Source organism: Myotis myotis, unplaced genomic scaffold, assembly GCF_014108235.1.
Source record: "Myotis myotis isolate mMyoMyo1 unplaced genomic scaffold, mMyoMyo1.p scaffold_m19_p_10, whole genome shotgun sequence".
Lineage (NCBI taxonomy): Eukaryota > Metazoa > Chordata > Mammalia > Chiroptera > Vespertilionidae > Myotis > Myotis myotis.
The window spans coordinates 42606118-42676829 of NW_023416314.1; the positions used below are offsets into that span (position 1 = coordinate 42606118).

The 70712-nt window shown below is 39.1% G+C and overlaps 6 protein-coding genes and 1 long non-coding RNA gene across 7 annotated transcripts in view; all 7 read right to left on the reverse strand.

Moving 5' to 3' along the window:
• Positions 1 to 12830: 12830 nt before the first annotated feature.
• Positions 12831 to 13793, reverse strand: LOC118663048 (olfactory receptor 51V1-like). Its single transcript, XM_036322332.1, has one exon. The coding sequence runs from the start codon at positions 13791 to 13793 to the stop codon at positions 12831 to 12833; it is 963 nt and encodes a 320-aa protein (XP_036178225.1).
• A 2160-nt stretch (positions 13794 to 15953) lies between these two features.
• Positions 15954 to 21909, reverse strand: LOC118664038. The gene is made up of 3 exons (XR_004970254.1): positions 21878 to 21909; positions 19561 to 19764; positions 15954 to 16110 (listed from the first exon to the last, which is right to left on the reverse strand). It is a non-coding gene; the product is annotated as an uncharacterized LOC118664038 (long non-coding RNA).
• Positions 21910 to 24211: 2302 nt separating this feature from the next.
• Positions 24212 to 25825, reverse strand: LOC118664733 (hemoglobin subunit beta). The gene is made up of 3 exons (XM_036325198.1): positions 25670 to 25825; positions 25350 to 25572; positions 24212 to 24466 (listed from the first exon to the last, which is right to left on the reverse strand). The coding sequence occupies exons 1-3, from the start codon at positions 25759 to 25761 to the stop codon at positions 24338 to 24340; spliced, it is 444 nt and encodes a 147-aa protein (XP_036181091.1). The 5' UTR covers positions 25762 to 25825; the 3' UTR covers positions 24212 to 24337.
• A 3792-nt stretch (positions 25826 to 29617) lies between these two features.
• Positions 29618 to 31336, reverse strand: LOC118664735 (hemoglobin subunit beta). The gene is made up of 3 exons (XM_036325199.1): positions 31178 to 31336; positions 30858 to 31080; positions 29618 to 29872 (listed from the first exon to the last, which is right to left on the reverse strand). Exons 1-3 carry the CDS (start codon positions 31267 to 31269, stop codon positions 29744 to 29746), a joined length of 444 nt encoding a protein of 147 aa, XP_036181092.1. The 5' UTR covers positions 31270 to 31336; the 3' UTR covers positions 29618 to 29743.
• Positions 31337 to 39700: 8364 nt separating this feature from the next.
• On the reverse strand, positions 39701 to 41129 carry LOC118663053 (hemoglobin subunit epsilon-2). The gene is made up of 3 exons (XM_036322345.1): positions 41038 to 41129; positions 40704 to 40926; positions 39701 to 39829 (listed from the first exon to the last, which is right to left on the reverse strand). The coding sequence occupies exons 1-3, from the start codon at positions 41127 to 41129 to the stop codon at positions 39701 to 39703; spliced, it is 444 nt and encodes a 147-aa protein (XP_036178238.1).
• Positions 41130 to 49274: 8145 nt separating this feature from the next.
• Positions 49275 to 50661, reverse strand: HBE1 (hemoglobin subunit epsilon 1). Its single transcript, XM_036322359.1, has 3 exons — positions 50523 to 50661; positions 50178 to 50400; positions 49275 to 49527 (listed from the first exon to the last, which is right to left on the reverse strand). The coding sequence occupies exons 1-3, from the start codon at positions 50612 to 50614 to the stop codon at positions 49399 to 49401; spliced, it is 444 nt and encodes a 147-aa protein (XP_036178252.1). The 5' UTR covers positions 50615 to 50661; the 3' UTR covers positions 49275 to 49398.
• Positions 50662 to 66334: 15673 nt separating this feature from the next.
• LOC118663061 (olfactory receptor 51B4) overlaps positions 66335 to 70712 on the reverse strand; it is a 7377-nt gene continuing 2999 nt past the window's right edge. Inside the window, exon 2 of the mRNA XM_036322383.1 lies at positions 66335 to 66530. Within this exon, the coding sequence (XP_036178276.1) occupies positions 66488 to 66530 (43 nt within the window). The 3' untranslated portion in view covers positions 66335 to 66487. The remainder of the gene's footprint in view (positions 66531 to 70712) is intronic.

The window sequence follows — 70712 nt, forward strand, 5'->3', positions numbered from 1 at the left end:
TGAAAGACCATGGGGCACAGCCTTTGGCTGAATGATATCTGATCAAATGGTTTTCCCCCCTAATATATTCTTCTTTGTGAAAGAATAAGGAGATGGATTAACTAGCCTAAAAGTGCACTCTGACTCCTTCCATGGAAGAGTTAAATATATCCTGGGAAAAAAAGTTAACATTTCATAAGTTCTTAATACGTTATAGTACTTTATGTATATTAACTTATTAAATTTTCATGATAGACTGTTAAAAAGACTTTTACAGTAATCCATGACATGGATACTGTCATTATTTCTATAGATGAAAAAAAGAAAACATCTTTTAGACCTTCAGCCTTTTGCCGGTCCCACTGGATTCAAAGTCAGGCAGGATAAACTTGAAAGCTCTGATCTTAATGACCACTCAATACTTGCTATAAAAATAAAACTAGATATAAACATGTCATTGAATTTTTCATTGATCACATCCCTGAGTAAACAGACAGATGTGAAATTGAATTATACTGCTGATGGAAGAGGAAAAGAATAGGTGTTGACAAAATAGATTTCAAGAAATATGGTACATATGCCCTTTTCAACATTGATTTGATGCTAAGCCCTGTGCTAGGCATTGAGGACACAGGTGAATTAATTGATCCCTGTCTTCCAATCAATACATCCCTTAAAATTGTAGGACTGACATTAAAAACTATATTTTTAATGCCAAATTGAGTTGGGTTCTTAAATGTATATGATTAGCATGTGGTGAAGGAAAATCATTTTAAACCACTTGGGTCACTGATTGAAAGTCAGACAATATACTTTGTACTTCCAAAGACCACCACAGCAGCAAATCACTTAATGCTTTCACATTATAAAGCAGGAGTCTATAGTTCTTCAATAAAAGGAAGGGGAGGTAATTTACTGATTACTATTTGTATAAGTTCCCAAAGAATGTAGACAGAAGGAAGGGAGATGTTGGGTGAAAAGTCAGGCTAGGAGATACAACATTAGGATAAGCTGTCAAGTGTGTTTGTACACATATAGACATAGATATAAACCAACATGTAGACATAGGTACAAAATAAATGGATGAGAAGTGGCTCCCATCCTCCCCCAGTCTCAATTCTCAATAAAAGTTAGCTAAATATCTTATTTTTTAAGGTTGTGCATAGGCTTCAGAATGACTACCTTTTTATTTCTTGATTTTACTGCAATCCAGTGTATTAACCATTGTACAGTATAGTTTTACTACCTTTACTCTTATTTTTATTAAGTCTTCAATATCATAATCCCTTTTTTTATATGATTGAAAAGTTTGGCCTCTGTTTTTTTGTTATAAGTTGGAATATATAATACTCAAATGGTCATTCTACTATTCTTTTATATAAGTTGCAGTGTAATTCTTTTAAAATAATAAAATATATTAATATGCATAAATATATGGATCTACTTTAATTATATAAATTAATTGTATAACCATTTAACATATAGCTATGATTAATTGTTTGAAAATTTTAATCGGCTTTTGATGCTTCAGGGAGTGGGAGAAAGGATAATTTTGAGTACACCTATACAGACCTATGACAGAGCCATATATGTGAGTGTAGTGCAATTGTGAAGGTGGGGCTTATAGTAAGAGAGGTTTTATAAGGACATTAAGGTTGGATGGGCTAGAAGGGGCCAATGGGGGGGGAAAGGGGATATATGTAATATCTTCAACAATAAAGAGTTAAAAAAAAAGATTGGGGAGATAAGAGTCTAAGTAATAGAAAGAAATACAGAAATGTAGATGGGAGGGAGGAAAATAAATTTTGCAAGTGTTCTTCCAACTCTAATCTGTTTTGTTTTGTTAGGTTTTAGCATTATCACTTGTGATTACCTAACTTATAGGTCTGGGGCTCCTTGTAGCATTAATTTATAATATTACTAATGGAATATTCTGACTAAATCTTTAATAGATGCATGGAGAACTGTGTGGTAATACAAAAAGTGTGCTTCTAGGGCCACATAGAGTTGAATTTAAATACTGGCTAAGTCATATTCTGGCTGCATGGCCATTTAAAAGTTAGTTAATTTGTGGTTCAGTTTTTATTTGTAAAATACCTAAAAACAAGCACCAATTACAAATGTGCATCAACTCTGAAGTTAGTATTTAAGGATGTTCACTACATAAACTAGATATGATTCTATTGCCAACAACATATGCAATTAGGTCACTAGCAAAATTACCATCATTAAGACTAAAAATTTCATTTTCTGGACGTTAGGCTTATGAGCCAGTATACAGAGACTGAACTGGTTTAGGATATCCACAAAAGCCATGGTTTGTTTTCCCATAGTGAGCACATGATACCAATTGATAATTTTCACCCCAAAACTATAATTTTACTTTTATAAGGTACAGGAAGTTTAACATACTGATAATGGACAGTTGGGCTTAGAAATAGAGTATTCTTGCCCTATCACCAATGTAACATCTTTGTTATATAGAAAAGGGAGTTAAATATCTGAATTTCAGCTTTTTCTAGCCCAGTACCTGATGTATAATGAATATTCAGTAAATTCTATGAAAAATAATCATGCATATATGTATGTATATGTATTTATGTGTCCCAAAAATGTATATACATTATAACAGCTGATAGCTGTTAAGTGAAAATGAAGTGTATTTTTAATAAACACTACTTTGTAATTATATTTATAGTGTATGTACATTTTTTGGGACACCTGTATATATACTTTATCTTTAACTACTAAACTTGTTAAATAACTGAGCCTTGTTTTTAACTACTGGAATATAAGTTCAATGTATACAAAGACTGCATTCAGATCTGCATGTCAAAGAAAAATGACCATTACATTAACATATTCTAAATGAAAAATACGTGTATTTGTGCTCTTTGCAGAGGTCCCATTTAATAAAAGAGCACAAAGAGATACTATAATTGCAGGTCAAGTTCAGAGTTAAAGTCATGTCCAAAGCATCATAGATCAGGGTTAAAGAAACTGCAAGATGATTCAGATCCAGAAAGAATAAGCAGCTTCTACAGTTTCCTGATTTTTTTCCCCTGGTGTCTTTAACTATATGTCTTCACTAAGCATAACTCAGTTTACTTACCTTTAGTTTCTAGGATCCTGACAGTTGAGTGGAGAAAAAAATGAAAAGCAAGATTTTCACAACACAAATAGGAATCTGGAACTCTCTATTTATACCTTCTTTTAGGCATCTCTCAGGAGCAGCATCTTCAGTCCCCGGAGGATTGCATTTTATTCCTCTTCTAGAAAAGAGATGGCCTCAAGCTGGTTCTGGTACATAGTCCTCAGGGAGAAGCACCCTTGCTTTCTCATCTACAATTTATTCAGGTGCTCCTCTGGAGAGCATCCTCAGACACTCAAATTAAGACATGCAACTAAATTCCAAGTTTCCTTTACACGTCAGAGACTCGTGCTACGGCAGTACATGGACACATTGGCAAATACAAGCTTTCAGTGCCATCTGTGGAAGAATCGTATGCTCTTAGAAGGCTCCTAAAACTGCATTCTGTCATCTTATTTACTTTGAAATGTTTAAGCTGCTGAGCTTGGTCACATAGTCAGCATCTGAGGGGTTCAGAAATTCTACCAGCTACTATAAAGATCCCTTTCATCCTTTGAAACACATTTTAAAAGTTTTAATGTGGGTTACAGTTGGAGGAAAAAGGAGATAGATACAAGTTCCACTATACTAATGGGATTTAAAAAGATATATATATATATATATATATATATATATATATATATATATATATATATATATGTATATATAACATCTGGTACAACATTTTTGTCTCTTCAGTGATTAATGTGGTTGTACTCTTCTGTTTTCCGTAGAGTGAATTAAAAGGAGCAATGATAAGTACAAAAAAATAAAATAAAATAAAAAATAAAACTGACTCCATGCAAATGAAAGAGATTTGTGGAAAAAGGAATGCTTCTCATTAACTTCTTGCAAATGGAGCCTCCCAAATAACCCTGATGTGCTCGTATTTAACAAAGACTTCCTGAAAGCTGCTTTAACCTATATTAGCATTGGTTCCCTATAAATGTAATGACTGACCATCAGCTGACCTCGATTGGATGATCAATATCAGACAAATGGCCAAATCGACCAGTTACCTAGACATGTTTGTAATTACTGGCTGAGAGAAGCTATATGTTATTACTCAAGTGTGAATATTGTCTGGAAAGAGAGCCACAAAATGTCCCCTACATTTCAAATGCTTTATATCCAAAGATATTGAAACTAAAAATGATGGTTTATTGAATAGCTTCTCCCAGTGGTTTTAGGTATAAAAAAGGACAAATACTTATTTTCCCACCTATCCTTGGAAAAGAAATTAAGGGAATCAAAGCATAGTAGAGGAAAAGAGACTGAGGAAGAAGAGTGAGAAATTAGGTGACAATAGAAATTGGTCTCTACATCTGAGTTCCTGATGGTGACCAGAACAAAGAATGGGAGGCACAGGTTGAGGCTGTCGGCTCTACTTATTCTGATACTTTTCAATCTGGGGACTCTGCAGCCATGGTTATCTCATCTCTGAAGATTTTTGTTTGTTTTTGTTTTTTATCAAAAGGGTTTGTAGATAATGATTTCAGATACATATTTTCTTCTGGATATAGTTATGTTTCTTGATAAATAAGTTTGGGTAGATAATATTTTAAATACCAGAGGGCTGTAAATTATTACTAGTTTAAAGCCCATTTCCAATAATATCCTATACAGATAGATTAATTATTGCTTAAGACCTTCCATACATTTAGTCTCTCTTATAGAGATGTCTCTGGACCATTATCTGAAATACTTGGGTCAGATTTTTAGGAAAGGAATTTTCTAGATTTTAGAAAAGTTACATGGTCATATTCTTGATATTAGGTAACAATATTATTGGGGTATTGATGAGTCCCTCATAGACAAATAGATTGATATTATTTCAACAAACATAGAATATTTAACTATGCAAATACCCTCACAACAGTTTATATACGGTTTTGTCATTGCTTTAGGTCAGCTTGTGCAGCCAAAAGCTTCAGATTTCAAAGTTCCACAGATTTCAAAAGATTGAATAAGGGATTGTAACTCTGTAACTAAAATAATGGTAGAAATTTCATGGGCCTTGGTTTTCTTTTCTGTAAATTGAGGATGATGAAGTGGTTGGGATTTTTCCTTTAAATATGCTTTAATATTTAAGTTTCTCTAAGATGACCTTCCATAGCTGTTTTATAGGCAAGAGAGATTCCTGAATGCTAGTATATCAGCCAAAAAGTGTGAGAGAGAAAGTCTAATGAAAGCCTTCACCTCACCATAGGACCTAAATAAGAAGAGACTAGAAAGGGATCCCCTGTGCTCCACCTCTTCATTCCTGCCTGCCTCCCTCCCTCTCCCTGAACCCCTGACCAACAATTGACCTTTACACTCTTTTTATGATTTTGCCTTTTCTAAAATGTTACATAGTTAAAATCTTGTAAATATATGTAGCCATCTCAGGATGTCTCCTTTCACTTAGCAATATGCACTCAAGGTTCTTCCATGTATTTTCACAGCTTGATAGCTCAGTCTATAAACAAAGAATATTATATTGTATGAATGCACCACAATTTGTTTATCCAATCATTTTAGTTGCTTCAAATTTTTGCGATTATACATAAAGCTGCTATAAACATTCATGTGCATATCTGTGTGGACGTAAGTTTTCAGCTCATTTGGGTAAAATATCTAGGAGTGAAACAGCTGGATCACATAAGGCTAAGTTTAGTTGTTGTTGTTGTTTTTTAAAATATCTTATTGATTTTTTACAGAGAGGAAGGGAGAGGAATAGAGAGTTAGAAACATCGATGAGAGAGAAAGATCGATCAGCTGCCTCCTGCACACCTCCCACTGGGGATGTGCCCGCAACTAAGGTACATGCCCTTGACCGGAATCAAACCTGGGACCCTTCAGTCAGCAGGCCGACACTCCATCCACTGAGCCAAACCGGTTAAGGCCTAAGTTTAGTTTTGTAATAAACTGTAAAACTCTTCTCCAAAGTGTCTATACCATTTTGCATTTCCACCACCAATAAATGAGTGTCCTTATTGTTCTACATCCTCCCCAGGATTTGATGTTGTCAGTGTTTTGAATTTTAGCCATTATAATGGGTGTGTAGTAATATTTCATGACTGTTTTAGTTTGCATTTTCCTACTAACAAATGATATTGAACATATTTTCATATGATTATTGCCATTTGTATATCCTCTTTGGTGATGTGTCCAGATCTTTTGATCAATTTTCAACTTAGTTGTTTATTTTCTTATAGTTGAGTTTTAAGAGCTCTTTGTATATTTTGAATAAAAGTCCTTTATCACTTAAATATTTTATGCCAGCCTATAGCTTGTCTTTTTATTCTCTTAACTTACTATGAAATCATATATATATATATATATATATATATATATATATATATAATTTTTTTTTTCTGGATACTTGGTGGATACTGTCAACTTTTACTATGTCTATTGTTCTAGGAAAACTCATATAATTTTCAAATTCCTAATTTTAACCAATTTCTCTTATTTTTATCTTCCCTATATTTCTAGAACTTCTATTAATGAGTTTTTGGTGTTCTTGGATTGACCTTATATACTTTATTTCTCCAAGTTCCCATATTTAATATTAAATTATTTTGTTCTGCATTCTTAAACCTATCTCCTGAGACTTCTATTAATTTTTATTTCATCTCTCATATTGCTTAATTTCAAATAATCTTAGTGTTATCTAATTGCTTCTTATTAATAATACTCTATTCCTATATCAAGGATGTAATATGACTATTTCGTTAAGAGTATTATTTATGGACTTGTCTTCATTTTTAAGTTTTATTTTCTGCTCTAAATAAAATTTTCTGCACTCAGTTAATTTTTAAAATTTGTTTTGGATATGTTATTTTTGTATTGGTGTATTTAATCACAGCCCTGGTAATCCTTTGCTGTCCCTCCCTATTTTGTGGTGAAGGACCAAGAATTTAGTAGGGATTTCTATGAACTTGGTGGGATTTGTTATCTGGTCAGTCACTTTGTAGGTTGCTGAGAAAGGAGCCTCCCCAATACTCAAATGCCAGTACCTGTTTGTCTTTTCTTTTGAGACAGTTTTTACTGAAAATAATCCCAAAACTCTTTAATTGTGGAATATCAGTCTGATTAGTATTTTAGGAGATAAATAGGAAAGTGTTTTCCATGAACTTCAGCATTCAATATGTATTATTTTACCTAATTCCTCTATTTAATATAATATATAACACCTTAGTCCTTGTATTCTTTGTACCTAATTCCATAAATATGAATCATATTTATCTCATTTATTATTATTTTTTGCCAGACTGAAAAAGAAGTGGGTATCTGGATACTTTTGTTAGGAAATCTCACACTGACGTTCACCTTTTCTACCATGCTCAGTCCCACACTGAGTTTTTTCAGGGTTGTTCTATGAAGATCATTTTTCTTCTCATTAGTATTCCCTCCTGTAAATACCTGGAATTCATATTTACCTATCTTGTTTTGTTTTTTGAGAATACTATGTAAGATTTCTATCTCTATAAAATTTGTTTTAATAAACACCACTACCATTTCCTCTCAGTGTATCTGCATGTACAACTACAAGTTTATTGGATTATAGAAAGTAGCAGAAATAAACTTTTCAATCTTCCAAGTTTACATGTAAATTGACACTTTAATATTCCTTAAATTTGTATTGTATTACTAAATTAAGCACAGAAATGTGCATAAATAAGGATACAGATTGATGAATTGGCACACAATCAACAAAAGCTTATGAGCAACACTCTGAACAAGAAAGAGAACACCACCAGCATCCCAAAACTAGCATAGATTCTGATTCAGTAGGGCTGGACTGGAGCTTGAGATTCTGAATTTCTTTTTTTTTTTTTAATATATTTTATTAAATTTTTACAGAAAGGAAGGGGGAGGGATAGAGAGTTAGAAACATCGATCAGCTGTCTCCTGCACACCCCCTACTGGGGATGTGCCCACAACCAAGGTACATGCCTTTGACCAGAATCGAACCTGGAACCCTTCAGTCAGCAGGCCAACGCTCTATCCACTGAGCCAACCTGGTTAGGGCAAAAGATGCTGCATTTCTTTAAGCTACTGATGTGCTGAGGGTACAGAACCAGAAATCACACTTTTAGTAGAAGAGCTTTAAGACACCAGTTGCCACTGCAAAGGAGTTCTTGACTGGGTTGTTTTGTTTGTTTGTTTGTTTGTTTGTTTGTTTTCAATTTCCAATGGAGTCGTTGTAGAAAATGGATGTATTTTGGTCTCTATTTATTACTCTAGCACCATGGTTGGCAAACTGCGGCTCGCGAGCCACATGTGGCTCTTTGGCCCCTTGAGTGTGGCTCATCCCAAGCCTTAGGAGTACCCTAATAAGTTATTAACAATGTACCTACCTATATAGTTTAAGTTTAAAATATTTGGCTCTCAAAAGAAATTTCAGTCGTTGTACTGTTGATATTTGGCTCTGTTGACTAATGAGTTTGCCTGCCACTGCTCTAGCAGATTCTCCTCTTTTCAAATAGTGGTCACAAATATCCTGGGGAACAAACACACAGCCTCAGGTATAAAATCTTCTGAGTCTATTTAACGCTAAAATTTTGATAGAACTAGGAAAATTAGTCAGTATAGTGTACCATGAGCATCTCTTTGTGGATTTATTATGAGCAGATTATTTTTTTAAAAAAAATATATTTTATTAATTTTTTACAGAGAGAGGAAGGTAGAGAGATAGTTAGAAACATCGATGAGAGAGAAACATTGATCAGCTGCCTCCTGCACATCTCCTACTGGGGATGTGCCCGCAACCCAGGTACATGCCCTTGACCGGAATCAAACCCGGGACCCTTCAGTCAACAGGCCGACGCTCTATCCACTGAGCCAAACCGGTTTTGGCTGAGCAGATTATTTTTACTATAAGCTTGTTTCTTCACTTCCAAGAATCACTGATCTTTCCCATGCTGGCCCTTAGCTTTTTGATGTGGGGGTAAAATCCAATGGAGGCTAGACTTGCTGATTTCCTGCATCCTACTGTCACCTCACCCCAGCCTATATTCTTTTGAAGGAGAATATAGGGGGCAACCTGGGGGGCGGGGGTAGCAATCTGAATCTGTGCCAGTAACCAGTATCCTAATGCACATTATTGTTAGCCTATAATTAAGTCACTGCCCCTTCCTTAGGCAATAATCTGTTTTCCTAAATACTCCCAATTTACAAGAGCCACAAATGAAGAATTTAACAGCTTAGCCAGAGGAGAGGGAGGTCACCGGCACCACCCAGGCCAGGACTTTAGCTATAATCTTACTTCCCATTCTAACTAACTTAAGTAGGGCTGCAAAAGCCCACCACAAGAGCCCAGAAGTTAGGAAACAATTTTAGGAATATATATAAAGAGTAATCTCATTGTATAAGGGGGTTCAGGCTTTGGATCTTCAAATACCCTGAGCCAGCAGCGCTTTGAATAAAGGTTTCTTTTTTTTCCCCCTGAATCTCCGAGTACTCATTGTGTATTTTCTGGTCACCTGGTAAATTCTGAAGCACTTTGGCATTCTCCTTATTTGTTCTGACTTTATTTAAAGGAGCAGTGCACAATGGCATGACAGTTTGCCTATAACAAAACCAAAAGGAGGAGAATGTGTATTTCCCTAAACTCACTGTGTTCCTTTGGTAGTGTTTCCCACTCAAGCTGGACTGTAGCCTTTCAGGTTTCATAATGAAGTCTGGTCAACTCCTACAAGGTTACTGTTTCTCACCGGCTCTCCAGGCCACTACTTTGACAACAGTGTCAGGACTTAATTCATGAATGAACGGTTTCCTATTTCATAAAATTGGCTTTCTGGAATCTATGGAAGAATGTTTCTGCCTCGTTTCTCAAAAGACTGCAAAGTGCTAGATGGTGCTTTTAACACCTGTGATACGTCTATCTATTCTCACTGTCAGGACCTGAGTGGATGACTCTGAAATGGTATTTCCTCCCTAGGAAGAAGTGTAGTTATTTTACCAGTTAGCTCCCCATGATAGAAGCTTCCAGAAAACAATTAAAAATAAAAACTTTATAAACCTCTTCCTTTCTGTGTAAAACCTAGTAATCATAGGAAATTTACTTTCATCAGCTTTCTTTACTCATCTTCCTTCCTTTGGTTGACCTCCTTCCATTTTGCCATGAATTTTAAACATTCTGAAGTTCTTCATAAATCTCATCATCATACTAAAACTATATAGTTCTAAACTAAACTATGATTTCTGAGAATACACCAGATATCTTCATGCCTATTTTTCACAGCCATTATTTCCAACTATGTTGGTTTTATAAATTGCCATAATCTAAGGTACAGACACTCATAGTGTAAAATTCTCAGATGAACCCTCATATTCACCATATTAAACATGACTCTCAGACCAACCACTCAGGTGTGTTGGATATATAACTCTATTCCTTTAACTCAGCATAAGTTCATGTTGGTACTTCCATCATGCCTGGCAGGTGGAAAATATATCCTACTATTGCAGAGGTCCCTGCCTCCCCAAGATTGAGTCAGCTCTGAGGAGAGGTCATTATACAGTATCAAGGCATTGAAGGGAACTTGTCTGGTTATTGAGCAACATGTGCCCAAAGATTATCTGTGAGACACCTACATGACCTTTACAGCTTCCATAGCTAACTGCTACTTTCGTCCTAAAATTGATCCATACAAATCTTATGAAACTGGCCATGTTTCAGTCTGTCGATCTGGCCCATGCAGGTATCCATCATCATTAGGGCACTTAGTACAATATCTGACATTCATATTAACCATATTAATTACAGTACAGTTATTTTGGTTCTGTAGCAAGAGGATAAATCCCATTCAATTAGCAATCAGAGTACAGTTATTTTTCATCCCCATGTTAGACACTATTTTAACTCTGGTATCTTTGGCTAACTCCTCATTGATTTCAGAAAATTTGCTCTCTTCTTCTAATTAACTCCCTGTTCTAACCCCAGAGTCCTAATTTATTACCATGTGGATAATTTTCCATTTTTATTTCTGGCAAAGATACTTTAGTCTGTTCAGGAAATGTAGTCTGTTCTGGAAATTAAGCCAATATTTTTCTTTTTGAGACAGAGTTAATAAACAGAGATGAATTAATTGAATGAAATACAGAAAGGAGAAAAAGGCATAAATATAGATTATTTTAAATAAAAGTTTCAAATACATATGTTAGATTTATATGTAAAAATATTAAGATATACTTGCTTTCTTGGTGTAAAATTAATGCATTAATCTGTTGAGTGTTAATACTTTCCACCTTATGTACCTAAGAGATTATAGGAAGATAAAACCAATTACTTCTCTTTATCCCTATAGACAATTAACTGATTCCTTTTTTTTTATTTTCATAAACTCAGGGTCAGTCATAAGCACACAGTTTCATCTGTTTAGGACATTGTTTGGGATTTAAAAGCAAAGGATTCAGAGAAAAACCCACTTCCAGGTACATATTACATATAACAAAACATAAGGCTCTCAATTTAGAGTAGATGTGGTAAAAGTTAAATTGCAAGTCGTATTTGATTGTATGTTCTTTTTATATTCTATACCTGCACTGCCTAATACAGTGGTCTTTTAATATTTAAATATAAATTAACTAGAGTTAACCAGAATTTGAAAAGGATTTGCACAGTTGTACTATGTACATTCCAAGTGCTCAATAGCCATACGTAGCTATTGATCTACTTATTCTATATTATAGAACATTCCCATCACTTTAAAAAAATTCTGGTTGGACAATTCTGGTCCAGATAGTAACCACAATATTCCTGTGAGTTTGGAACTTTTTTCATTTTGAAGATTAATTAACTATATCTCAGAGAATTAAAGAAGCTACAAGTTATACACTTGTGAAACTATAAGACCTAGGATTTGAATTTACTGCAAAGAAAATACTTGAAAAAATATTTTGGGACACTTAACTACTTTCATACTTTCTGAATGTTATTGTACTTGTGGAATAACTTATGTGAGAACCCCGCAGAGGGATCCCACTCCGTCCCACCGACCGACGGCGACCCCAATCAACCACAGGAGACGTCCCTTGATGCAAACTGCAAGAGGTTTTATTCCAGCGCGCGCTGGGGCTCAGCTCATACTCACGCAGGAGCAGAGGAGATGGGCGCCCAGTCAGGGGTTTTTCATCTTTTTATATGCAAAAATCACACATCAGGGAGGGGTGGCATGCAGGAGGGTAAGAGGAGAACAAAGGAATTCCAAAGGGGTCTGGTTTGTGTCTTGATAGGGATAAGGCACTCCCGCTTGGTGTTTTTACAACCTGTTTATCTCAATGGTTGATTGAAGCCTGCCCTTTGTTGGGGCTATCTCCTGGAACCTCCTCAGGGAGGGCGTCTTTCCCTCTGCTCCTATCTCTAGTGGGGGAGGGGGGAGCCTGGGGAGTTGAACTAAAACAGGCAATTAGGCCTGACAGCTGGGCCTGTGCATTTTGTAACATTCTTTTATTCTTTCACTTACATATGTTTTGTTTTGCATAAAGCAACGGTTGATAGGGTTTTTGAAATGTTTCAGATGGAGTCACCCACCTCCAACGCCAAGAACAACTCATTTCCAGGTCATAGATAAAAATGGAACCTGTTTGTAGTTCATCCTCTGACTACATGTAAAGTATATTTTAAAATCAAGAACCATGGACTCAGGACGAAAGCTCTAACGCTAATAAAATTTATTTTTGTGTACTTACTATTGTTGTCTCTTTTAATTTCTTAAAAAACCTGAGTATCTCAATGGATTTTCAGAGAAAAAAGTCTGAGCATTCTGCTACGAATCTGTTGCGTCTTGACACTGTAGATGATGGGGTTCATCAAAGGTGGGAAAAGGATATAGATGTTGCCCATGAGGACATGGACCATGGGGGAGAGATGCTTGCCAAAACGGTGCACCATTGTTAGGCCAATGATAGGGATGTAGAACACCAGGACAGCACAGATGTGGGAGATGCAGGTCTGAAAGGACTTACGCCGCTCCTCCTGAGAGGCGATTGCCAGAACTGATTTAAGAATCATGACATAGGAGAAAAGGATAAGAACAGCATCCAACAATAGTGTGCAAATGACCAACATCAGGGCATAGTAGCTATTGAATCGGATGTCTGAGCAAGCTAGACGGAGAAGGTCCTGGTGCAGGCAGAAGGAGTGAGAGAGAATGTGGGGATGGCAATAATTTAAGAACTTTAGGCGAACGATGACTGGAGGTATGAGTAGTGTACTCCTACATACGATTGCCACCCCAATTTTTATGATTTTGTCATTAGTTAGGATGGAGGAGTAGCGCAGTGGGTGGCAAATGGCGATGTAGCGGTCAAAAGCCATAGCGAGGAGAACAGAGGACTCCATGAAGGACAGACCATGGATGAAATAGGACTGGGCAATGCAGGCATCCAGGCTGACTTCCTTGCTGAGCCCCCACAGGGTCCCCAGCACCGTGTGCACTGTGGACAGCCCCATGCACAGGTCAGTGAGGGCCAGCATGGCCAGGAAGTAGAACATTGGCTGGTGCAGGCTGGGCTCAGTCCGGATCACATGCAGCACCATGCAGTTGCCCAGAAGTACCATGGCATAGATGGCAGAGAAGGGGATGGAGATCCAGGGATATTGCTGCTCCAGGCCAGAAAATCCAGTGAGATGGAAGGAGGAGAAATTCATAGTAGGGCTTATTGAAGCAATCACTCTGGAACTGAAATACATCTTCCAGGCAGCAAGTGTGTTTATTTCAAAGGAAATGATTCGATTTCAGGTGAGTTGGATAGAATTTTGAAGTAAACTGTGCTATGCTAAGTCAATTGACTTGACAAAACATAGCCAAGCAACTCTGTTTTAGAGGCATATTACCTGCTGTGTAGAAGAGAGGGGACTTTTTTTTATGTAATTTAAGAGTCATTATTCATCCACTGGCAGGGCTCAGAGCTGTTCTTAGGAGCCACATGTAAGAACAAATAGTTTGCAGTAGAAAACTAATTTTCAGAAAAGATATAGTACCTGGTACATTTTCCCAAGGATGCTGGTGAGATGCTGTAAATGTAAAATTGGGAGTTGAGGTTCTCAAAATAATTCTCCCCCTTTTCCCTCCAGTTTATCAAGCATTTAAGAATAATCCTGGAGCTTTAATATTATAAGTGCATTTAAATAGTCATTTCATACCCATCGTTTCCTACATTGTGCTGCCTCCAAATGCATTTTTCCTCCATATAGTATTTAATGAAGGTGTTTCTGTTTTATTCCACTCCAGATGACATAGCCAACAATTACTTTTTCTTCCTTGGTGATAGATAGGGAAGAATATTTATACACAAGACCTTTGGTGAATGATTTCCCACAGGAGCGCTGTCCCTCTGAGATGTTAGACTCATCTGTGCCTTTGGGGCACAGAGACTTAGGTTGTAGATCCACACCCTCTGGCATTAGTCCATTGTATTCTGTGAACTCATTCATTCATTCAATCGGTCCATTGAGTGTTCATTTAATATGCTTTTATGGAAGAGATTGAGCAATTGTTTTTTTTTTTTCGTTAGAATTTGCCATTTTATAGACCAGAAGGTTAATGTCAAGTAGCTGTCTAGAATTTTAAAAGCCTCATTGCAGTAGAATTGATTGGCTTCTCCTTCACATAATTTTCCTGCCTTAAGTTCTGGCCCTGAAAGTCTTCGCAAAAGATTTAAAGGCTGCTGTAAAGTAGATAGGTGCTTAAAAGTCCATACTGGCTTTCCTGTTTGATTTAGTTATTTCAGTGTGTTAAAGTGGCATCAGATTCTGGCTTGCTTTTGTGACCTATTCCTCATCTTTATTATTATAGCTCACCAGGCAGCTCCTCAGGTTAATCTTCTTTGGAATGTACCTTTTGTCCCTGTCAACATTAGATAACTTAGCTCACTATTTTAATACATTTCCTCCATCAAATGAAATTTCTTTGTCCTTTAAAGAAAAATTGGTCAGCTTTTAAAGATTCATTTTTCAAAATTACCATTTCCCTTCTTTTATGAGACTTTTCTACCGATGTTCTCTGCCTAAGATGGTTTTTCACAAGGAGGAGACAGGGGTTGAGGTGAAGTTCCTCAACCTTTGCTTCCTCTTGTAAAACAGTCTTACCTCACCCTACGCATCTCCTCTAGTTGGTTGGAGTTTTATCTTTTATAATAAATTCATAATAGTAAGCTAAAAAAAAAAACAGTCTTAAATTTAAACCCTCTGCATCTCAACCATCACTTTTCAGGAAGCCCCTTATATGTTCCCATATATTTTATTATTTTGATAACACATATTTATATTTATAAACATTGCACAATTATAGAGGTACAAAAATAAGATAAGCCCTAGTTGGTTTGGCTCAGTGGAAAGAGCATCGGCCTGTAGACTGAAAGGTCCCAGGTTCGATTCAGGTCAAGGGCACATGCCCAGGTTGTGGGCCCGACCCCCAGTAGGGGGCGTGCAGGAGGCAGCCGATCAATGGTTCTTCCTCATCATTGATGTTTCTACCTCTTTTTCCCTCTCCCTTCTTCTCTGAAATCAATAAGAATATATTTTTTAAAAAATAAGATAAATATAAATACATTGTAAAAATGCCACATGCATCTTATTGTCACATGCAATCAGTCTTGTGTCATTGAATATAAGGTTTAGATGACATATAAAACAGATGCTGCCCTAGGAATCCTTGCTGACCTTGGGTACAACATTCAGAATTCAAATAAGATTCCTACAATTCTGACCCAGTCATATAGACAAATCCCTGGGATTGAGGACAAAGGAATCAAAGGATGTAGGCATACATTAAAAGCACATACGCTCATTCAGGATTCTTCAAACTAACCACAAATTTTTATGGTGCCTCCACAGAGAGTATCAGCCTTTTATCAACAGAAGATCAATAGATGTTGGAATTTTATTGAAGTTCTATTTTAAGATGTAGATGGGAGTCAGAAGAGGATAGTGTTGATGAGACCAATCAATGAAGACTTCAAGAGGAAAGTGTTCAGATATGTCAGATGCACCATATGCTCCACCTGCACTAAAAAAGAGAACAAAAAGACCAACATTTCCCCAAACATCATGCTGTGTTATGCCACCTCAAAGTCATGGTGCATAATAATTCTTTTTAATTTGTAGCAACCAGAACAATGCCTGGCATAAAATAAATAACTAAACAGAATAAGCAGCAGTGAATTTGAGTCTGGGGAAGTGATAGGATTCTGGTACTCCCTCTGTGTGCTTTGTCTAGAATTCTGGAATGTTCATTTAGAAAGCACACATGTGATCAAATTAAACACATCATATTTTCAGGGGACTTTTTTTCTTATTCTTTTCAATTCAAACTGACCCAAGTGTTCAGGCATCTGTACTTTTATTTCTCTCATTGAAAATAATATCCTATATTATTATTTTTCAAATTAGATAGGTTAATGACAAATAGTCTTTGCTTACCCTAAAGGCATAGAGCAAGAATGTTGGGTCTAAAAATCAGTGTCTTTATAATTATATTGAATAGAAAACATGGTTGTTGTTTTTTAAGACAGTCCAGGTTTTTGTTTATTCTTCAGTATAATTATTTAATGACACCCACACAGGAATTGCTTTGAACAATTAATTAATTATATTGCCACTCTTTGAGAGATAATTTCTCTAATGGTCCCATCTGTCCACCAGCAGGGGGCAGAAGTAATCCATTGACTCTTCTCCTTCCTCCCTCCCCCGCCCGCCCTTTCTTCAAAGAAGCATAAAGCAGGTTTGTTTTAGACCTGGTTAAGCATAAGTGAGGACAAGCGTCTTAGCTCTTAGCATGGCTAAAGAACTAAGAACCTTCTGTAAGGCTAATCCAAAGAATATGTGTTCAGAGGTTCTGATATGGTAACACTGGAGATAATTTATTCACCACAAACCCAGAGTAAACTTGAAATTTCAGTTTACATGAAGTGTTATGATTATTAATTTTGTGAATGAGCTCTTTATTATATATTATTTCTTTGTTTATATATTTTTACGATATATTTATACTTTTCTATTTATATTGTGTAAGTTATCTATAAATGTATTATTATCATGATTAAAATATTGAAACATTATTATCCATAATTTAGAAACATGATAAATATTATATTATATGGTACATATGTTTAACTGTTGCCATCTGTGTATTTAATACATTTTCCTTAGGATTTGTGTGATTTGATTAAAGTATGACATAAATACAGGGAGTTTACCTGTTTTATTTTAATATTTTCCTATATCTAAGAAAATGTGAGACAATTTAAATAAAAAACAGATATAATAAAATGACAAACACATCCGCCGAGTGGTCCCAGATTAGAGAGGGTGCAGGCCAGCTGAGCTACAGCCCCTCCCCATGCATGAACTTTGTGCACTGGTCCACTAGCAAATATATAAAGTATTATACATATTTAAAATTGTTCCCAATGAATTGTAGACTAGGTCAATAAAATCTAATTCAGGCCAATAAAATATAATTATAGAATAGGCCAGTAAAATATAATCCAATGAAATGTTATCTCATTTTCAAGATAAAGAAATTTATAAAGATTTTCTAAGAAATTAAGTACCAAAACCCAGGTAGGGGAAGTTTTCTGTCATTATTTGTTCAAATAGGTTTTCCATTTCTTGCTCTCTCTCTTCTTCTGGCACCCCCATTATACAAAGGTTGGTATGATTAAAGTTGTTCCAGAAACTCCTTACACCATTATCATTTCCCCCCCCTTTTTTTGTTGTGCTGATTGGGTGTTTTTTGCTTCTTTATATTCCAATGATTTGACTATCTGTTTCAGCTACTCTACTGTTGAGTTCCTGTAATGTATTCTTCATTTCAGTTAGTGTGTTCTTCATTTCTGACTGGTCCTTTGTTATGTCTCCTATGTATTTGTTGGAGTATTTCCTAAGTTCATCTACTCTTCCCCTAAATTCATTGAGCATCTTTATAACCAGTATTTTCAACTCTGCATCTGGTAGAATACTTGTCTCTATTTTGTCTAGTTCTTTTTCTGGAATTAAACATTTGGGACATTTTGTTTTTGTGTTAGGATTTTGTCTCCTCAGTTTGTCAGCCTTCCTGTGTTTGTTTCTATGTGTTAGGTAAAACTGCTAAGTCTCCTGGGCTTGGTAAAATGGCTTTATGTAGTAGAGGTCCTGTAGGGCACAGCGGTGCAGCCTCCCCAGTCACCTGAGCTGGGCACTTCAGGTCCACCTCACATGTGAGCTTTGTGCACCCTCTTATTGTAGTTGAGCCTTGATTGTATTTGCCATGCCAATGGCAGGGATTTACCACCAGGGTGATAGTCTACTACCATGGAGGATCTGCTGTGCAGGGGCTGACCCCATGGAACAGAATACAATTCAGTGGAGCTCAGGTACTCACCCTGTCCACCCCTTGAGTGTGTTGCTCAGGGAGGTAATTGGGTGGTGCTTCCACATTATCTGAAGCCATTCACCAGGTGTGCTGGCTCTGGGGCCTCCCAGGAAGTGCAGGCCAAGATCAGCAGCTGCCTGTGCCCTTTTTGAGGCCACCTTGCATGAGCTACAAAGTGATCTGTAGATGGCTGCTACTTGTGCTGGATTTGGGAAAGGCCAACCTCTGAACCAAGGCTGGCAGTTGCTAGTGCAGGCAATGGGGCACTTAGGGAGAGGTATGGGGCACACAGAGGCCAGATTCTGCTTGTTTGAGAGATTTTTAGGAAAGTTGGCTGCATGAGCCAAGACAGGCCTTTGGGCCTACAAGTTGGGTGGGGTTTCAAGGAATCACCAGGGCAGGGTGAACAGTGTTAGCCATGTTGATTTAGCCAGCCGTGGGCAAACTACGGCCCGTGGGCTGGATCCGGCCGTTTGAAATGAATAAAACTAAAAAAAAAAAAAAAGACCGTACCCTTTTATGTAATGATGTTTACTTTGAATTTATATTAGTTCACACAAACACTCCATCCATGTTTTTGTTCCGGCCCTTCGGTCCAGTTAAAGAACCCATTGTGGCCCTGGAGTCAAAAAGTTTGCCCACCACTGATTTAGACTCAGCCATGTCATCTGCCTCCCTACTTTGTGGTGGGAGGACTCAGCAAAGGAACAGTGGCTTCTGCCAGCACTTCTACCTGGAAAAAAGGTTCCCCTCCATACCCCACCCTGATGCCAGAAAATTTATTTCCTCCCCATGTGTCCCTGGTGCCTTTAAAGCTGCTGCCCCAGTGCTGGAGTGAGTGGATCGCAATAAATTAGTGCATTGACCCTTTAAGAGGAATGTCTGGGGCTCCAGAAGCCCTCCTTCTCACTCAGCCACAATCCCCATTGGTGTCTACATCCAGAAGTTATCAGGACTTCTCTTCCCAACACTGGAACCCTGGGCTGGGGGTTCTGGTGTGCGGCTGAAGCTTCTCACTCCTAAAGGGAACCTCCCCCCCCCCCAATTTTTAACCAATACATGTGGGAGTAGAACCAGCCAATTTTGTATCTCTGCCCCTCTTACCAGTCTTCGTGTAGTTTCTTCCTCATATTCTTAGTTATAGGACTTCTGTTCAGCTAGATTTCAGGTGGTTCAGAATGATGGCTGTTCTGTAGTTTGGTTGTAATTTTGATGTGGTTGTAGGAAGTTCCCAATACTGCATTTATCTACACTGCCATCTTGACTGGAACTGTACATCATTTTTACTGAGGTGTGATCTGTTAAATTCTTTGGCCGCCGAATAGTTTTTAAGTACAGAAAAAAGGGATAGCAATGTAAGGATGCAGGATAAAATGGGAAAATAAAAGAAAATAAAACTTTTCTGGAGTGATGTTGAAAATTTGCTATGCAGTGAAAAGTATAATGAACCCAACTGTGTGCTTGAAATTCAGAATTATCATCACCATGGTCATTATTGAAACAAAACCAAAAAGGGGGTAGTAATCCAAATAATCTTTGTTTCTATATGGGAATGCAAACAAGATTTCTCTTCTTTGCCCAGCATCTGAACAAGTTGGATAAAGTCTATCAAATGTATACAGAGGAAAAACAATTAATTCAAACAGTGTAAGTCTGCCCTACTGCTGTTGTTGATTTCATAAGCTTCTATATATTGCTTTATTGTTTGCTAGTTCCAATATTTTTTTTATCCTTTGCACTTTACTGACAAGCACCTACCGCATGCAAGGGTGTCAGTTATCAATGGATTGCCTCTCAATTACAAATCTAAACTTAATGGGCTCTTCTATGATAATGGAGATAGACTCTTAAAAATTCCAGTTGACACAATGATAAATTGTGCTGGTGAGGCCCTAGGGGATTCTCTTCCTAGTTCTATTGTGATCCTTTAGTCAGGATCCTGCAAAAATCTCTGTCTCTGCAGCACCAGAATATGGCAAGGCATTCAGCCTCTTTGGTGCCAGCCTCTAGCTGTACACATGGCTTTGCAGCAGAACATTTCAGGCTAGCACCTCCTGTGAGTGGCTCCCCTTTTTATACCCCATGGATGGCTTTGCAATAAAGTGTTATTCTTCTGGAATTTTCCCATGACTCACTTCTTCAACCCTCAGTTTTATAGAAAGATCTGGGGTTCAGTTAATTTACATGGGTGGCTTCCACTGACACCCCAGGGAGCAGATTCTCAATAAATGCTTCTGGCAGGGCACCTCCCAATGGGTGGCTACTTATGCATCTTCCTTTAGGCAACTTTGCAGCCTCAAAAATTGTTTAACCTGTTGATCCTCAGGCATGCTCTCTCTCAAGAGCTTTGTTTATCAGTCCCAGGAGAAAAACCTCCCCCAGATTATTTCTTAATTGATTGCTCTATATAAGAACTAGGAGCAGTGACTGCTCCCTATGTCTTCTCTTATATTTTTAGGGTCCTCTTTACTCCTTATTGACTAATCTTTAATTTCTCCAATCTCTGGTTATAGTTAATAATTCCTTATCATTACATGTCTCTTTTTCAAATTTCAATGTGGTTTTTGGCCTCCTCATTGAAGCTGATACACTGGGCTGTTCAATAATGAAAAAAATCACACAGATTCCTGAATATAAGAGATTGGGGGATATGAATGGTGCTAGGTAAGCAATAATATTTCTTGCTCTGGTTTTTCTCTTTCATGAGACAGCTCTTTTAGGCATCATAATGAATATTAATTAATGACACCACTTCTACTCTTATTGTCCATAATAATGTTAATAAAACATTATTAGATTACATTTCCTAAGACATGTATCAGGCACTGTTAAGTGTCAGATGTTGCAATTATTGCAGAATACCCCAGAAAAACCAAGCGATGCTTTGAAGAAGTGGAAAGGCACTGTTTTAATTACACTGATGGACTCCTGGAAATAATTTCCAGATCAGAGTGAAGTAGCATGTGGAAGGCTTCACTTTTTATAACCTTCTGGACCTTTGTTCTGCAGATATGCTCTCCCCAACCCCTTCATGGCCCTGCAGGAAGACCCCCGGTGTTGATGATCCGTCCTGGCGCCAGTGATAATGGCTCCCCCCTCCCCCAGGGAAGTTCATTGTTCCTGACATGCCTTACAAGACCAGTTTCCTCCTCACAATAAACTTTTTTGTATGCTTTATCTCATTTAATCCTTATAGTCACACCATAAGAAAGACATAGATCATTTTGGATATTTTATAGGAAAGAAAAAAAAGGTTCAGGCAGCATATGTGAAGTGGTAATGTATTTAATCCAGGCTGCTTGACTTCAAAGCTTATGTTCTAAACTGCTATACCATTTTATCTCACTTGTCAATTCACTGTATAAGCATCTCATATGCAGAGTGGCTAGTGAAAGGGTGAGGGCTATGCCCCCCATCTTACCCTGGATCCTCCATGTTAGGGCAGAGGCCATGTGCTCAGAAGAATGCCTTCTTCCCTGAAGCCCAGGCCCCTGCTGGCCACGCCCGGGATTTCTTTGAACTAACCAATGACAAGCAAGGGATGTGCGCGCCATAGAGATGACCACATCCTGTGTAACAAGACCCGACTTGCGCCTGGCCAATCGGCAGGGCCCACAGTCAGCTCCCCTCCCCTCACTATTAAAGCCCTGATTTTCTCATGGGTGGCACTCGGTTTCCCGTCGCTGCGTCGACTGGAGGCCCGGGTCGGGTTAGCTAACTCAATAAAGGACCTTCTGCTTTTGCATCGGACTGGCTCCCTGGCGTGGTTTCTTGGGGAGCTTGAATTCTGGGCATAACAGTTAGATTGCATTCTTTTGTTTATAAATTTCTAATTTTAAATGTGTCCTCTACAGTGTTCACCAAAGTTTATATTCATATTTTATTTTATCCTGCCCTGTCCTTCCTTATCATATCTACCAGGGGGCAGTTTTTCTTCAATTGTCTTTCCTTCTTACTTGAAATTATCAGAATACCAAACATGTTGCTGATAGGGGCAGAAATGGAATGTTGGGGAACCAGCTAGAATTGTAAGAAATACTAAATATGCTCTTTGAACTGTTATTGTTTTATTCTGATTAAAGAAGGCACATTCTAACTTGGTGGGCAGCTTCACTCTGGACCTGGGAGCTCACCTGGAAATTCAGCCCATACTCCTCATCTATTATCATGGAAAGATTAACAACTTTGCTGCAGAAACCAGAGTTGCCAGCCCTTTGAAGACCTTTGCCCTTTTTGCATATCACTAAGCCCTTTGAAGAGCCCCAGCCCTCTGCTTACCTGTTAACTGCCCATTTGGCATACCCTTTGGATAGTTCCTCATGTAATCTTTGTCCTCCTCTTACACTAAATAAGCAGCTAGCTTATGATGGGGTACAGAGTAGATTTTTATGGATGACCTGCTATTTTCCCATACTGCTGGCAATATTGGAATAAACATGCATATATGATTCAACCCTATCTCTGCTTAATTGGCTCAAGTAGTGACAGGCAACAGGGACCCATTGATTGTCCTATTACATTACTACTGTATTTGTCAATGGTTTGGTACATACCATTCATCCTTTCCATTTTTTTTCTCCTTCTATTTCTGACCAGCATCTACTCATCCTTATCACTCATTTCAACCTCTGATCTCATTAAACCCTGTACACACTGATTTATAGTCACTTGTTAGATGCCTTACTTTCAATACTTTCCAAATTAGATTACTATTTGGGGTACAGAGGAGACATGAACTATTTCAAATTCTTACTTTATTTCAAGCAGCCAGCACCCATCTAAGGGGCTATTGAATGAGGAAATAACATAGGGTGTGCTGCTGATGATAACACTATGCTAATGACTACACGGGTAGAGCAGCCATCAGCGGTAAGATAAGGAAGAGAAGAGACCTCCAGTCAATTCTTGAATATGAATGCAAAAGCATCCTGAAGAGACTGGGATTCCTTTGGTATAAGCCTGTGACAGGATTTAGGGAATATCAAGCCACAAAAAGTCCCTCAGTCCTATCTTTTTCACAATATTAGCAGGCCCCTCTTCCAAATACAGACTGTGAAAGGCTCCAGGGCAGAGGCAGTGAAATGCTCTTCCCCAGCTTCCTGTCCCGCAAGCAGATCTGTATAAGGTGATGAGGGAAGAGCAATGGGAACAGCAAAACATGTAAAAAAAAAATTAGAGGAACAGGAGTATCTCTAGGCAGAAGAATTTAGTGGATTTGGGCTGTGACATTCTGGGCAACTGAAGACATTTATAAGCAAGGCTAAAAAATAATATAAATAAAACAGCAAAATTCTAACCCCCAAATTAATCTTCAACTTGAATGCTTTTCTGAATCAAAAAGAAGAAAAAAAAAAAAAAACAGCAGGGTCTGCTTCCCACATATTAACTATTTTATTATTTTTTAATCTTTATTGTTGAAAGTATCACATAGGTCCTCCTTTTCCCCCCATTAACTTCTTCCAGCCCACTTCCATCCCCCATCACCCCCGAGACCTTCACCACCCCATTGTCTTTGTCCGTGGGTTATGCATACATGCATACAAGTTCATTGGTTGATCTCTTCCCACCCATCCTCCCCTGCCTTTCCTCTGAGGACACATATTAACTGTTTACAACCTCTCTTTTCATGGAATCCAAGATATAGACATACTTTCCTGACCTCTGACCTAGCCCTTCATTTCTTTATGTTTTAAATGCCTTGCCCTCCCATGTGCCCAGCTGAGTGAGAGAGGCAGACATAATTAAAAAACACCAGTTCAATGAGAATAAATGCTTTTTATTAGGCAGAAGCCAGATGCTCAAAGCCCTTCATAGAATTCCCATGTGCAGCTGTTGGGCTCTGGGGCGAAAGGCACCTTTTCCGGAAAACAGGAAAAGGAGCTCAGTGGTATTTGTGAGCCAGGGCAGTGGCCACACCCAGTGCCACCTTCTGGAAGGCACCCTGCACCTGGGGGGTGAATTCCTTGCCAAAGTGGCGAGCCAGCACAACCACCAGCACGTTGCCCAGGAGCTGTGAGGAAGACACAAGAGGCATGGTCATGGTTAGCAGATGGACCAGATTGGACTTAGAATATTCCAGCCTCTTTCCAAGCTGTGTTTTTCAAATATAAGCAGAAAGATAGTAGGATCTCTGATGATACTATTGATGCAAATCCATCCACATCAGGCTGAATTTTTACTTGATAACATTCTTTCCTTTCTGTCTTACCCCAGAACTTAAGTTATCACTTTTATTCTTTTTAAATATATTTTTATTGATTTCAGAGAGGAAGAGAGAAAGAGAGAGAGAGAGAGAGAGAGAGAGAGAGAGAGAGAGAGAGAGACCAATGATGATAGAGAACCATCCATTGGCTGCCTCCTGCACGCCTCCCACAGGGGGTCAAGCCCACAACCCAGGCATGTGCCCTTGACCAGAATCAAACCCAGGACCCTTCAGTCTGCAGGCCAATGATCTATCACTGAGCCAAACTGGCCAGGACACTATTATTCTTTAGAACCATTCAAAGAAGTAGTAACACATTTGAAAAGAAGACATAAAGGAGAGAGAGTATAGGTTATTTTAAGTGGACTGAAAAAGACTTTTGTAAAAATTTAACACTCAAAATAAACAGTTTACTTCAAAAATGAAGAGAAGACATTGCAGAAAATGAAAAGAAAAGAAAAAAGAGCGAGAATAAATAAGAGAAAACAATGGTTGTGAGCAAAGAAAGCACAAGAAATTAAATGGTTCTGTGTAGTCCTTAGTGACGTATATAAAACTATATACATTTTGAAAGGCATTAAATAATGAAATATGGTAAGGTTAAAAGGAACCTGGAAGAACGGGTAGGTGAAGAACCAAAGAGAAAGCCTAGAAAGTGAAAAGCAAAAAGTAGAACATCTCCTAGACTCACCTTGAAGTTCTCAGGATCCACGTGCAGCTTGTCACAATGCAGTTCACTCAGGCTAGCAAAGGTGCCCTTAAGGTTGTCGAGATTCTTCAGACCCTCGCTGAAGGAGTTCAGCACTTTCTTGCCATGGGCCTTCACCTTACTATTGCCCATCACAGCAGCGGCATTGGACAGGTCCCCAAAGGAGGTGAAGAACCTCTGAGTCCAGGGGTAGACCACCAGCAGCCTGAGGGGTGAATGCAGCACAGAAGACAGAGGGAGTCAGTGCCTGTCAGAAACTCACACACCCAGCTTCCACTCTTTCCTTATGCCTGGATACCTACCTGCCCAGGGCCTCACCACCAACTTCATCCACATTCACCTTGCCCCACAGGCCAGAGACAGCGGCCTTCTCATCAGCAGTCAGATGCACCATGGTGGCTGTTTGTGTAGTTGCTAGTGAACACGGTTGTGTCAGAAGCAAGTGTAAGCACCAGCTAACCCTGCTCTTCTTTTATGTCCTGCCCTGGCCCCTGCCCTCCCAGCTCCTGTGAGCAGATTGGCCCAGGCCAGGGTGTGGTTCTTCAGAGTGAGGACTCAATGATGACAGTTATGCCTGTCCTTGCCAGTTCTGGCACTGGCTTGGGAGTCTGACTTTAGACCCTCAGCCTTCTGTAGGAATCTCAAGGTCCCATCCAGGAGTACAAATTGCTACTTAAAATCACCCTCCTTAAAAAATTTGCTTATGTGATTCTTAGAATCACAGCCTGGTAATGTCTTAGAGTTCGCCTCCTCAGTTTTCTTATTTGACAAATGAAGAATCTGAGGTCCAGAAAATTCAACTTAAGGGTATATGGATGGTTCACTCCTGTCTTCAGAGTAAACATATTTATAAGGACAGCATGGATGATACCTTTGCCCTAGTTCTAAGTATATCTTTCTTTACTTGGTTTGGATCATATCCTCCTGGTAAGAAAATATCTACTTCGTTCATTTAAAAAAACTCATATAACCAAATAAAAATGATGATTAAAAAGTAGGATAAATACAAATCAGGAATGTTCTGTGAAATAGTTGCCCTATTAGATTTGGGGATCCACAGATAGAAACTTAGAGATCTCTCAATGTTGTAAGACATACGGATAAGTAAAAAATCAATTACAACCCCAAATTGTCAGTAACACTGAAGGGAACAATGTGTTAAAATACAAACCAGGGACACGTAGATTTTTTCTTCCTGGGCTGATCTGGGAAAGAAAATACCAGTATCTGAGCGAATAGATAAGTGTTCTGTCACTTAAAAGAAGGGGTGGGAAAGTGGAAAGGCATTCCTGCCTTAGTGCCTGTTATGTTTTCCTTAGGCCACTAAGCATTCCGTGTGTATTATCATTTCTCTGATGCAAATTCATCACCCATGTTCCCATTTTCTCTATATGTTTTATTTGTTTAAACCTTCTTTTACTAAAATTTACTCTTTTATCTCTACAGCTTTTCTAATACCCATGCCCTGCCCCACCCATATAACCCCTGGAGCTCCTTTTTCTTATGTAATAAATTCTGTTAACTTCTCAGGCTAGGAAAGAAAGTGTAAATTTCTTCTACTTGTTATTAAAAGATACAATGAAAAGGCCTAAATTAGCAAGTAGTTCTGAGCTGGGTACAGGACCTTTGGGTTCCCCAAGGGCCTGATAATTATTTTCCCTAATTTTAATCATCACTACTTCCTATGTCCATGTGTCTCCTACCTTAGATTCTTCTCCTGATTCAGGTGCCCTAAGGTCAATCACCTTTCTCTCTCCTTTGTGATCACTGGCAACAAATATGTAACAGAAGTCTTCTTTCTTAAATCTTCTTTGGCCATAAATGATCTAAGGGTCACTCTTGTACCGGTGGCTGCAGCCACTGTCTTCCTGGTTTCAGGACAGAAGTTGCTGCTTTCTCTCACTGTTTCTACTTCATATGACTGAAGAGTGAAACAGACTTTTCCTTTTATTACCCAAATCCCTTCAAGGACAAGGCTGCAAGTTATAATAAGACATCAAAAGCTCAGGGACATACCAGACAAAATTAGAATGTATAAATAATAATAAATGTGGCTATGTTCAAAGCCTCGGGCTCAAATACAGATCAGCATTGAAAGGTTCTGGGAAGCTTCTTAGCCCCATTGTCACTGTTGTGAGCTTCAGTCTATCCTGGGAAGAGTTACCTCAGGATGTCTGCTTTACTTCGACTCCATACTCACTGAGCACTAACCACACACACACACACACACACACACACAAACAAACACACACACACACACACACACCGCCAAAACAGAAGCTTTTTTCCTTTACTCCATTCTGTCAAATTAACCTAATTCCTAATGTTTTGTACCAGAATGGGCCTAGTCTGAGTATGACTAAGAGGGTAAGTATTAACTTCCTTCAAGAGAATCATGACACTCATCCAGAGGTGCATGGGTGTTTTTCTCATTTGTTTAAAAAATTACACTCAACTGGAACATTTTGTGCATGCTCTAGTGTTCAATTCTAAATTCCCCAAGAAGACCATCCCGACAATCTAATCTCTATTTTCCTCAGACAAGCACAGTTATTTTTTGCTTTTTTCTCCCACATGCACAATCTCTTGGTGACTTCTGTTTGGCATCCTCTCAAAAATGAAATGAAGTGAAAATACTGGTACTCCGGAAAGAGCACAATTCATAGAAACAAAGAACAAAAACACAGAATAGTTTAGGAATATGGCAGTTTAACTCATTTTTAAGACACATTTTTAATTTCAGTATTGGAACTTTTAGGTCCAATCTCTTGTCTTGATTCATTGGTTAGTTCCAGAGGTGAAGGAACAAAGAGAGTATAGTAAGCCTTTTTGTATTTTTGTTCTTTTCATAATCATTTGGAGGAAAAAAGGATACTTTCTTTACTCCTTTCGAGACTATGACACCCACAATTTCTCTTACTCTTTTTCAATTTCTCTGAAAGTCTCTTTCTCTCGGCATATCTGATTCTTAGAAGAACTTTTCTGTGATGAAGAATGTGGAAATAATCTCCCTAGAGCCTTCTGGGTGTCTCTGAGTCCATGGTTGTTAAATATCCCATGAAGATATAAACAGTTCTAAGTGTCTACTATGTACAATGACCTGAGAAGAAAAATAAAAAAATATAAAAACTTTTGCCCTCAGGCAATTCAAAATATAGTGGTAAAACCATAAACTGTAATGTGTTGTCTATATCCTGATAATATATCCAGAGTAATTATGAAAACACTTTCATACAAAAGGAAGCAACAGGGTCTATTTCAGGTAGTCAAGTCTAAAATTAATTAACAAGAAATTATATAGAATTAAGGAAATGTGTACAATTTAGAAGATTCTAGAAATCCTTCAGAGATATCTTACTAGCTATGATTAGAAAACAAATGTCTGATCAGTGCTTTACTTTCCCAAGTGCTTCCGCATTATATATTGTATCATTAACACCCAAGGAACTCTGCGCATTCGTCTATTGTTCTATTGGTCCCAGGAGTTCTAACACAAGGAATAATTACCTACTCATTGATTTATTTCATTTAATAAATATTTCTTCACTGCCTATAGAGGAACTTTAAGCACAGTACTCATGTGGGATAGTACTAAATAGGCAGAAATATTTATGCAGCATAGAGAATTAGTGTGATGGATAAGAAATGTGAAAAATGTGGAGGGGGTTGAAAAGATTCCCTTAGGCAATTTTATAAAGTTCATTGAAGCCAGTGTCAAAAATGGTCACAAGTGATATCCAAGCATTAAACTGTGTCTGAAGGAGGTGTGGGGACTAGTTTTGGAAGTGTTCTGAGACAAGTAAAAGAAGTAGGTTATTTCTTAGAACAAGAACACCTGATGGAGTCTAGTGTTAGGGGCTACAATGTGCAGGCAAGGAACGTAGAAAAAAAGAAAACTTAAGTGTCTTGAGCAAGCATTATGTCTCTAATTGAGCACATCATATTTTGAGTATTTGTAGGAAATGGATCAGAGCATTAGCCTGAAGGCCATGTCTTAGGTTTGAGGTCCCCCCTAGAGCCCCTGTAATGCTGGAATCTTCTCCATATTTCAGACCTCTTTGGAAAGACCTATGCTTTGGAGGTAGAAGTGTCAGCTTTTAATGATTGTGTGTGGTCCCTTTCCTTTTCTCACTTCCCTTGACCTCCTTGTATAAGACACAAGAGCTCCCTATACATAGATCCTCATGGATGTCCCTATACACCCAGAGGAGAAAATAATAATAATAAAATAAGTGAAATGAATCAAGAAGTTGAGCTGAAAGTTCTTTATTAGGCAGAAGCCAGACCCTTGAGAATGGGCATTACTTCCCCAAGTTAAGAAGTCAGAATCTGGAGAAAGAGAGTTTTCCAAAGGTCACCAGGATACAGGCCAGGACTCAGTGGTACTTGTGAGCCAGGGCAGTGGCCACACCCAGTGCCACCTTCTGGAAGGCACCCTGCACCTGGGGGGTGAATTCCTTGCCAAAGTGGCGAGCCAGCACAACCACCAGCACGTTGCCCAGGAGCTGTGGGGAAGACATATACAATGATTAGTAGCTTGGCTTTGGGGAAAGTGGGCCTACAATAATTCTTTCCTGCCTACACTTAAGCCCAAGTTGATCCTCAGGCTATCTTCACCAACATAAATGAGTAAATATTTGCATGTCTATATATAAATAAATGCATATATATTTATGATAAATATTATATACCTTAATAACTGATTAACTAGTGAGATGATGTACTGTCTGCAGCAACTATGCTGCCCTACTTCCTACTTCTGGTCTTTTCATCCTAAAATATTGACTTTCTTTTCCTTTCCATTGAGTATGGATGCTGTAAAGTTCAGACTATTTTTCAATTTTAAAATTATTTATAGCCTCTAGAATAACAGTAAAAGTCATCTCTCCACTTTGAGGAGAGATGAGTCTTTTTTTTTTTTTTAAATATATTTTATTGATTTTTTACAGAGAGGAAGGGAGAGAGATAGAGAGTTAGAAACATCGATGAGAGAGAAACATTGATCAGCTGCCTCCTGCACATCTCCTACTGGGGATGTGCCCGCAACCCAGGTACATGCCCTTGACCAGAATCGAACCCGGGACCTTTCAGTCCGCAGGCCGACGCTCTATCCACTGAGCCAAACCGGTTTCAGTGAGAGATGAGTCTTTTCATCCCCCTTATGGAGGAATTTTCTAAATGTAGAGGCAGCAGGTGAAAGTTAATATATATAATTTGAGTACTGGCTAGGGAGAAGGAAATTGGGGTGGGAAAAAAGAAAGAGGTGAAAAAATAAGACATTAGAGAAGCAGCTTGATAAAAAAAAAAGTTTGTGAGACAGAAAACAGTATTATATTGAAAGAAAAAAATGTAAAACTATATACATTTTGAAAAGCATTAAATAATGAAATATGGTAAGGTTAAAAGGAATCTGGAAGAACGGGTAGGTGAAGAACCAAAGAGAAAGCCTAGAAAGTGAAAAGCAAAAAGTAGAACATCTCCTAGACTCACCTTGAAGTTCTCAGGATCCACGTGCAGCTTGTCACAATGCAGTTCACTCAGGCTAGCAAAGGTGCCCTTAAGGTTGTCGAGATTCTTCAGACCCTCGCTGAAGGAGTTCAGCACTTTCTTGCCATGGGCCTTCACCTTACTATTGCCCATCACAGCAGCGGCATTGGACAGGTCCCCAAAGGAAGTGAAGAACCTCTGAGTCCAGGGGTAGACCACCAGCAGCCTGAGGGGTGAATGCAGCACAGAAGACAGAGGGAGTCAGTGCCTGTCAGACACTCACACACCCAGCTTCCACTCTTTCCTTATGCCTGGATACCTACCTGCCCAGGGCCTCACCACCAACTTCATCCACATTCACCTTGCCCCACAGGCCAGAGACAGCGGCCTTCTCATCAGCAGTCAGATGCACCATGGTGGCTGTTTGTGTAGTTGCTTGTGAACACGGTTGTGTCAGAAGCAAGTGTAAGCACCAGCTAACCCTGCTCTTCTTTTATGTCCTGCCCTGGCCCCTGCCTTCCCAGCTCATGTGAGCAGATTGGCCCAGGCCAGGGTGTGGTTCTACAGAGTGAGGACTCAATGATGACAGTTATGCCTGTCCTTGCCAGTTCTGGCACTGGCTTGGGAGTCTGACTTTAGACTCTCAGCCCTCTCTCTAGGCATCTCCCAGCTCCTTTGAGCAGATTAGTCCAGGATACTCAGACTTTCATTGGTTTGTGAGAATATGTGGGAATATTCATTCTCAATTCCCTTCACCTGGCCTTCTAGGTCTTTTGTATCTTGACTCTTACCCTATACTCATCTCCTGGCCTCGTCTCCTTTGGCAGTTACTTCTACAAATATACTCCTAGTGTCATTCATGAATAAACGTTTTAATCTGATATGGTGAGGTGTATCTTAGTGTTTAATTCATCCAGTTATTTCATTTTGTAGATAAGAAAATTAAGTCCTAGAAAGCAAAAATTTAATCAAATAGACTCTTTATGGAGCTTTTCTTTGTCTCTAGAGATAATTTTAATTTGCCTTTTTTCTGTTACTTGGGTAAATACAGTTAAAACACTCTTTTTTCCATTTCTTCCTTAAAATGAATGCCCATTAGAATAATGAAAAATAATAAACATTGTTTCTTTACCAACTACTAAAATAGATTTGGGAGCATAAATGATAATGGAGGAAATCTAATAAAGAAAAATATCTGATACCTAGAACGTAATTGTTTAAACTGATGATCTGCCAGCTGGCTTGGCTAAGTGGTTGACTATCAACCTATGAACCAGGAGGTCACAGTTTGATTCTCTGTCAGGGCACATGCCTGGGTTGCAGGTTCCATCCCCAGTGAAGGGCATATAGGAGGCATCCAATCAATGATTCTCTCTCATCATTGATGTTTCTATCTCTCTCTCCCTCTCCCTTCTTCTCTGAAATCAATAAAAATTTACATTTTAAAAATACTTATGATCTGACTAAAGTAAGAATGCAGATAAATTGAAAAGAAAGGAAAGGAAAGGAAAGGAAAGGAAAGGAAAGGAAAGGAAAGGAAAGGAAAGGAAAGGAAAGGAAAGGAAAGGAAAGGAAAGGAAAGGAAGAAAGGAAAGGAAAGGAAAGGAAAGGAAAGGAAAAGAAAGGAAAGATTTACCTTATTCAGCCAGATTAAGCCTGAAGCCTGATAGGGGTCAGGGAAAGAAATTCCAGTGGAGAAATTTCTCCAGCTATGCTCTCAAAGAAAAATAAAATGGAAAGAAGGTAGAAAGGAGGAAGGAGGAAACCAATTCAAAGGAAGAGAATGAAATTAAATGTAAAAAGAAGAGAAAATAATATAAAGTCTGGATGGAGTATCTCAGTGGTTGAACATTGACCTATGAACCAAGAGGTCACAGTTCAATTTCCAGTCAGGGCACATGCCTGGGTTGTGGGCTCAGTCCCCTGTAGGGGGTGTGGAGGAGGGAGCTGGTCAATGATTCTCTCTCTTCATTGATATTTCTATCTCTCTCCCCCTTTCCTCTGAAATCAATAAAAAAATATATATATTTTTAAAAATGTTTAAAAGTAACCACACAATAATTCAAACTACATGATTTTTATATAAAAATGTGAACAGTGTGACTATAATTCAGATCATAAGGGGAGGGGATTATATGATAGAAGGGTACAGAGGAGCCATAAATGATCTTTAAATTCAGTTACAGAATATTTTTCTTTAACCTTAAGCTGGGAAAAAAAAGTTTGAAAATTTCAAGGAAGGGGGTGTCATGATTTGATTTGTATTTTTTAAGAATAATTCCGGCCATGGCGGGTGTGGCTCAGTTGGTTAGAGCATCATCCCATTCATATGAGGGATCAGATGTTTGATTCCAGTCAGGGCACATGCCCAGGTTGTAGGTTCTGTCCCTGGTCAGAGCAAGTATGGGAGGCAAACAATCTATGTTTCTCTCTCCCTCTCTCTCTCCATCTCTCTCTCTCTCTCTCTCTCTCTCTCTCTCTCTCTCTCTCTCTCTCTCTCTCTCTCCTCTCTCTCTCTCTCTTTCTCTCTCTCTCTCTCATCAATGCAAAACATATCCTCAGGTGAGGATTACAAACAAAACAAAACAAAAAAATTGTTCTGGCTTCAGTGTATAAATGGATTTTAGGGGTAGAATAAGTAAGAGACAAAAAGGATGGTATTGTAGTAAAGGAGGGAAGTAAAAAATGCCATCTGTATGTTTAGGCTTAAGCAATGAATGATGTATTAGTTGCTGAAGTGAGGTACGAAAGAAGAAGGCTTAGTTAGCAGGAATAAGTTAGCAAGAGATCAGGGGTTCAGCCTTGGACATACTATATTTGATGTGCTCCGGAACAATCCAAAATTGGATGTGAAGCACATAGTTAGATTTATCGGTCTTGAGCTCAGATAAAATACAACCAAGTTAAGAATACACAGTGAAACAGGGCACAGAGGCACACATCATAATACATGGTATAAATAAGGGGTGGGGAGCTTTTTTTTTCTGCCAAGGGCCATTTGGGTAGTTATAACACCATTTGTGGGCCAAACAAAATTACTAACTTAAAAATTAGCCTGCTATATTTGGTCAAACATTTATTTAACTTGCCCCTAATGTTTGGCAGGGCCAGACCAAATGATTTCTGGGGCCTTATATGGCCTGCAGGCCAGATGTTCCTCACTTCTGGTATAAACCATCACCACTACCTTTCAAAAATGACAGACAATGCTGCCTATAAATACCTCCTAGAGAACTTGGAATGTATTGGTGAAATTAGAATCATGATCACATTTTACAAACCAAGAATTTTTAAATAATACTTTGCAAGTCAATGGGGATGTAATTTGATCTTTATTCATTATACCCCAAAGCCCTGACTCTTCACTTCTATGCCAAGGACCTGGGTACAGGAATTTTTAAATGAAAAAAAAATGTTTTTACTCCCCAGTGACCAGACATTATATAACTTAGCTAGCGGCCCGGTGCACAAAAATTTGTGCACTGGCGGGGGCGGGAGGGGGGAGTGTCCCTCAGCCCCACTTGTGCCCTCTCACAGTCTGGGACCCCAGGGAGATAAGGACCTGCTGGCTTAGGCCCGCTTCCGGGTGGCAGAGGGCAGGCCCAATCCCTAGGTGCCTGCCCCACAGCCCCTGGTCGGGCTCAGAGCAGGGCCGATTGGGGAGTTGGGGCGCCACCCCCTGTCATGCACAGAGCAGGGCGGATCAGGAGGTTGCGATGCCACCCCCAGTCACGCTCAGGGTAAGGCTGATTGCGGGGTTGGGGCGCCGCCCCCTATCATACTCAAGGCAGGGCCGATGGGGAGGTTGCAGCACCACCCCCTGTCATGCACAGAGCAGGGCGGATCAGGGGGTTGTGATGCCACTCCTGTCACATACAGAGCCGGCCAATCAGGGGGTTGGGGAGCTCCCCCCTATCAGGCACAGAACAGGGCCGATCAGGGGGTTGGGGCGCCTTCCCCTGTCACGAACAGAGCAGGGCGGATAGGGAGGTTGTGGCCCCGCTCCCTGTCACACACAGAGCCGCAGGGCGATCAGGGGGTTTGGGCGCTGCCCCCTGTCACACTGCTCCAGGGGACAGGAGGCCTCGGGGCTCTGCTGATCCCAGTGCTGGGAAGCCTTGCAGCTCTGCTAATCCCGGTGCTGGGAGGCCTCACAGCTCTGCTGATCCCAGTGCTGAGAGGCATATTACCCTTTTACTATATAGGATAGAGGCCTGGTGCACGGGTGGGGGCTGGCTGGTTTGCCCTGAAGTGTGTCCCGGATCAGGGTGGGGGTCCTGCTGGGGGGCCTGACCAGCTTGGATGAGGGGATGATGGCTGTTTGCAGCTGGTCACACCCCCTTCAGGGTGGGAGTCTGGCCAGTCTGGGTGAGGGGCTGAGGGCCATTTTCAGGCTGGCGGGCGACTGAAGCTCCCAACCTCTCCTTTTTTTCTGTTTTTCATTTATTTATTTATTTATTTATTTATTTATTTATTTATTTATTTATTTATTTATTTATTCTGGGCTTTATTTACCTTCTATGTCTGTCACTGGAACTGAGAGCCGGCTTTAGCTCTGAGGCTTGGCTCCAGCTCTGAGACCTCTGCTGCTGAAAGCAGGTATCTTGGTTTGTTTGGCTTCTATAATTGAAACATTGTTGCCATCACTGCTGCTCTAAGCTCTGAGGCCGAAGCTGGATGAAAGCAGGTTTCTGGAGCTTGTTTAGCTTCTATAATTGCAACATTATTTCTTAGACTGCAGCTCAGAAACCAGCAGCGGCAGGCGGGGAACGTTGGCTTCCTCCTTCACTGGAGCAAGCAAGCCTCCTGTTCACTTCAGCTGCCTGGCTGCCATCTTGGTTGGCAGTTAATTTGCATATCGCCCTGATTAGCCAATGGGAAGGGTAGCGCAGTTATGGTTAATTACCATGTTTGCCTATTATTAGATAGGATATGTGATCATCCCAATAAATCCCACACCTGTCCAACACCATGCCTAGTTATTAGAATATTATTGACTATATATCCTATGCTATACTTTGCATCCCCATAACTATTCTGTAACAACCAATTTCTTCTTCTTCTTCTAGTTCTTCTTCTTCTTCTTCTAGTTCTTCTTCTTCTTCTTCTTCTTCTTCTTCTTCTTCTTCTTCTTCTTCTTTTTTTCCTCCTCCTCCTCCTTCTTCTTCTTCTTCTCCTTCTTCTTCTTCTTCTTCTTCTTCTCCTTCTTCTTCTTCTTCTTCTTCTTCTTCTTCTTCTTCTTCTTCTTCTTCTTCTTCTCTTTAATCTTTATTGTTGAGATTATTACAGATGTTTCTCTTCCCCCCCCCACCTCATAGCTCCAATCTACCCAGTTTCCACCCCACCCCAGGCCCTTACCACCCTATTGTTTGTATCCATAGGTAATGCATACATGTATATAAGATCTTTGTCTAATCTCTTATTGCACCCCCCCGTACTCCTTCGCTTTGAGAATCATTAGTCTGTTTCATTTCCATACCCCTGATTCTATTCCATTCACCAGTTTATTCTGTTCATCAGGTTTTTATTCATTGGATTTTTAGATTCACTTGTTGATAGATATGTATTTGTCATCACTTTATTGTTCATAATTTTTTATCTTTACCTTTTTCTTCTTCTTCCTCTTCTTAAAGAATACCCTTCAGCATTTCATATAATACTGGTTTGGTGGTGATGAACTCCTTTAACTTTTTCTTCTCTGTGAAGCTCTTTATCTGACCTTCAATTCTAAATGATAGCTTTTCTGCATAGAGTAATCTTGGTTGTAGGTTCTTGCTATTCATCACTTTGACATGTTTCTTTGTCTCCAAATTTTGGCTGCTTCCCTGTGTTTGTTTCTATGTATTGGGTAGCTGCTAAGTCTCCTTGAGTTGATAGAGACTGTGTAGTAGGTGTCCTATAGGGCCCAGTGGTTCAGCCTCCCCAGTCACCTGAGGTGAACACTCTTGGTGCACCCCTTTGTGAGCTGTGTGCACAGTTTTGTTGTAGTTGAGCCTTGATTGCTGTTGGTGTCACTGGGAGGAATTGACCTCCAGGCCAATTGGCTGTGGAGACCAGCTCCACTGCAGAGGGAGAGCTGCTATACAGGAGACACCCTTACAGAGCAGAACTGCTTCAGTGGGGCTTTGGTGCTCACTGAGTCTGCCCCTTGAGTGTGTCACTTATGGATATGAAGAGTTGAAATCTGGTGTGGTCTCACACTGACCACTGGGTACACTGGCTCTTGGGTTTCCAGGGAGGTGCAAAGTTAGCCACTGCCTGGGGCCACCCAGCAGGAGCTACGGAGAGATCTGCAGATCCCTCCTCTTTGTATCAGGTTTGGAAGTGCCCAGAAGAGGCCCATCTGTGAAGCAAGGCAGGCTGGTGCTGGTGCTGGCCTTGGGCCTTTTATTGATAGGTTTGGTGATCCCTGACCCAGCTGCAACTTGTTTGACAGGTTTTAAACTGAGAAAGGATAGGTCATTCATATGCAAAAGTCACCGTGCACAGCTTGGGTGGGGGTGTAACTTGGGTGGGGCAGGGTCTCAGGGAATCACCAGAGCAGAGCAAACAGAAATGGCTACCAGTCAGCCCAGCACCAGGAAGGTCCCAGCATGGGAACAATGACCTCTGGGAGCACCTCTGTCTGGAAGGAAGCTGCCCCCGAGTTCCTGCCCCAATGCCAGACAGTCCAGTTTCTCCTGTATGTGTCTGGGTCCCCCAGAGCCTTGTCTGGCACTAGAGCTGAGAGCAAGCAGAAGCTTATAAATTCAGTTCATGGTGCTGGCCTTTTAAGAGGAACAGCTGGGTCTCCAGCAGCCTGTGTGTCACTGAGCCCCAATCGGAACTGGTTTTTACAGTCCGTATTTCTTGTTGCCTGTAGGGCCTTCTTTCCCCTGCTCTAGGACCCTGGGCTGGGCATTTGGTGTAGGGCAGGTACCCCTCACTCCTCTTGGCAGCCTCCACAGAGGTGATCTCCCTTGAGATTAAAAAAGCAGCACACCTGGGTGCCAGACCAGCCCGTTCTGTGCCTCTGCACCTCCTACCAGTCTCAGTGTGCTTTCTTCTTTACCTCTCTAGTTGTAGTACTTCCACTCAGCCAGATTTCCCGTGGTTCTGGATGATAGTTGTTCTGTATTTTAGTTGTAATTTTGATGTGGTTGTGGGAGGCAGAAAGTACAGGCGCTTACCTATGCAGCCATCTGGTTCTTCTCTCCAATTTGTACTTCTTAATCCCTTCACCTTTTATAGGCTCCCAATCTCCCTTCTATTTAGCAGCCAACAAAAATTTTGCTTGCTCATTTTGTTTGTAGATTCAATCGTTGATAGATATGTATTGATTGCCATTTTATTGTTCATGTTTTTGATTTCTTCTTCTTCTTCTTCTTCTTCTTCTTCTTCTTCTTCTTCTTCTTCTTCTTCTTCTTCTTCTTCTTCTTCTTCTTCTCCTTCTTCTTCTTCTTCTGTTCAATAAGACCCTTTAGCATTTCATGTACTTTTTGTTTGATGGAGATGAACTCCTTTAGGGTACAGGAATTTGAAGTGATTTCTACAAAAGTTGTTGTGCTCAGAGCCATATCCAACCAAGAGACTTCTAGGCATTTTCTGTTTTGTCAATAGATTTTCTTCTTTTCATTCACCAGACAGGAAACCTGGCTTTCATTTGTGACTTCTCCATTCTCTATTTTACTGTGTATTTATTAAGTTCTATGGAATATTTGCTACAATGGTTCCTTACTTATTTTTTCTTAGTTTCATTGTGTCTGCAAGTTCAGTCCTTTACCTATCACTTTACTATAATCACAGCAAACCCCAATGGCTATGCTCAAGATAGGTGCTATGTTTTAAATTATATAACCACATGTGGATCAGTTTCCCACAAATTCCCTATTTTTATGTCCCTCTCCTTTATAACATAGCCCTTGACTGGGTCTGTGGGAAGCTCCAACTTCACTGCATTATAACTGATAAAAATATTTCTTATGTTAAATGGAAATGAACTATAGCTTAAAACGAGTTCTATTATAAATTTATACAAATAACTAGAGGCCTGGTGCATGAAATTTGCCCCTAACTGCCCCCCGCCCCCCCAGGCCTGGTTGCCCCTTACTGCCCCACCTGCCAGCCTGGTCATGCCCAACTGCCCCCCTCTGTTGGCCTGTTTCCCCCAACTACCCCCCTCTGCTGGCCTGGTCGCCCAACTGCCCCCCTCTGCCGGCCTTGTCACCCCTAATTTCCCCCCGTTACTGGCCTGGTTGGCCCTCACTGCCCCCCCCTGCAGACCTGGTCACTCCCAACTGCCCCCTGCCAGCCTGGTTGCCCCCAACTCCCCCCCTGCCAGCCTGGTTGCCCCACACAGTCTGCTGTTGGGTCGTCCGTCTGGATGTTTTGGTCGTGACAGCCCCTGGCTTTTTATATATTAGGATAACATACATGGGACTCATACTAAGTCCTAGCATGCCCTACTCACAATCAACTATTGCATTGTATGTCTTAAGAGTACCTTTATTACCTCCCTTTTTCTAAAGACATTGTCCAGTTCAAGAACCTACTTTCATTCCTAGAAGTAACTGCTCCATTTGGGCCACTCTTATATTATAGAGCCTCACAAGAGTTTCTTCTCTATCATCCCCAAACTACCAATCTAATACTCTCATTATCATAAGAGTGCTTTATTTTAGCTGAATCAACATAAAAGACAAACAGAAAGAGAAGACAAGGATATTCTTTATAAGGCATAATTTTTATTTTATTTTTATCATGTAGGAGTTAAGTCTAGAGGCAAAGGCATTGGTCCCATTGTTCAGGAAGTGGACTCTTGGAATATAGGACCTTCTGGTAGGCACTCACAGAGTTGGACAGGTGACTCAGTGGTACTTGTAGGCCAGAGCATTAGCCACAGCAGTTGTCAGCTTCTGCCAGGCAGCCTGCATCTGGGGGGTAAACTCCCTGCCGAACTGTGTTGCCAAGACAATCAATATCATATTGCCTAGGAGCTGGGGAGAGATTGGGGATAAAAAGAAATTAGCATATTGTAAACAGAAGACCAAAATATGGACAGTACCCATTTCCTTTCTGATAAGAGTTTGAACATCTTTAAGGGTCATGATCCCACACAAGTGCATCATTATGGGCTTGATGTTGGCTTCAGTTCCCAATTGTGTACTGCTATTGGGTTCAATGCTTCTCTTATTTGTCCTGCCAGTTCATCACCCTAGAACATTGCTATGATATTGCTACGAAATGCTTCTTTCCTTCAGAGTATCTTTCTTTTTTATTAAAGTATGCTTATAGTGCTGCAAGGTGTCTCAATATGAGCAATCTAAGTCCCCAGATATTACATATATGTAAATTATTTGCATACTTACATGACAAAGAATGCTGTGCTATGTATACAACAGCATTTCATCACTGCTAATAGGGGAAGTAGGAAGGAACACAGCCATCCATTGAAAAGATTGCTCTTACTTTGCCCTACTTAGTTCTGGTTCTATCATCAAGAACCATGCAGCGATATAATCATCCATATTTATAGAAAATTTAAATTAACCAAGGCAAGATGCTTTCTACCTGGCTCAATTTGTATTTTCTAAGCCAAAAACATTTAGCTCAGTTTTGGCCACTGCTTTTCACAACAATGCAATGTTTTTTTTTGAAATATCAGACCAGTGGTCTTTCCTAGTCATAGTCATTACTCTATTTGGTCTTACATTTGAAACCACTTAACTACCAAAATCTAGCTCTTTCCTGAAATATTTATTTCTACAATTACCTATATAGGATAAGACTTAAATGCCTATGTTTCCTAACATATGCATGACACAAATAACTAGGACAAAAGAACAAAATACAAGCATGCTCAGAACTCACCTTGAAGTTCTCAGGATCCACATGCAGTCTGTCACAGTGCAGCTCACTCAGCTGAGAATAGGTGCTCTTGAGGTCATCCATATGCTTAACAGCATTTCCGAAGGAGGTCAGCACCTTCTTGCCATGGGCCCTGACCTTGGGGTTGCCCATTATTGCAGTTTCAGAGGATAAGTTGCCAAAAGTGTCAAAGAACCTCTGAGTCCAGGGGTAGACAACTAGAAGCCTATGGGATGAACACAGTCATAGACGAGATGGGAAGTCAGAATATTTAAGAGACCTGATCAATTTCTCTTTCAGAAACACTTTCTGCCTCTTTTATCTTTCCAGTACTTACCTTCCCAGGACCTCACCTCCAGCCACCTCTACATTCACCTTGGCCCAAAGGCTAGCAACAGCAGCCTTCTCCTCAGCAGTAAAATGCACCATGGTGTCTTGGAGCTTTCTATTGATCACAGATGAGCCAGAAGCAAATCCGTACTGCTGCTTCTCTGTCTGGCCTTTTATTCCTCATTTTTGGCCCCCAGCCCCTTGATTCTTCCAATGAAATGAGACTATTGGTCAAGGGTGCATTGTCATCACCAGGGGTGGTTACAAGGGAAGGTGGACATTTGTGTCACTGATAGTGTTAGGTCACTCTATCAGAGGAATTCTGCTGTTCTTTCTCCTGCTTCTACTATGCAACTCATATCTCAAGCTCCCCACCACCACTATCTCTGGTGACCTCTAGGCTGACCATGAGGCATGACTAAAATTAGGAAGGGTAAGAATTAGAGATCTGTTGGACATTGTGTCAGGTGTTTGCAAGACATTCTGTTGTCCACCTAGGGTATGGAATAAGCCACAGTTCAACTAGGTTACCAATTTTTCTAAAGCTTAGATAAGGTTCATATTTTTATAGTTCTTGTAAACAGAACAGCCCTAATCCAGCATCAGTTTAGAAACAGGACAGGTCAGAACTGGATAATTTAGAGAAGAATTGAACATTTTCCTATTGTTGTTTGGTTCTATTAATAATATATGCACTTGTCTGTGCAAATTTATTTCACTCTGATTCTATGGACAAGTGTATCTGGCCTATACCATGTATCTACTCATTTGTGTCAGAACATACACAATCAAGTGTTGGGGGTTATGGAGGCTCCTGTGTTCAAAGAATAGAGCATTAGAGGACTCCATGGAAGTGGCTATGGATTAAGGGATTTGCCCCTAGCATATGCTGGGATCCACACTCCTTTGTGTGTTTAACTTTTTCTCATATCAATCAGGCAGGGCAATCTTCAATGACAGTATACCACACATTACTGCCGCCATGATTTAAGGTACTTTGTTCTCATGTATGTCAAACAAGCATCTTTGGGTCTTCCAGTGAGAGAGGCAAAGGCTTATTTTGTTGTTTTTCTCTCAGAGTTTATTGCTCACACATTTTGAGTTCTAGGCTTGTTTCTTTTTCTCCAATATTAATCTTACAAACAAACAAAGAAAACCTATACATGTTTTTACAGAGTTATTTTAAAATGTAAAGAGTTCAACCCAATATATTAGCACTGAGGTTTTGTTTTTACAATAGAAATCCTTCCTGTCCACTTGATAGTAATAGACTTTCATCACTTCAGCTTAGAAAAGACTCAGTGTGAAATGTGGAAAAGAATTACTAAGGGCCAAAAGCTATTTTACCATGACAACCTTGATTATCTGTGATCTCTCAGTGCCAAGCTCTATTGATGTGAGTACCTTGGAACAGAGATATAAAGAAAAGAGTTTGAATCAATCCCCAAAAGATTTGCTTCAAGAGAAGAGGCAAATGAAAAGAAAGAAATGAAAACTTTTACCACTGCAAGGAATTTTACTTTTACTTAGTTGTGGGCTTGGGCCAAAGGCCTGGCTCAGGGTATTTGCCCCCTACTGGTGCTAATGCTCACCTCCAACAGTGTATGTGCATTGAAATCCCTCAGACCTAGGGCACCTCCAACTCTGAATGCTGGTAAATAGCCTCCTCCTGTCTTTCCAGAAAACCAGACAGTGATTCTGGCAGTTACCTCTAACTCCTGCTTTTCTTTCACCACTTTAGACAATCACTTACACAGACTTTTTGATTCTTTCTTGCTTATTGCTGTTCCACACTTCCAATATATTCCCATCTCCCTGCTCCATCTGTCATCTAAATGTTTATCACACCAATGCTATATCATCATCACAAACACCTACTATTTTCCAATCACTCACCTTTTATTTAAAAAATCAAAGATTTATTGAGGTTTAATCACGCCATGTGTTGTTTTCAACACTGGAAATCTTGGGAGAACAAAACAGTTGGTCAAGTCCCAGGATACTCACATTCTAGTGGGCAGAGAAGACTGACACTAATAATTAAACGAGTAAATGAATAAAGAATTTCAGATGGTGTTTTATGACAGGCAAAAAAGACATCTGATGGCATGGTAGCAAGTGACTAGAGAAAAATAATATAAGGAAAGATGTCCTAAACTTATATCCAAAGTGAGTCCTTAATGACAAGATTAAGCCAGGTGTAAGTAGTTTAGAGAAACAAGTTCCTGGGAGCAGAAAAAGCAAGTGAAAATCTCTGAGGCTGGAGAGAAAAAAAATGAATGAAAGAAGTAAGAAAAAAAAAACAGAAAAGAAAGAAAAAAAATTTGGAATTTCATTTAGAGAAAGGCATTACAAGGTCGGAGTAAAATACATGGAGGGAAGAGTTGGAGGAAGCAAAGATGGAGAGATGGGCACAGGTTAGAGTGGATATTACACACTAAGGCAGTGGTTCCCAACCTTGGCTGCACATTAGAATCACCTGGGAATCTTTTTAAAATCCTGATTTCTGGGCCTCATCCTCTAGAAATTCTGTTTCTTTGTTACTAATGTTGTGCTCCCCCGCCCCCATAACAAAGAAACAGGATTTCCGGAGAATGAGGCCCAGAAATCAGGATTTTAAAAAGATCCCCAGGTGATTCTAATGTGCAGCCAAGGTTGAGAACCACTGCTCGAAGGCATGAGAAATTGGTAGAGATTTGTAAACCTGATATCAGTATGGTCTCTAATCTACTCAGCAGAGCCAGACTCATCTTTCTAACTTTCCTGTCCACCACTTCGCACTATTGCCTATAACAGGTATTAACATCTAGTTATACAAATACCCCTGAGATCGGTCCTTTCTAACTATTCTGTGCAATTTCTTTCCTTTTCCTTTTGCTCTCACAGTGCTTATCTGTTGCTCTGAGCTGGATTCTGAGCTCCTTCTATTTCATTTCCCCACATAAATCCCCAATCCCCATCTCTATGAACAGTTTATAAGGACCTCTCTTCCTCGTAATGCTACAGCCAATGTACACACTTGGACCCTGTCTCTCTCCTGGTGGCAATGCAATCAGTTTATCGAGGCAGCTCTCACCACGTACACCATGAAGTTTTTAATAAAGCCCAGGAGCAGGTCTTTGGAGTTGACTTTGAAAAGAGTCATCCCTTCCTCTGACCTCCAACCCCTCCCGTTCTAATCTATCCTCATAAGGGCTTGTAACAAACCAGTGGCTTTTAGAAAATGTGTTTCCATAAGCAGAAGGGAATTAGAAATATATCCTGGACCTTTCCATCTGAACACCTCAGTTAATTTTTTTCTTCCAGATCCCCACGTTGGTAATCTGCCTCTATCCAGATCCCTTGCCTACCCTGCAATCTTTACTCGGGCCCATATAATTGTTTGGTTCTGAGGAGTTCTTGCCCCTCCTACCCATTTCTCCCATCAGAACTCTCCTATATCTTTAGAATTCCCAAGTGTATGTTCTTTCTAAATGTATGACCCAAATGTATATTTATTTTATGGCCCTGTTATTTTTTTCTTGTTAAAATAACACACACACACACACACACACACACACACACACACACTTTCACAGCTCAACATATAATCCCTGGGATTCTCACACTTAATAGCTCGTTATTAAAATAGAACTGAAGACAATTACAGAAGAATTCTTAGCAGAACACTCATTATTATTATTATTATAATTATGTAGTAGTCTTCACTACTACTGCTATTACTGTTATCATTTGAAAAATGATGTTGTTTCTTGCTTAGTCCACTTTTCAACTGGTCTTAGATTAAGAACTAACATCAGGAAGCACCTCTTTGCTTTCTCCTGTGTGCATGCCAAACAGCTCTAAAGAGACAGAGGTTCTTTTTTCTTTGGCTAGTAGCCCACACAGTCATACCAGGGACATCACTGCACTTTAAATAAGTTTATCTCTGATTCACTGCAGTTTTTGAAAGGACACACTTACAATGTGACAGAGTCAGAGTTTCTACTAATTTTCCTCCCCTCTGTGAGTGGTGTATAATCTCAGATGCTATCTGAGCAGGGTTCTGAAGCTTTGGAAATCTAACTTATTTGCCCCTGAAACAAAGAACTGCAGATCAAATAAAATGCAAATTATGAAGTTGCATGATGGAGTCTTTAGAGCTTCTTTATATAAAGAATTATGTAATCTGCAAAAAGTAACACTTGTACTTCATTCCCAATTTGGGTGCCTTTTATTTATTTATCTTGCCTGACTGCTCTAGCTAGGATTTCCAGGACTATGTTGAGTAAGAGTGGTGAAAGCAGGTATCTCTGTCTTGTTCCTGATCTCAGAGGAAGAGCTTTCAGTTTTTCACCATTAAGTCTGACATTAGTTAAAAGTTTGTCACATATGATCTTTATTGTGTTGCATTCCTTTCCTTTTATACCCATTTTGGTAAATTTTTAAAATCATAAATGGATGTGGTATCTTAGCAAATGCTTTTTCTGCATCTTTTAAGATCATCTCATTTTTAGCCTTTATTTTGTGTGGTATACTCATGGCCCCAACAAAAACTATTAGAAACAGTAAACAAACACTTCCAATGGAAGAGGAACTGGTTCATTTGATATTTTCCTTCAGAGTCTGTTACTCCTGTATTTAGAGCTCCAGGAAGCTGCTTCGTTTGTTTTTCTCTGAAATAAATCCTTTACAAAATAACCCTTAAAAAATCTACTTCCATGTATATTTACAGAGTGCTCTAAAATTTTAAGTTCAACCCACTACATTAGAGCTGAGTTTCTGCTATTAGAGAAGTAATCCTGTCAGTCTACTTGACATAGTTGTGAGGCTGTTATCTGTTCTTGGGGAAATGGGGAAGACTTCATGTGAAAGACAGATAAGAATTTGAGACAAAACCGAGAGGGTTCTCTTTAAGATCAGAGATCAGTGAAGTGGAGGAAAAAAAGAGGCAATCTTGAGCACAGCGAGGAAATCCACTGATCCCTTGCTAAAGCCTGGTGTCTGAAGCTTTGGAAATCTGGCTTGATTATTTGCCCCTGTGGCCAGACCTGATAATCATATGAAAGAGCAGATTAAAAAGTTACCTGTGAATTTTTAATGCAGGGTACCTCTAGCTTCAAATTAGTTTATCCTCTAACTTATCAGGTAGTGTGAATCTTACTTACTCCTCCTCAAACTAATGAATTTTTAAGAACCCTCTGCAAACAATCTCCCATTTTCCCAGAAACCCAATGAATCAAAAATCATCTGTAACTCTTGCTTTTATCTTATATTTTTGAGGCAATACCTTCCAAAATGTCTTTTTGTGTATAGCTCTCTGATCCTCCCATTTTCTCCATGTCATTGCTTCTGACATTGCATAAGTCCTCACCTTATAAGTTATTTCTTTACAGGAGACATCCATGTTTTTTCAAACATTCATTCTCATGTATTCTCAAGCATTCATTCAATAACTATTTGTTGAATATGTGCACATCATAATTGGTCCAAATACTGGGGACTTAAGACAAATGAGGAAGAGAAAATAACTTTTCTTTAAGATTAATAATTTGTAGATGTCTGAAACCGGTTTGGCTCAGTGGATAGAGCATCAGCCTGCGGACTGAAAGGTCCTGGGTTCGATACCGGTCAAGGGCATGTACCTGGGTTGCGGGCACATCCCCAGTAGGAGATGTGCAGGAGGCAGCTGATCGATGTGTCTCTCCCATCGATGTTTCTAACTCTCTATCTCTCTTCCTTCCTCTTTGTAAAAAATCAATAAAATATATTTAAAAAAAAATTGTAGATGGAAGATATAGGAAATGGATAAATAAGCCATTAACAAAATTATTTCAAACATTATTTGCTCTGAAGAAAATTAATATTGGATTTAATGAGAGAGGGGCATAATACATCATGAATAGTCTCTCTAAGGAGGTAGTATTTGAACTGGGGCCAGACTATTTAAAAAAAAGGAATCTACCATGGGAAAATATTGGGATAGAAAGTCTGAAAGTTGGAATAGTAAATCCAAACCTCTGAGGAAGGCAAACAAACCTGTGATATGCAAAAGATATAAATAATGGGCACATGTGGTTGATATGTACATAGTAAAGGTGAGACTGGCCTGAAGCATTGTGACAGAGAAACCATAAACCAAATAATGTAGAACTTGTCTTCAGTGGTAGGGAGTGAAAAGCCATTATGAAATTTTAATCCTGGTAATGACATATTCTGAAAACCCTCTGCATTCTTTGCTAGTTTAATATTCCAAGAATATTCTGTTCACCACAACATTATTTTGCTCAGGTGTATTTTATTGCCTACCAAAAATGAGTAGTCATCCTTTCATCTATTAAAGAGCTGAGTTATCCAGCCCTGCCTGTATGCAACTGTGTGTGTCCATATGTATTAATTATAAAGCTGTTTTCAATTATGTTAAACTGACAAAACCTAGATCTAAATCCAGGCCCCTAAGGGGTAAAGAATGTATCATCAACCTACCACTCCATCATCAACATCCTTGAGCCCTATTATTCAGGTTCAGAATAATAGATGAGGGGTAAGAAAGATAAGAGGTTGATTGATTGAAAATGTACATAGCTCTCATTAGTTGACTGACTGGGTAAAAAGGTCTAGTGCCATGAATAGCCTCTGTTTACTCTGTTTAGGGGCATAATGAGAGGCCATATAGCTTAGAAAGACCAGTGCTGTTGACAGCCTTTAACTACAATACATCATTGGTCTCTCATCCTTATTGTGGAAACATAAGGTGAGATTAGAAGGTAATTCATACGGCAAGTTCTGATCACTGTGTGGAGGCAAGAGTTAAATTTGCCAAGAAATGACACTCAAACTTATAGAGTGTAAAGGTTCTCAAGCCTTTATATGAGAATTTGACTCAAGGACTGAAAGTCAAGTCTTCTTAAGCAAACTAGCAGTAACTCCTCCAAAAGTGATTCCATTAATGCCACTCCTACCCAAGGATCCACAGGTGAGTGCGTGGCCTCTTCTTGTTAGATTTACAGAGCTGGGAGCTTTCAGTCATCTATCATTACCTCCTTCCTTCCCATCCGCCCCAGTCAACCAGATACCATGCCTCCTCACTCTATCTTTGCTCATTCTTTACTTTTTGCAGACCTCACTGCTCTTCTTGGGTTTAGTCCACTAGAATCCATGTCTAGTCTCTGCAATTTTGAATTTACATTTGTGTGCATTAAGCATCTCCCCTCCCAGTATTATTACTTGAGTCATTTAAAATTCTAAAAAGATTTATTGTTTACTCTTGCGGATAGTAATAGTAAAAAAATAAAAGAAAAAGAAAAGTTATTTATTTATTTATTTATTTATTTATTTATTTATTTATTTATGGCCTCCCATTACTTAGTCTTTCCTAATACTCTACCTATGTGTACTCTCTCCTCTAGTTCCAGATAGACATTTTCATGCAAGTCACTAAACCCTAGCTTGCTGATTTAGACTCTGAGCCTTTGTTATTATCGTATCTCCTACATGAAGTCTTGGCCATTATTTCCCCTTAAAATTTACATAATATCTAAATTCTAACTTATTTTTGTGTATGTTATATTCAACCAGATGATAATGCACAATGCTTTCATGTGTCTTAGCGTTGGCTCCTCAGTAAGAAAGTGGAACCCTTCAAGAAAGTGCAGGCTATTGTTGATTAATAGAGACTTTTTCTGGAATACTCCCAGCCATTCCTCAACCCATTTTTTATCTCCAATTTTATCTCATCAGACATATGACAAGTTAAGTGATTTAAAATTCACGTCAGAGTGAGTTGAAATAGTAACCCAAGCCTAGACCTGGATCCCTACAACATTTTTTTTTCTTTTTTTCTTTTTAATTTTTATTAAATGTATTGGAGTGACATTAGTTGATAAGATTATATATGTTTCAAGTACACAATTCTATAATACATTGTCTGCATATTGCATTGTGTGCCCACCACCCACAGTCTGAACTCTGACATGTACACAAATCTACTTTGTTTTTTTCTTAGGCGCTGCTTACCACCTCCTTCTTTCCCCCATACATAAGATTTTGTCACACTGCACTGTAAGTGCATGCTCACGTAATTATCCATTTCCCCACCCCAGAAAACTTTTACCCATCTTGCCATCCTCCCAGACATTCTAGAATCCTCCCACAATGCACACTTCTCAAAAGAGCTGTTTCTTCTTATGTCTCTCCCCACCCCTTAGCCAATGAACCTTTGCTCCTCTAACACAAGAGTAAAAGATGGAAAAGATACAATATAAATTCTGATTATGGAATAGAATGCTTTATTAAACAGAAGTTGTGCTGTCAAGACAAACTCCAGTTCCCATTTGCAGAAGGAAGGTAATGGGGACACAAATGGGCACTGGTGAACTGGAAAGAGGACTCAGTGGTACTTGTGGGCCATGGCATTGGCAACACCAGCCACCAGCTTCTGCCAAGCAGCCTGCACATCAGGGGTGAATTCCTTGCCAAAATGAGAAGCCAGAATAATCACCATCACATTGCCCAGGAGCTGTTAGGTAAAAGACAAAATGACAAAGAAGCATGTTGAGTAGAAGTTTCCAACACAAGTTGTAGAAAAAAGAATGGCTTAATAGCAAAACTCCCTGCCAACACTGAACATTAAACTCCTTATGCATGGGCTTTCAGAGTGAGTTTAGTTAAAGTTTCCAACCATTGCCAGAACAAGCCTCCACTTGGTCACAATACCAACAAGTAACGGAACATATTTAGATGACTTGTATTTTTGAGACATTCTGTCTAAAAATCTTTCTCCAAAATCTCTTCCTAAATTTCAATCATCAGAGACCACATAAAATAATGCATTTCTTCTTCCCTGATAGGACTTTACCTACCAAAAGCTAAATTCCTTTCCTCCTTAAACAAGTTTGCTGTTCTCTGATATTATTCCCTAAGATAAACACAGTTCTGACAAGAGTTTCTGAAAAGTTTTAAGCAAACTCAGGCTACTCATCACTCTTTAGTGTCACTAGTTCTGAATCAAGGTGGCCTTGGTTATGCCCACTGGAGGCCTGCCCTCCTAACTCCATGACCCATAATTTATGAGATCTTCGTTAGTTTTCCCAAACAAAGACTCAATTTCCATTATTATCCCAAAAGTTAAATAAGAAAAAAAAGCACATGAACATTCTCTGAACTCACCCTGAAATTCTCAGGATCCACATGCAGCTTGTCGCAATGCAGCTCACTCAGCTTAGCAAAAGCACTCTTGAGGTTGTCCATGTTCTTAATAGCATCTCCAAAGGATGTCAACACCTTCTTGCCATGAGCTTTGACCTTGGGGTTGCCCATTATGGCAGAAGAAGAGGACAGGTTGCCAAAGTTGTCAAAGAATCTCTGGGTCCAGGGGTAGACGACCAGGAGCCTATAGGATGGAACCATAGCATATGGGCAATCAAAGACTCAAAAATCTTAAGCAATTTTCCTGATCAATTTTCAAGGCTCATATTCACCATCCTCACCCATGCACTCAATCCCAGTTCCTACCTGCCCAGCACTTCGCCTCCAGCCTCTTCCACATTTACTTTGCTCCACACATTAGTGACAGCAGTCTTCTCCTCACCGGTAAAATGCACCATGATGCCGGTCTGAGAGCTTATGGAGATCACAGAGGTGTCAAAAGCACGTGTGTCTGCTGCTGGAAGGGGTAGCCTTTTATTCTTTACTGCTCACCCCCTGGCCCTTTGTTTTCCCTAGTACTTGGAACTGATTGGTTAAGGCTGAGCTGTTCCTTGGGGGTGGAGTCAGGCCAGAAAAGGGTCAGCAATGAAGAGCGCACTCTGGTTTATAACCTGGTTCCTGGGATATCTTCTTTTGTCGGCTTCCTTTTCATTCTCAGCACAATTTTTTATCCATTTCCCCTTTTGTCTCCTCATGTCATTTTCCAGGATGACATTTATTTCTCCCATTCTCCTTCACCAGTAAGATGCAGAGAGAGGAGCTAAATCCAAGATAGGGAGAAAGTTCCAGCCAAAACACCTTAATATTTGTGTTAAGGATAGTGACAAAGACAAAAACAGGGCCTCAAAAAATAAAAAAAATACAGTTATGACTGGGTAGCTCAGTTCATTGGAGCATCGTCCCAGACATCAAAAAGTTGTGGGTTTGATTCTAGGTCAGGGTACATGCTATGGAGCTATAGCAGATGGGAAATCAAAGACTCAAAAATCTTAAACAACTTTCCTGATCAAATGTCAAAGTTCATATTCACCATCCTCGCCCATGCATTGAATCCCAGTTCCTACCTGCCCAGCTTGACCTTCAGCTTCTTCCACATTTACTTTGCTCCACACATTAGTGATAGCAGCCTTCTCACAAAAGAAGGAAAGCTCAGGAATCAAACCCACAACAAAACGTGAGTTTGATTCCAGGTCATGTTTTGAGTTTGTTCCCCCATTGGGCACTTGTAGGAAGCAACCAATCAGTGTTTCTCTCTCTCTCTCTCTCTCTCTCTCTCTCTCTCTCTCTCTCTCTAATCAATAAAAACATATTCTCAGGTAAGGATTAAAAAATATAACTGACATAGAATCTCAGCCAGTTCTATCTTCCTTAAGAAGTAATTTCAAACTCTCTGCATGTTAGTTTTCCAAGTGAGACAAAACACATATATGGTTACTTCAGGAAGCTGAAGAGAGTAGTAAGGGATCCGCAATAGGACTATGCCCTTAATCCCAAAGTACAATACCTGAGGGTGATTTCACCGAGAAGAATGACAGAATACACTTACATCCCTTGCTTCCCAGGAACTCTCTCTCTGTCTATTTCTCTATGACTATAGAAGAAACTGGCTACTTTGGGAATATTGCTCTGAGCTCTCTTCTTGATTTTCTGTCCTACTTATACTTTGTTTTACAACTTATTTTAAACCAGCATTTGTGATCAAACTAAGGAATAGATTAATCGATGTTAATCAGACTAGGAGTTGGAGAACGGTTTAATGTTTGTTGTAGCCATAGATGTCAGAGACTTTAAATTTTTTTAGTGTCCTTGTTGTTGTTTTTATTTGTTTTGATGCTCTTGTTGTCTTGGGCTTCCCTAAGAATTCATCTTGAAACATTGTCTGGACCTGTCACCTTTTTGTTATGCTCAAATCTAGTTGATATGGTGGTGAGGAAAGGTAGAGAAGCATCCTATGTGTATAATTAAATCTCAGTCTTTTGTGGATCAATTTTCCTGGGCTGTCACCTTCACATGCGTTATTTAGTTTTTTCTCCCTTAATAAATTTAGGAAAGACTGCCTGGATTAGGCTACATAACCTAGCATAAACAGGATTCTTGGATGAGGAAGAAGATATTTGATCACTGAAGTAGAAGAACAATGAATAAACAAGAAACAGTTGGCTACTCGGTAAAGAATAACCTTTGGTTTAATACAAGGTGTTGTTTTTTGTTGTTGTTGTTTGTTTTTAATCCATAGAGATAGAACTCTAGGTTTCCAAAGAAATTTTTCTATAGATCCACAGTGTGAGGAAAATGACTTTTCTCTAGACCTTGGGCATGAGGGTCAGACATTGTCAAAGCCCAAGGAACAAGAACCAAGGCTCTCAAAATCAAGAGCTTGGGAAACAAATCTCTCTCTGAAACAGATCCTATGAGTATATCCCATTCTCCTTCCAATTCAGGGTGTGAGCACCAGTCTCCTCTTGGCTTCATAGTATGGTGTTGATCCTCATCCTCCACCTTCACACCCATTACAAAGCCCATAACTCCTCTACTAGAGGCTTTAGGGACCAGAGCTGGCTGGCTTCCAGGGATCTGTCTCATCCTTTGCTCTCTTATCACTAAAGGTTGTGGGAAAAGACTTTAAAGAAAGGTTATAAGGTCGAATGGCAGCATATTTGTAGCTCAGTAAGGGGCTTATGAACTCTGATTCTGAAGTCAGCTGAGTGTAGTTTCATTAGGGGTTTGTTGATTCAACCTAAATTATCTCAGATGCGCATTTTGAAGTATTTAATGGATTTCTCCTATGGAATATAATGATTATTTTCTTCCTTTCTTGAATGAAATACCCAAAGTGTAGAGAGATAAGTGACATAGTTATCCAGGATAGATCAGAAAGATTAAATGGCCAGAAAAGAAGAGTAATTTATTACTTATAAAATGGAAAATTAATAAAATAGTAGAATTATATCTCAAGGTACTTAAACAAAAAGACTTTTAGAAAGAAATTCTGATGGGAGCTATCTGTAATACTATCAATAATAAAAAATATATTTAAAAAAAGCAAAAAGCAATGACCTACTAATACTAAATAATGCTAAGCCAAATAAATGAAATAATAAATATGTAAGAATTACTAATTAAATTGACAAAGAGGAATATGGAATATACAAAAGCATATACATATAAATTTATTATAAAATGTTTTTTACAGGTATAAAAATAGATCAATAGAATTCAGGACTTGAAAACAGTAACTGCAGCTTGACTTGAAATTTGCACTCTTTCTATCATTAATAAAGTTATGGCTTCTTGTGGATGAAAAAATAAACTCTGAAATTTGTTAAGGATTAATTCCTGTCTCCAGGGTATCCAGTAGTAGCATTTATACGTTTATAAGTGCTGTGCAGGATTTTAATAAATGGAAGATGCCTGTTTTTAATAGGAATAAATCAAATATTTTCTTAAATCTTGCTAGCTAATATATGGCATGTGTACTAATCCTAGGTGTCAAATATTGTATTATCTCTAGGTGCTCTTAATGTGGAGAATTGTATAAAGTACATTGTTGTTAGGTAAAACAGGTCTTTAACCCTACTGCACCTTTCATACTATTATCTAAGAAAAATACTTCAAATGTTATTCTTCACCACAAAAGAGTTCTTTTATTTTTAAAATAGAAAAATTACAGACAGGGTTTATAAATCAGTGAAAGTACAACAAAACTGCTTAGATTTTTAAAAGTTCTTTATTGTTTAAAGTTTTATGTAAGTCTCCTTTTCTCCCATTGACCTCTTCTTGGCTGCCCCCACCCCCCAGCACATGCCCTCACTCCCCTACTCTCTGTGTTCATTGGTTGTGCTCATATGCATGCATATAAATCCTTTGGTTGATCTCTTACCCCTCACCCCCAACCTTCCCTCATAGGTTGGACAATCTGTTCAATGCTTCTATGACTCTGGTTCTATTTTTGTTCATCAGTTTATGTTGTTCATTATATTCCACAAATGAGAGGAAGATACTTATATTTCTCTGAGTGGCTTTCACTTAGCATAATGCTCTCCAGTTCCATCCATGTTGTTGCAAATGGTAAGAATTCCTTTTTTTAAGCCGCATACTATTCCATTATGTAGATGTACCACAGGTTTTAATCCACTCACCTGCTGATGGGGACTTAGGCTGTTACCAAATCTTAGTTATTGTAAATTGTGCTGCTATGAATATAAGGTGCATATATCCTCTCTAATTGGTGTTTCTGTTTTCTTGGGATATATTCCTAGAAGTGGGATTACTGGGTCAAATGAAAGCTCCATTTTTAATTTTTTGAGGAAATGCTATACTGTTTTCCACAGTGGCTTCACTAGTCTGCATTCACACCAGCAGTGCATGAGGGTTCCTATTTATCTGCATTCTCTCCAGCACTTGTCTTTTGTTGATGATAACTATTCTGACAGGTGTGAGATGGTACCTCATTGTTGTTTTGATTTGCATTTCTCGGATGATTAGTGACTTTGAGCATTTTTTCATATGTCTCTTGGCCTTTTGAATGTCCTCTTTCAAAAAGTATCTATATAAGTCCTTTGCCCATTTTTTGATTGGATTGTTTATCTTCCTTTTGTTAAATTGTATGAGTTCCCTATAAATTTTGGAGATTAAACTCATATAGGAGATAACATTGGCAAATATGTTCTCCCATGCAGTGGGCTTTCTTGTTGTTTTGTTGATGGTTTCTTTTACTGTGCAGAAACTTTTTATTTTGATGTAGTCCTATTTGTTTATTTTTTCCTTAGTTTCCATTGCCCTAGGAGCTGTATCGATAAAGATATTGCTATGACAAATGTCTGCTATTTTGCTGCCTATAGCTTCTTCTAATATTTTTATGGTTTTTCCATCTTACGTTTCAGTCCTTTATCCATTTTGAGTTTATTTTTGTGGATGGTATAAGTTGGTGGTCTAGTTTCATTTTTTTGCATGTATCTGTTGAATTTTCCCAGCACCATTTATTGAAGAGACTGTCTGACTCCATTGTATGCTCTTGCCTCTTTAGTCAAATATTAATTGAGCATAATGGCTTGGGTTGATTTCTGGGTTTTCTGTTCTGTTCCATTGGTCTGTGTATCTGCTCTTGTGCCAGAACCATTCAGTTTTGAAAACAGTGGCTTTGTAGTATAGCTGGTATTGTAATCCCTTGATTAGAAAGAATGTCAGTTCTTCTGCTTCCATTATACATCTGAATTTATGTTCTTACAATAGAAAGAGGTGGGATCAAAAGTCCTATTAGGTGTTGCATTAGCCCAAAATAAATTGGAAAAAAATTCTTGTAGTTGCCATGAAGGAACCAATGAACATTTTCTAGTATGATTGCACAGAATGAGAAAATAGACCCTAACCTGTGGTTAGGCAGCACTACTGCTTTCTAATCACAGTCCAATCACTGAGGTGCACACCTGAAATTAATAAAATAATGTATGTCAACTGTGATTGAAAAATAAAAATAATTTAAAAATGAAAAAATAAATAAACACTGTGTTTCTGCATCTTCTCTCACAAAGGTTATAGGTGACGTTGAACTAGAGCTGGGTCTCATTCTGAGTGGCATCTTTTGGTCGGTGCCTTACAACATGGACATTGATAGTTTGACAGACCTCTGTGTACACTGTGCCATGGTGTAGCCAGTCACATATACATGTTAATTAAATAGACTGAATCTTCACTGGGGGGTGAGGGAAAAAGGCCAGAACAAACCAGTTATTTAACAGTTTCTATGTAATGGACCTTGAAGTGTAAATCGTGAACCTAGCAACTTAGAAAGTTACACATTTCTCATTCTCTGAAATGTAGCTTTACTCTTTTGGTTTCCTTGATGCTTTTTGACCTTAAGTAAAATTATGTTCACTTATTTTCATGATTAAAATTATGGGAACTAGTGATGTTTCTGTTTACCTTAAATAGTTTCTGTTTACCTTAATTAGTATTCTATGAACTAAGAACAATATAGAAAAACAAATATCTCTGGAAGAGTCAGAATTAGAACCAGTGCTTTCTAATTTTTCTATTGCTAAGTTTATTGCCCAAGCTTAGGTCATTGGTCCATATCTTATGGCTCTTACCCAAGACCCAAGTCAAGTGGAAATTTATGAACTTTGTTCAAATGTAGTGTTTATGAATTATACATAAATTCACTATTTAAATTTCTACTTAGGGTTGACTCAAGAGGACTCTTCTAGGTATAGGGCTTAGAATTCTGTATCCAGAAATGAAAGAAAAATATTAATTCTTTGCTAAGACCCCATTGCACTTCTGGAGATTTAGAAATCTTTGACTTGGTGACTTTTAAATCCTCAAAGATGTTAATGACTTTTTTTTTTTAACCTCAGCATGCTATTTTAGTATTTTATTTGGGCTTTCAGTATTGAAGCTATAGCATAACATGCCCCTCCCCACGCCCCTACCCCCACAAAAAAAAAAAGAAATCTGCAATCTCCCTGGAAAAGGGTAAATTTTGGATTTGGTAAGTAAGCCAAATATAGATGAAAGCAGCAATGACTGTGGTTAGACTCCATCCATTAACAAGATAATTCACCGTGAGGAATTATGAGAAACCAGAACCCTTAGTTTGTATGACTCAGTGGGACAGTTAATGATTGCTCCATCCACAAACCCCCTTTGGCCCTTGCTAATTCTAGCCCTAAAAGGGTTCTTCCTGAAATAAAATTCCCACAACTCCTGCCTTCTGGACTTTGAGGCATATGGGAAGGAAAGGAACACCTCATAGTTTTCTAGACTAACAAGCTACTGTAGCTCTTCTCTGTACAAGAGCCTCATTCAGACTCCAATGTCACTGGTTTTTTCCTGTGCCTGTTTTTTGTTGTTGTTGTTTTTCTTTCTTTCTTTCTTTGTTTTGTTTCTTCTTCTTTAGTTTATTTACACACTTGCTTTCTGAGAGTTTGGAGGCATTTATTTTGTTTGTTTTTATTTAACAGAGGCAAGCAGATCTAGTGTTTTTCTCCTTCTGGGGACTTGGGCTGGTGATAGGTGGGTGGAGTCAGAAACTGGGGGCACAGATAAGAGCTCAGGAATACACAGAGATGTGGCAAGGGAGGGGAGTAGCTAAAGACAGTGACAGCGAGAGTTTCTCTTCCTACTTTCAAAGGCTCCATCCATGGTTCCTATCAAGTAGATAATGGAAGTGCTTGAGGGTCCTGCATGATTAACTCCTCAGAAATGCCTAATAAATATGCTATAATAATAATATACCAGTGTGTGTTTATAAGTTTGTGACTATTGTCAAAACATGAAGGCTACAGTGACTAGTTAACATGCAAGCCTCAGGAAGCCAGTAGAATAAACTGCATTCTTTAAATTTAGTTCAAATTAAAAACAAATTAAATGACAAATTAGAGAGACTCAGTCTCCTGAAAGAGACAGATTGACTCCCAGGCCAGAAGCTCTTAGCTATAATCTTATGGAATGTTCTGATATATAAAGAGAAGTGTTGTAATCTTTAGAGAATTGGCCAACAAAAAAAAAACATTGTATAGAGGGAAAAATCAAGGAGAGTATAGGAAAAAATGTTGCTCTGTTGACTTAGAGTCTAGATATGTTTTGAACCTCACATAACATTTACATACAGGCCAAGGCTATCCTTGAAGATGGATGAATAGGCCATATCTGACCCCCTTGGCAAGATGATTACTTAGCATGTTTGCATCCAGCTACCTGCCTTCACAGTTTATTTCCTCTACATTCACCTGGTTTATGTAAGGAAAGAATTTATTGGTCACATAGACATGAATCTCCATGTAAATTAATAAGTACTCTGGTTTCCATTTTGGCCTTGTGTGCCTTTCCTTTGGCCAAAATAAGCCTTCAAGAGCCAATCCCAACCTACAAAACAAATGGGACACATCCTGTAATTCAATAATGTGATCAAAAGCCCTGCTAATTGAGATCTAACTAGCTCTATTTGGCCTTACTTCTTCCAACATTACTCTACAGATTTCTTTCTATGTATATAGCAGTTAAATGTATGTACATTTGTCTTTTTATTTACAGTTGTGTCTGTGTCTGTGTTTAGCTATCCATTCATTCATTGAACACTGCAAAAGTACTAAGAATACAAAAGAGTGAAAAAACAAAGCCCCTGTTTCCATGGAGTTGGTAGTGGTAGGAATCAGACAAAAAGTAAACAAGCAAGTAAGTATATGGTATATGCCAAATGATGTTAAGTCCTATGAAGAAAGACATTGGATTGAGGGCAGAGTGTGACGAGACAACTGTGAAAGGGTACTGCAACTTTGAATAGTGGACAGGGATTTCCTCACTATAATGGGACACTTGAGAAGCTACTGGTAGATGATGAACCACTTCACAAAGAACTGAGATTAAGTGTAAAAGGCATGGGGAATTTCAAATATAAATATCCTAACATGAGAGTGAAACCAAATGTGTGTTTAGGTCTGAGTTTGTTGTTTCCTTTTTTTTATCTCCTCAAGAGGATGCTTAGAATTTCCAAGGAAGGGCAATAGCTCATAGTAGGAGCAGATTAAGTGATGGAGAGAGCAGAAGATGTGATCCTAGAAGTGCTAATCTATAAAATGTGGAACAATAATAATACCCATATCATAGAGTTGTAAGAAAACACATATACATATATGTCTATATATATATATATACACACACATATATATATATATATATATATATATACTTAGACACATAGATGTATGCATATGTAACACACATATAATTGTATCTTCATATGTACATACATATATATATGTATGTTATATATATAATATGTATGTGCCAACATAAGAAGTTTAATGCAGTAAATGAATCTAATGAACATCCATTTCAAAATTCCTGTGGTTCAGTTGAACTAATCTACCTGCCCTCTTTTAGTTTTTTTCTTTTTTTAAATGAAAAAAATGTATTGAACTTATTGGTTTGACATTTGTTAATACAATTATATAGGCTTCAGGTGTACAATTCTATAATACATCATCAGTCTACAATATTGTATGTTCACCAAACCAAGACAAGTCTCCTTCCTTCACCATTCATCCCCCTTTACCTTCTACCACCTTCCCCCAACCCCTTTTTATTTATTTTTCTTAAATGTATAATTCCTTAAGTCACTTCCCATTTCTGAAACATCTTTTGCCAACATTAACTTCTAGCAAAGCCTACTTCAATGTAGTTCTTCTGGAGGCCTTCTCTGATCCCTCAACCTCCTGGTTTTCCCCCCCTGGGCACTGTGTCATGGTAGTTAGGCCTTTGTAGTCCTAGGCAGCTACTGACACATGGGGACACTGTTGGCTCCCTTCAGGGAGTGTGTCTTTTCTATAGGATTTGAGTTGTCTACATTTTCCCAATTAGATAGGTAGCACCAAGACTGTCCTGAGACTTTTGTAAATTGAGGGTTTCTAAGTGACCTCCCCAGTCAGAGCTGACCCAGCATGTGAGCCTGTGCCCTCTCCGAGCTCAGGCCCTGTGTCACCTGAATGTCTGGAAGTTCACTGAAATGGCGAATAATAATGTCTTTTTTTTTCTGTTTCATGCCTTTCTCTTTTATACTCATATCTCTGTCCACATCTATAAAATTCTGTTCAAGGTGGCTGTCCAGCATGCGCACTGTTAGAAAGGTGAGAGCCGGGGAATACCTTTAGCCACCCGGTCCTGCCACATCTTTATATAGAAGAAGAAACTAAGGTTCTGCCCTGGTTTATGAGAAAGGGTCAGGGAGCTCACTGGCAAAGGTCTTATGTTTCCAGTTATTCCGACAGCATTAGATTATGAACTAAAGATCCATACACATCCAGACAAGAGAGATTTTTCTGCTCCTATGCATATGATACAACCTGCAAAATGAATATCTGATAAGCATTGACTGATAATTCTATGCCACCTATTGGGACAAGCAGAAATAACCTTTTAAATCAGAAGAGAATATAGTCTAAGACGTTACATTCTGCCTCAGGGATCCCTTTCTCTTCATGATGCTGGTTGGGGTGGAGTTGGTCTTGCAGTCAACTTCTTCTTTTCTTGCCATCTGTCCTCTAAGCCTCCTGCTGGGGACCCAGATAGCAGTCATCACTCAAGGCTGAAAACATCTGGCCACACACTCTAAGCATCAGCATGACTCAGCATGATTCAGCATGGCTGTCCTGGGGCCAGATCCTTGCCTAGAAGCATATGCAGATCATGAAGATAGAGAGCATGGCACTGACTCAGACTGGGGCCCAGGCAGAAATGTCTATGCTGGGACTATAGGAAGGCAGCAATGGAGGATTAGACAAAAATGGAACATGAAGCTTATTTAGTCAGAGCTGAGGAGGCTGGAGAGGATAGAGAGCGCTGGGCTTATAGAAAGTACAGTCATCTATCAAATGTTCCCATAGTACCTTCTATGTGCCAGACACTAATTTTAGTGCTTGAATCATAAATAAGAATAAGACATGTAATGTCTCTTGCCTTCCAGGAGTCCTAGTCAAAACAATAGTTAATGATAATCCAGTATTACATTATTTTTCATACTTAATAAAGATTTATATAGGGGGTCAAAGATATGATTCTCTAGGTTCTTTATAGGGAGTAAAGAATGGGCCAAAATATTTTACAGAATTGAGAAAGCTTAAGGTTGGCTTAGACAGATGAAAATAATTTTTTCACAATGGAACAATTCTTCAGGCAAGGTATAAGGAACTAGCTAAAATACAGTGAGACAGGGTGGCTTGATCTAAGAGAGCTCCCATTGTTTCATGGTCAGAAAAGAAACCTTCATTACTCATCACAATCCTTCCTTCCTCCTCTCTTCAACATCAGAAGTTTCATAAGTAATCCCTCTAGGGTCAGGAAAATCACATAAAGGAATAAAGTGTCAGGTAGAGTCTGCAATGAATAGAAGCCCAAACCTAATAAAATAAGGCAGTCAATGCTTTAACCAAATGATGCCATAGGACATAGGAAGTGACCCCAACACTACCTAGTTCTTAATGTAACCTTGGACAAGTTGCTTAATGTCTCCATGTCTCTGAACTATAGGATGAAATTATGACTTAGTTCACAGATTTGTTATGAGGAATAATTTTACTTATTGCATAAAGAAATAGGTACACAGTATATGCTCACTAAGTGTTATCTGTTGTCATAATATTATAAGTGTATACTTATAACTAAAGGGACACACCTTATTTTCAAAAAATGATTGGGATTAGAAATATTTTGAGGCATTTCTTTTTCCCTCTTTTTCTTTTTTGATGGGAAGAAAACAAAATTTATTAGGGGAAACAAAGCTTGAGGGAGGGAATACACAGACTAGGGGCCCCAAAATGGGTTACCCTTTTTTCCTATATATTTAAATAAATATTACATATATTCAAGGTGTCCAACATGATGGTGTGAGATACATATAAATTGTGAAATGTATTACTATCCTCAATAATTAACATGTCTTTTTCTGGAAGTTATCATTTTGTATATGTGATGACAGTAACTGAGATCTACTCTCCTAGCAAAAAAATTCATATTGTATCACTTCCTATAGTCATCATGCTTTGCATTAGATCTCCAGATTTATTCAACCTACATAACTACAACTTTGTACCCTTTGACTAACACCTCCCTATTTCTCCCTCCTCCCCGCCCCAGAAACCACTCTTCTACTCTCTGCTTCTATGTATTAAACTTTGTATTCCACATATAAGTAAGCTCATGCAACTTTCTTCTTCTTTCATTCTTTTGTTTTAAACGTTGGCAGCAGATTCCATTTATTTTGAAACACCATTCAGGCCTTCCGAAATAATTCTATGAGAGATACTTAGAATGGGCCATCATGTTGAGGCTTTTGGTCTACCTTCTCTCTCACCCTCACATTGGCCTTTTCTCTTTACTCACTGGCCCTGTCATTGTGCCTTTCTACTAGTCTTCCTTTGACCAGTGAGTGTCTTCTGAGGCCATCTAAGACCTTACATTCTGATTTAGAAGGAAAAACATCAACGGCTGATTTTTGAGAGTGAGGAAGTAGGACAGCTCAGCCCAACACAGATGATAGAGGATCTTCTATAAAATTGAAAATGAAAAAGTCAGTGTGATGCCCAAGCTGGTTTGGAAAAGTTAACACATAGAGAAGTCTTACAGTGGTAATATTTGGGAGGACTCTTATTGTAGGCTCTGAAAAGGGAGGTGCAAGGAACTTGCAGACTTTCTTCATATTTTTGTATTTCTAACTTATCACACAGCACTGCCCCTAGAATGGCGTCTTGGCCCTAGTTAGTATGTCACACAGACTGAAATAGACAGATAGGTGTATGTTTTGGGTGCAATGAGTTTCTAATTACAGCTGGGTAAACAGAGACGCAGTGGGTTAGCCCTAAGTAGTAACTGAAGACTATAATATATGAATGTTCTCTTCCTTAATCAAATGTGCAGCTTGGCCGAGGGGTCAAGAGGTCATTTGGGCAGGTATGGCCTTCAGTGTTATCCAGGCCTACCTATAACCTACAATTCAACAATCTCTGTAATCCAAGATAGAGCCTCTTTCTATTCGGAACTTGTTTCTAGTTTGTTTGTTTGTTACTTCTTTACCGCTCAGCTTTCCTAAGGAGATGCAACCATGTTGAGGAAGTATATCTGCAAATGTGGCTTGAACTCTGATCTCCAATCTCCAAGGAAAGTGGGTGGTAGAGGGTAAGGGTAGCTACTTCTGTTTCTTGGGTCCACAGTGGATGTCTGTGTGGGTGTTTTGTTTTGGAAAAAGCACGGTCTCTGCAGCAGCAGAACTGAGCCCCCATCCCAGCCTCACTAGCTCAGTGGGCTTCAATAGGTTATTCCATCTCTTTGACCAGGCAGGTAGTAGGAGAGCCCAGAACACCTGGGTTCAAGTCACTGATTGGCTACTTCTTAGGTATACGGCTTCAATACATTTTCTTGTATTTTTCTGTGCCTCGGTTTCCTCCTCAGTAAGAAACATTAACCTACTTCTGAATATTAGTATGAGGATAAACTAGGATAGTTCATATGATGCACTTCATGTATATCCTAGTATATACTAAATAATAAACAAAATATTACTTATCACAAGCATGAATTACAAAACGTTCAATACATATAACTCACAGGTTATTTAAATACCCTACAATAGCACCAGACATTTTGAAATATTTCAATACTAATTCCCATCCCCTTTTAATTTTCCTCTGGTTTAAATCCCTCTATTTCTTAAAGTCTATTCTCTGTTCACAAGTTCCTTAATCAACCTGTTTCCTGTTTAACTCCTGGTCAGATTCTTAGTGGACCTTTCATGCTTCAAAATCTTGGGTTGTATATACTCCCAATAAAGTGATTTTTTTTTAACTCCAAAATTGTTGTCAGCTGCCTTCGTCTGTGCCCAGTGACTTCAGAGGCTTCAACCCTTAAAGCTAAGCTCTGAATGTGGACCCTAGAACCTGGGAAGATGGTCTTCCTGGGAGAAAGGGAAAGTTCTGTTGCACAACATCTCAGGTCATTGCCAAAGTAAATATTGGACTTTGAGCGTGCCTCTACATTTAAACAGTAGTTGGTGTTATTTTCTAGAAACTCTCTGCTGCTTTGAGACCTCTGGTCATTAGGAAGCCTACATTCTGGCCTGAATTGTTGTCATTGGTTCAGAAACTATGTAGCTCTGGATGCTCATAGTAACCCCGTTAGATAGATACAACTACTATCCTTATTTCATAGATAATGAGGCTGAGCTCAGAGGAATTAAGGCATTGCTCCTTGTTGATGGTGAGTCTCATGTGATAGTAAAATGCTGCTGTGCTGTGCCTCCCTACCCTTTCCCATGCTCAGCCCTTAACTCACAATCTATCTCCCCTGAGACTCATGAGCTCCACCCAGAGCCACCAACCTGACCTGACCACCTATCTGAGCCCGCAGACCTATAGCTCTTCTGGGCCCTGATAGCTGGCAGCTACCCCCGCCCCTGCCTTCTCTGCAACTTCTGATAGACACATCTTACACACCAGCTCCCAAAGTCCCTATGGGTGCCTTGAGTTTGCTGAGTCAACATTTCCTGGTTCAAGCTATGAGAGACTCCTGCTCTCAAATCTACAATTACCAACTTATCCATTCCCACTTCCTTCATCTACAGCTCAATTTCCATGCTTTCCCAGCTCCATCCATCAAATGCTCCTCGGCAGTGCAGCAAGGGGCTATGAGCAGTACATTCAGTGTCTGACTGGGTCCAGGCACTAGCATTGTCCCTTATATGTCTGACTTTAGGCAAAAGCCTCAGCTCCTCTGAGTTTAGTCCTGTCATCTACATACAGGAATAATAATTGTATTTATCTTACAAAGTTAGTGTGAGAGATATAGAAAGAGATATGACACACGGTCTATAAAGCAGAATTGATTAGACTTTAAAATAAAATAAAAATTATCAAGAAATAGTATATTTTATCATCCATTAACCCTGTCCTTCTTCATCCACAACTCTCCTACTCACTCTTTATATTTTTATATGCTTTCATCCCTCCTATTCGTTCTCTCTTCCTTATAGTGCTTCCCCTTAAAACTAGTGATGCCAGGTATAAGATGGGATTTGGAAATAGCCATTAAGAAGGGAGGTATTTCTTGAAGAGGCCATACTCACCGAATGGATCATCTCACACCTCAACAAGGTTCAGGGAGGAAGGAGAGGAAGGATTAAGGTCAGTGGATGGAGCCAAGGAAGGAACACCAGGAACTGGGCTCAGGGCCTCTTAGAATCAGAGAATAGGGTCTGGATGCTGGGAGGGTTTTCTCATGAGAAACTCCTTCAATGAAGAGGGTCACAGACTGTGGAAAACCAGTTTTTGGATGTAGGTGAGGCGATTCTGAGAGGACAGACAAGAGAGGTGCTCTGGAGGTTTGGGGCAGGAGGCTTTCTGTCACAGGAAGAAAACCTGCTCAGTGTAGACGCTTGTCTCTTCCCTCTTCATGTCAGATGGGCTCCTGAGGTTAGACCAGGCTGCACGAGGCCTTACATTTCCATCCGCTGGAGCCCTGAATGTGGAGAGAGCATTGTGGTTTTCACTTCACTCAGAACTCTTTCTTGCTATTCTTCCCCAGCACATCAGTTGATACTTTGATTAATCCAATCAATAAGTATAGGGAAAGCCTTCTCTCACATGTTCATATGTGTATACATGATGGGGAACAGAGAATAACATGTAATTCCATACGTCTTCACAGAGCTATGTGAGTCTAGGAACTCAAGGTCAACCTTGCTTAGGGTAAAAACCCCTCTGAAACACCTGTGTCCTACTCATACAATCACGGTGAAACACTTTCTTTCATGAGGACAATCCCATGGTTTTTCCATTGAGCCCTTGTCTTTGCGAGACACCTTAATTTTTACAAAGTTCTTACAGAAATAAAAATCCTTTTATTCTGTGTCACATAGTATAACTCAAATCTCTGTTCCAGTAGACAGTCTTACCATATTAGAGCTTTCATACACTTGTTAAACCCAAACTGCATGGTTTATAACAAATGCTGCTGACATAACAGTGAAGCAGAGAGCCACAGTCCTCGTATTCACAAAACCAACCATTCAAATGAAGGCAGTCACCATAGCCACAACCCCTTCTCCCTGACCATAGAGAAATAAATAAAATGATATGTTATGCAAAGCATTTGCTACAGTGCCTGGCATAAATCTGGTTAATTTTATTATTATTATAAATGAACTGATGTAAAGTGCAGCAAAAAATAACGTGACTGTAGCAAGGATGATTGCAGTTAAGCACAATAAAATAGCAAATATTTATAGCATATAAAACATATATAAGTCACTACTTTAAACTCTTTGGATATATTAACTCACAATCTTATGAGGATGTTTAAAACCCCATTTTACAGGTGAAAAACTGAGGCATACAACCAGTAAGAGGTGCTTAGTTGCCCTCCATTCGGGCAGAGTGGCTCCAGAGTCTATGCTCTTAACCACTGCTGTTTACTACCTATGACTTCCTGCAGCAAAAGGTTTGAGTCTCTGAAATGAATTAGTGGGGATGGCTGTGTGGGGAGGGTGTCAATTTCTTTCCTAGTTTGTATGAGAACGGGAGAGAGAGGCAGCCTCGCTTCATACACCTAGTACCTACTGGGCCTGGCTGAAGAAGAGAATTTCATTGCTGAATAAAAGGACCTGGGGACATCTGCTAGTTCAGGGGTATTGGGTTCAATGACATTCCCAGTTTAAGAGCTGAGGGAGCTGATGAAATTAACAGAAATTCCCTGTTGGGACAAGGTCCCTTGATTCCAGCCTATGTTTAGAGAAGAGGAAACTGAAGCTCAGAGAAGGGTAGGGATTTCCTCAGTATGACTTAATTTGTCATGGAAATGCCCAGACCAGAACTCAAAGCTCTTGACTTACTGTTCAGGACACTTGCCCTGATCCCCTTTGCCTCTAAATGCTCATTCTGAAAGAAGGAACAGAGGGCATCTGAAATACCTCAGGTCATTTTCATGCCACAGCCAAAGCTGGGCAGACTCCAGGCTATCTCTTTAAAAGTAAATATATCATTTAAATACACAAATAAGCAAACCCTGCTCAGGGTCTGGGAGGGAGAGGTTGCCCTCCTGGTTCCTGGCCCTGTAGATAGTGCTATCAGAGCCCTGCCAGGGCCCCTCCAGTGCTGGGCCTTGGAGTGAGTCAGCCTCACACAGGCAGGACAGGCCATGTCATTCTGACCTGGAAACTGAGTGTGACAGAAGAAAAAGGGCTCACGGTTACAACCTCAGGCTATGGTTATAATTTCTCCCTAAAAAAGGAACAATACTCAGAGTTCTATGTATACCCTGTGTTCCCTTTTGTGTGCACCTGAGCCCCAAAGAGCTCTCTGCTCTAAGAGTGAAGGCAAGGCCACTGCACTATGTGCAGTCTCATCCAAACCCTGGTCTGGCTTCACATACCAGTCATGATCAATATCCCTCCTCCCAGGCCAACATGCTTGCATTTGCATAATAGTCAAGGAATCATTGAGAAAAGTACTCTTTCATCGTTTTCTATTTTTCTTGCTTCAATGGCTCAGTGAGAAAAAATGTAGGTGTTTTTTTTTCCTCATAAATTGACAATAGGTTTAATTTAATAACAATGTTGTTGTGTTTGTGTAAATTCTCAACAGTTTTTAATGGCTAGTGTCTGGGAAAGTTACTTTATGGTGAATAAAAAAGAAATCCATTATGAATGCAGAAAATAAAAGCTATCATCTCTAGGCCTCAGTTTTCTTATCAATAATATAAATATTATAAAAACTACCCACATTATTGTGATAATGCATATACAGCACCTAGTTCTATGACTGAAACATGGTAGAAAATCAGGGAAAGGCTTTAAAGAGTATTTTAATGACTCGTTTCTGACTCTATTTGATGGATAGTAGACAGTAAACAATACATAATTAATGTTCTAAAAATGTGACTAGGGGAGGGTTAGGATAGAGGTAAGAATTCAATATTTTATAACCAAAAACATCTTAAAACAAGAGCTTGAGTTTTTCCAACAGAATGGACTGGGGTCCTATGCTTCCTGTTTAGCTATCCCCAGAAATCTCTTCAAAGAATTAGTAGTCCCAAAAGGGCACTGTTTAAAGTAAATGTTGCCTCCAGAATGGCCATGTCCCCTTCCAAAAAACACAGGCATTTTCTTCTTCTGTTCCCTGAAGCCATCCGAGAGGTGACCTCTGCTTCCCTTCAGGGTTAGAGAAGACTTAAGAAGCTTGAGTGTGCCCTTAGGGGTTGACATAATTTTCTTCTTTGTCTACCAAGTTCAATTCTCCTGTCTACCTCCAATGCCTGTGGCAGTAGGAGTGGGACTGGAAGTGTTGAGAAGCTGGGGATTCAGATGAGGGAAAATAGGATATATTAGTGTCCATTCCCTAGTAACAGGCTCTTAAATCATTTATGAAGCATGGGCTGTGGATTAGAAATTGTTTTTCAATTATTTTGACTGCCTTTGACATCAGAATCTAACCGAGGCAGCTAGGATGAATTAAACAAGGCCGGGTATGTCAGGTCTGGGACAGACACATGCCTGCTATCTTTCATTTATAGTTATGGAGTTGAATATTTGTCTTAAGTGCAGTACATTTGCTTATCTGTATTACAATTTATTTTGCTGGTTTGTTTTCTTCCCTCTGTCAGCAATACTTTTGGATCTAGTTGCTCAACAGTCATAACATTTTATAATGATGCCAGGAGGCTTGGGGGGTTATCAGAGAAGCCATGGCTAGTGAATGAAAGAAGGGCCACGCTGAGAAGTCAGATATAGGGAGTGACTGGGGAGGATGTCTCATGAGGGAGCATTCGCAAGAAGAATAGAGAATAAAGAAAGGAGGAGAATGATAAATATACTACAGACCCAAGTCCTGAGTGATTTCTATAAGGTTCATGAGTAAGAGAGTTGGAAAGATAGGAGAGTCTAGCATTTAAAATTTGGATGTGGGAAATTTCTGGCTGAGGAAAATGTCTTCAGAAACAGGCATGGAAAGAATGGTCAAAATGTAATGTAAGTGGAGGCTAAGACTAACCAGGTGAAAATTACTGGGAGATTGCAGGAAAACCATTAATATCTATGTATTAGAACTTCCATCTGAGAAATATTACTCAACACTTAAAGAGGAATGAACTATTGAAAAATTCAACAGTTTGGATGAATCTTAAAGGCATTATGCTGAGTGAAACTACTCTCAAAAAGTTACATACTATATGATTTTTGTTGTATAACATTCTTGAAAAGATAAACTACAGTGATAGAAAGCAGATCAGTGATTGCCCAGAGTTAAGAGTGGGATGGATATATGACTATAAAAGGTAGTATGGAGGAGTTGTTTTGGTGTGTTGGAACTGTTCTGCATCTTGAATAAGTCAATTTAATAGTATGCTAATTAAGAGAGGGAGAGAGAGAGAGAGAGAGAGAGAGAGAGAGAGAGAGAGAGAGAGAACCAGGTCTAATACTCTTGTTTTACAGATGGAGAAACTGAAGACTGAGGTGAGTCCTGGAAAAGATCACATGGCCAATGAGTGTTTCTGGAGCCATCCCTCCCCCCCACCCCCCACACACGCATATACACACTTGCATGCAAAGCCATACCCATGTCCACCAACCACCCATGAGGGAGGGGGAAGGAGATAAGACCTAGAGAAAGGACTTCTTAGAGGCTTGGTTACATTTTATTTTTTTATTAAAAATATATTTTATTGATTTTTTACAGAGAGGAAAGGAGAGGGATAGAGAGTTAGAAACATCGATGAGAGAGAAACATCAATCAGCTGCCTCCTGCACATATCCTACTGGGGATATGCCCGCAACCCAGGTACATGCTCTTGACCGGAATCGAACCTGGGACCTTTCAGTCCGCAGGCCGACGCTCTATCCACTGAGCCAAACCGGTTTTGGCAGCTTGGTTACATTTTAGTTAAATGTTTGGAAATGTGAAGGTAAACCTTCTTTTTTTTTTTTTTTTTCTTTTTTTCCCCAGATTTCAGGTAAAAATAAAGAGAAACTTCACCATCTTCATTACCATGCTTAAATTATTAAATGTCTAAAACTAACACCTCTCCTCCATAAATCAGAACTGTTATATAATTGCCAAGCTCTGTGTCCTTAAATAGGATGTTTGAAAGCTGCATGCTACTTAGATATTTTTGTCCTTTCTCAGGAACTGCTGAGTCGGCATAAACATGCAACAAATTGATCCATGTAAAGCTCTTGGACTAACCCTTGAACAGGATGTTGACTCTGATTATGAAAAATTAACATCTTTCATGAATTAAATAAATCAACTCTAGCCACATCACACAAATAAAATTGTTTATTTGTATTTATTTATTTTGTTTACAGCTTTGGAGGTTTATAGAACGGCAGACAGTAATTCTTGGAAAGACCAGAAGCTGATGACGGAACATAATTACTGTCCTGGCTGCATCTGTACTATGATAGAGAGTACACTGCAAAGCATAGGCGTGACTCCTGATTTGTGGCAGTACTGACTCAAGATGTTCTGTATGGGAGGCTCGTAGGTTTGGCAAACTGGGTAGCAGAGGTCAGAATGAGAACAGACTGAGACTTATCTGAAAGCTGCACTTATTTGGAAGGATTCTGTTTTTACTTAAATTCTCCTGTAAATATCCTTATATATGACTGGATTGGTGGATAAATATTGATCTATTAATTAAAAAAGATTTTTCAAAGGAAGTAATTATTCAAAAATATTATGTTTTTTATTTAAAATTGAAATGTATACGTGTATATTTATTTTTAAAAATCATTATTTTCAATGTTCCATGTTTGTTTTGTCAATTTTTGACAATTTATACAGGCTATTTAAATATCAGTAGAGTGTAAAATTATATTATGGCATCCCTTGCTATCTTCCACATAAGTAAATTTGGGTTATTAACTTGATCCCATCACTTTTCCTTATTTACATTTAGGTTCCTCTATTCTTTTTACTGAATGGATGAGTTCTGTATCACATGTGATTTTATTTTTCA

Bases quoted from the DNA above. Each gene is read 5' to 3' on its own strand.
- LOC118663053 (XM_036322345.1), bottom strand. From the start codon at position 41,129: ATGGTGCATTTTACTGCTGAGGAGAAGGCTGCTGTTGCTAGCCTTTGG. The intron at 40,927-41,037 runs GTAAGTACTGGA...TTCATCCCATAG, and splicing joins GGAGGTGAGGTCCTGGGAAG to GCTTCTAGTTGTCTACCCCT. The intron at 39,830-40,703 runs GTGAGTTCTGAG...ATCTCTCCCCAG, and splicing joins TGGATCCTGAGAACTTCAAG to CTCCTAGGCAATATGATATT.
- LOC118663048 (XM_036322332.1), bottom strand. From the start codon at position 13,793: ATGTATTTCAGTTCCAGAGTGATTGCTTCAATAAGCCCTACTATGAAT.
- LOC118664735 (XM_036325199.1), bottom strand. From the start codon at position 31,269: ATGGTGCATCTGACTGCTGATGAGAAGGCCGCTGTCTCTGGCCTGTGG. The intron at 31,081-31,177 runs GTAGGTATCCAG...TTCACCCCTCAG, and splicing joins GGTGGTGAGGCCCTGGGCAG to GCTGCTGGTGGTCTACCCCT. The intron at 29,873-30,857 runs GTGAGTCTAGGA...TCTTCCCCACAG, and splicing joins TGGATCCTGAGAACTTCAAG to CTCCTGGGCAACGTGCTGGT.
- LOC118664733 (XM_036325198.1), bottom strand. From the start codon at position 25,761: ATGGTGCATCTGACTGCTGATGAGAAGGCCGCTGTCTCTGGCCTGTGG. The intron at 25,573-25,669 runs GTAGGTATCCAG...TTCACCCCTCAG, and splicing joins GGTGGTGAGGCCCTGGGCAG to GCTGCTGGTGGTCTACCCCT. The intron at 24,467-25,349 runs GTGAGTCTAGGA...TCTTCCTCACAG, and splicing joins TGGATCCTGAGAACTTCAAG to CTCCTGGGCAACGTGCTGGT.
- HBE1 (XM_036322359.1), bottom strand. From the start codon at position 50,614: ATGGTGCATTTTACCGGTGAGGAGAAGACTGCTGTCACTAATGTGTGG. The intron at 50,401-50,522 runs GTAGGAACTGGG...TCCATCCTATAG, and splicing joins GGAGGCGAAGTGCTGGGCAG to GCTCCTGGTCGTCTACCCCT. The intron at 49,528-50,177 runs GTGAGTTCAGAG...TTTACCTAACAG, and splicing joins TGGATCCTGAGAATTTCAGG to CTCCTGGGCAATGTGATGGT.